Source organism: Adiantum capillus-veneris, chromosome 21 (genome assembly GCF_014529385.1).
Source record: "Adiantum capillus-veneris isolate H3 chromosome 21, ASM1452938v2, whole genome shotgun sequence".
NCBI lineage: Eukaryota > Viridiplantae > Streptophyta > Polypodiopsida > Polypodiales > Pteridaceae > Adiantum > Adiantum capillus-veneris.
The window spans coordinates 108,606,379-108,678,467 of record NC_140951.1 but is presented as its reverse complement, the minus strand read 5'-3'; the positions used below and the strand labels follow the sequence as shown (position 1 = coordinate 108,678,467).

The 72,089-nt window shown below is 42.1% G+C and overlaps 2 protein-coding genes across 2 annotated transcripts; one reads left to right on the top strand and one right to left on the bottom strand.

Annotated features, from left to right (window-relative positions):
- Nucleotides 1-20,150: 20,150 nt before the first annotated feature.
- LOC147431512 (uncharacterized) lies at nucleotides 20,151-22,923 on the top strand. Its single transcript, XM_086494084.1, has 5 exons — nucleotides 20,151-20,771; nucleotides 20,876-21,106; nucleotides 21,550-21,813; nucleotides 21,929-22,111; nucleotides 22,419-22,923. Exons 1-5 carry the CDS (start codon nucleotides 20,430-20,432, stop codon nucleotides 22,794-22,796), a joined length of 1,398 nt encoding a protein of 465 aa, XP_086350210.1. The 5' UTR covers nucleotides 20,151-20,429; the 3' UTR covers nucleotides 22,797-22,923.
- Nucleotides 22,924-34,863: 11,940 nt separating this feature from the next.
- Nucleotides 34,864-35,487, bottom strand: LOC147431511 (cyanovirin-N homolog). The gene is made up of 2 exons (XM_086494635.1): nucleotides 35,401-35,487; nucleotides 34,864-35,199 (listed from the first exon to the last, which is right to left on the bottom strand). Exons 1-2 carry the CDS (start codon nucleotides 35,485-35,487, stop codon nucleotides 34,864-34,866), a joined length of 423 nt encoding a protein of 140 aa, XP_086350761.1.
- Between the last annotated feature and the right edge of the window lie 36,602 nt (nucleotides 35,488-72,089).

Sequence of the window (72,089 nt, the reverse complement as noted above, 5' to 3'; positions counted from 1 at the left end):
ATTGTGGATTGGCATAGAGGTGGTGGATATGAGCCGACACACAGGACGACGGAATGCTTTGATCAGAGGCATTCTAATGTGGACCATGCATGACTATCCCGGGCTAACAGAATGCTCAGGTGATCTATTGACACTCCTCACTCAGACACTGTAAATATTGTTTTTTCCCATAGTTGATCTATTATCATGTGTATACATGCAGGGATTCAAACAAGCGGATATAGAGCATGTGTCACATGTGGACCTAGATTGAATGCACGTAGGGCACCGTCACTGAAGAAGCAAATCTACGAAGGTCATCAAGCGTATCTTCCAGAGAATCATGTGTTACGCGACGGCTTTTTGGGAAGAGAGCCACCAAGGATGTCTGCACAAGCATGGTTAGAGCAGAAGGAGATGTGCGATGACGGATTGCCTCCAGGGATGAAGAGACTATCTCTATGGTATGAGTTACGATACTGGCCCCGACTCATGATCAATCACGGAACTCACTTACTTCGGCACGCTGCAAGAGATTTTGAGGATCGATTACAGAGGATTTTTTGTCGACTTGTTCGACGTGCAATGGTTCAAGATAATCATGGAGGGTCGCAACGCTACTGTGCGTAGAGGAGAGTCTGGTTTTCTTGAGGTGGATTCTACTAAGAAATGGACTGACCTAAGAGACACTTTCGTACTACCCGAGCATTGTGAACAAGTAAGTATGTAAATAGTTAACATCCCCCTTTTACAAGTTATGTGCTTGAAAGCTCTCATGTAAGTTATGTGGCTCTCACAAGTAATATTTCATCCTACAAAGTCTACATCAAACTGGTGGTACGTCATAGAGGTAGCCCCTCGTAGTGCAAGGACATATGAAGGCTACCATGTGCCAATCACAACGACATCAATGGAGGAGATGAGAGAAGATGCTCAATCAGAAGCCGCTGCGGTGGTGCCAGACGAGCATCAAGATGCTACTACTCTATATGGGGTGCATGCAGAGGAGCTACAAAATGAAACAGAGGATATGTGTTTAAACGGAGAGCTCTATATAGATATAAGAAGTTATGCTGAGTTATGCGAGGATGAGAGAGAGATCTCTTAAAGCCACAAATATTGTATTTGAACAATTTTGCTCCGTGTTGTAAAAGCTCTGGCTCTCTAAGTACCTTCCATGGTGTATAACGCTCTTTTCTACTCGCGCTCACATCTTTTGATTGAAAATTCTGAGTTTTCGACTTGCCTCTTCTATCACTCGATTCATTGCGTCATTGTATTTATATGCGTCATTACGTCATTGTCTACTCTATTCATTCAATATTAAGTTTAAATATTCGTGTGTTTAATGCAGGTATGGATGATGAGGAGTTTCTTTCTTCTTTGTCACCGCAGCAGAGACAGCGGTACGTGGAGCGTCATCGCTCTGGCGCATCATCGCGCGTTCCTACACCATCCGCATCTCCCTCTCTTTCGGAGCATTCGGCGCGCTCCGAAGCTTCGGCGTCGATGAGACGAGCTTCACACTCGTCTAGACACCGGCGCTCTAGTGGTGGCGGTGGTGGTTGTTGTGGGGATTCCGCCACCGATGCCTCCACACCGCCTCGTGTTCGAGGAGGCTCTTTACCCTCCCCTTCTTTGCCCGCCCCCACACCAGCCACAGCATCGCCATCTACGCTAGGTTTTGCACGGCTGACTGTTCCTAGAAGCTACACACCTCTACCTACTCCGCCAGGAGCCACCCCACTCGACACTCCTCGCTTCGGGGCCCAGACGCCGGTGGAGACACCTGACGTCCGTACCCCCATCGACACGCCGCTAGAGACCCCTGCCGGGACACCCAGGTTCACGCGTCACCGGCCAAAGGGCTTGCCTTACTCCGTCGACATCAGCGGCGGCATCATCATGGATGATGACGGCAAGAAGGTGATCTCGCGCATGCGTGGTCTTTGCTCTCAGCTATTTAGACACTACATACTAAACAAATGGAGTGAAGTACCAAGTGATTTAAAAAACAGAGTCATCAGCATACTTCATGATGAGTTTCCCATTCCAACACGGGATCAGCGCTTCAATGAAGACCTGATGAAGATTCGAATGCGCGAATACTGCAAACACAAGCGTTCCGAAGTGCAAAAAGCAATCAAGAATGGGTGGAACAAGCCAGATTGGCTGGCCAAGGAAGATTGGAAGAATGCGAAGAAAGCAGCGCGCGAGAATCTCGACAAGTGGAAGCAACAAAAGGATGCAGCCAGAGCGCGAGTAGAGGCAGGGAGCTCGCACCACTTGGGGAGCGATGGATGGGCATCATTTGAGGCCGATTTTGTAAGTCTTTTCACATTGCTCTTTATGCATGTTCGATAGTTTAGGGTTTATGAGAGTTTTAGTTCTAACATAATGAAATCTTTGTATGTTTTGACAGTGGTCGATGACAGGACGTGATCCCACACCGTACGAGCGCGAGTACGCAGGCAGGAAGGGCTTAAACGCCCTGATGGACATTCTCAGTTCTCGCGGCAGCATGGTTAGGATTAGGGTTTACTCTTTTTTATTTTTTGTATTGTTTTATAAATGTCGTTATATGTTTATACTTACTGAAAGCTGTCTTATTGTCTTTTTTTGCAGAATCCGACAGATACGCCGCTTGGACGCGATGAGACGTCTGACTAGACGACGTCAGTTTAGCCATAGCTAGATAGCATTAGTTTAGGGTTTCTCATAGCTTATGTATCATGAGACGGATTTTATACGTCTTTTTGAACCATGTATATTATTACATTTGTCACCGCAGTTCATTTTGCCAATCAATTCTTTATGCCTATGATGTTGTACAATTGTCATTATTACATTTTGCCTATGATGTGTACAATTGTCAATTTTGCAAACAATGCGTCTTGTGGGTGACTATTTTGGGTCTATTATCTACCTTTGCACTTTTTTGAAAAAGTGAATCAAGTACAATATGGTTGATGGGTGGCAGGGCATTCAATGCCCTGCCACCAAAAAAAATTTCTCTCGGGCGTCGCTATAAGCGTCGCTATTTATGGCTCTGTAGCGTCGCTATGAGCGTCACTATAGTCTTCTGTGTAAACGTCGCTATAGGCGTCGCTATATTCGTCGCTATACGCATCGCTATATAGCGACGCCCATAGCGACGCCTATAGCGACGCTCTCGTAGCGACGCTCGTAGCAACGGTTTTAGCGACGCCGGGGGTTATAAAAACCCAATGTATTTCCGTCGCTAACAGCGTCAGAAGAGCACACAACCTCTTGTAGTGATTGTACAGAGTGAAAGTGATAGAAATGATCATCATGTGGGTTATTCATCTAGGATAGTATGTGAGAAATGTAGATATGAGAGAAGTGAAGAGATGAGAAGTTTCCCTCCCAAGCCCTATTCTTGCCCGTAGGCAATAAGGATACTGCGGGGAGAGATGTACCTGTAGCAAGAGAACCTAGAGAGGATGAATTACTAAGAAGGAGAGAGATAGGTTTGGTTAAGGAGATGAGATTAGATACATATATATATATATATATATATGTTGGATTAGAGATGAAAATGAAAACAACAAGAAATCAAGAAAACATCAATGTAGAACACATCTTACTTGAAACCCTTCGGCACCATTATTGATGGGAGAGAGAAGAAGAGGGGAGAATTCAACGTTGATTGATACGCCAAGTACAACACCTTCTTTGATTAGAGTTGATCCTGCAAGGATGGCGTACAAGAATGGCTAGTTTTCCTCTAGGAGAAAGTGTAGGCTTGGGCTTATGTTAATGGGGCTAAGTACAATTAGGCATTACTACTCACTCCCTCAAGAATTCCTCTCATCAATGGCTTGAATGCTTGAGTTCCTTCCAAGGAAGAAGAGGTCCCCTTTTATAGGTGAAGGGAATCCACAAGGGTTTACACAAGAAGAGAGGAGCCAGTGTGAACAGGAATTGGAAAAGTTGGAAATGAGCTGTCCCTGCATGATGTGGGTAGACTGGGGTCCAGTATTTTGATCATATCTCCTCAACCGTAGCTCCAAATAAAAAAATAAAAATATGGGCAGAAACTTCAGCTCATTAGCTACAATTTTTATTTTAAAATCATTCTCCAATTCGGATTGGAACCTTGTGTAAAAAATTCATCAAAATAGGGTCCATTTATGGCAGCAAAAGTCTTCATGTGGTCTCCTTAGCCTTGACTTTCATTTAATTCCCAAGGACACCTCATGCCATATGAAAGCATGACATTTCTCCTTGACAAAGTTTTGTAACCATGCTTGCAATAATGCATTAAAATAAGTGTATCTTTGAAATCATGCCACCTAGTGTCCCACTAGGATTTGATTCTCTCCTAGTAGCTATTTAAAAAGAAATATAAGAAAAGTATAGAAAATACATAGAATATATATATATTGGAGTTTACCCTAGATATAGGATCTAGCTAGGGTGTGAGATGATAATGAAATAGTAGAAATAAAGAATCAATGCTTTTTGCCCCAAGTTAAAGAGGCGGAGCTTTTGACACTTTTCCCATAGTATTTTTTGATGGTAAAGTAAGAATACATTACCCTTGAGATAAATAATAAGATGAGATAGAAAGCTTATTTTTATACTTACATATGCATATGTACATTATAGGAAATATAATTATGTATCTAAAAAGTTACAAGATAACTCTTGTAGCATGTGTTCCCACTATGTACATGTCACAACACGACATCCACCCCCTCTAAACCTGCACATCCTCCGGTATGTGCCAAATTATTTTTTTGTAAGAGCAGCCCTCTTGTACATCTTCCTTGCTTTCATCTTCACTGGATGATTCCAAAGCTTCATTTTCACTTTGATCTTCACCTGTGTTTTGCTCTTCTTCCTCATCAACATTTTCTGGATCATTGTCTCCTCTTCTCTTAAACATTTTGATCCTTTTTCCTGCAATGGGAATCTTTACTTCTGTGCCATCTAGTTCAGACAAGCTGTAAGTAGCATTTTCATGCACATGTTTTACAACATATGGTCCAAACCATCTTTTTGAAAACTTACGCATGACTGTGTGTTGGTTATCAAAGCTACTATCATACACTAAAACCCAGTCACCTTTGTCAATTGCTTTGCTCCTGAGCCGATGTCTCTTATCAAAGTAGTTCTTGTTTTTCAATCTTGCATTTTTGAGTCGTTCTTTTGCAGCCTCAATGTCTCCAGGTCTTCTCTCTAGTTGCCTTATGCGCAATGCAAGGAGATCTTCCCTGCTAAGCCCCTCTTGCCAAGGTAGTACATTCCAGGTGGGAATTGTATCTTCAATCGGCATCATTGGCTTTTGACCATACATTAGCTCCGCAGGCATGTAGCCAGTTACTGAGCTATGTGTTGTACGATCAGCCCATAAAGCATATGGTAACAGTTTTGGCCACTCACCAACTCTTCCTTCGCAAGCCTTGGCCAAAGCTTTGATGATAGGAGGGTGCCCTCTTTCACTCTTTCCATTGCCTTCAGGGTTGTAAGCTGTAGTAAGAGAAAGCTTGATCCCTAATCTAGAAAAGAACTCCCTTGCTTCTTTGGCATCCACTTCACCTCTGTCTGCAGTGATCTTTCCCACACAACCATAACGGCAAATCACCTCATCAAGAAGGAATTTGCACACAGCTTGTGTGGTTTTAGCTCTTAATGCTCTTACTTCAACCTGATTAGTTAGGTCCTCTCGTGCAAGAACCAAGTACCTCATCTGCCAGAGTCCTAAAGGCATTGTGACTAGATCCACAACCCATTTATAATGCATGGCTAGTGGGTATGTAGGGTGCAATCCATCACGATGTCGGACATTTGAATACATTTGACAAGTTACACATGACTCTACAAATTGAGATACATCTTTATACATACCCTTCCACCAGTATTTTTCTTTCAACTTGGAGAAGGTTGCCCACACACCCCTGTGTCCAGCCCATAAACTCTCATGAAACTCTTGCATGAGCTTTACTTGAGTCTCTTTTTTACGTATAACCCGTTGTGGTGTAGCACCCTTTTGCTTAGGATGCTTCCACAAGTAACCATCCCTTAAAAAGTACCCATATGCTTTCCTTCGTATCCTCTTGAATTCTTGTTTAGACCAATCATCCTGTTTTGTTAGAGTACTCAAGTACCTTCCAATAGAAAGCCAATCACCTTCATAAAGATATTTCATGAACAATTCAAGTGAATTAGTCATGCAGACATTGTTACCTTTGACATGAGAGATAGAATAGAATTTTGTGCCTACATCATCTCCCTCATCAATCATATGTGACTCATCTTCATACCTTGCCCTTGATAGCATATCTGCCACTGTATTTTCTTTACCTGCAATGTGCTTAAACTCGGGATTTAAGGACTTAATGTAGGCAATCCACCGCAACATAGCAATGTCTGGTGTTGAGCAGCTTGTAATCATCCCAAGAAGTGGTAGAAAATCTGTTTCTATAACCACACATGCACCAATTAGGTACTCTTTCCCACTTTTCAAGGCTGTAACCATACCCCATAACTCTCTCTTTATCTGTGGATAGTTTCTTTGGCGAGCACTTAGTACCTTTGCTCCAAATCTTACCACATACCTGTGTCCTTCTTTATCATCTTGCCCTATTGCCCATCCAATCCCTGTAGGACTGGTATCTACTGTCACAACCACTGGCCTTTGACACTCATAGTCTACCTTTCTCAAAGTCGTTGCTGACTGGAGTAACTCCTTTAGCTTTTTCATGGATTTTACATGTGCTTCTATCCATTTAAACTTTTGATTCTTTCTAAGCAGCTGATAAAGAGGATCAGCTACATGTGCATAATGTGGAATCCAAATAACATAGAAGACACATGCTCCCAGAAACCTTCTAACCTCAGTGATGCTAGTGCATGTTTCTTTCATTCTTTGGATGGCATCTACCTTTGATGGACAAGGTTTCCTACCATATGGCCCGCACATGTGCCCCACAATGAGCACTTCTTTGACACCAAACATAGACTTTTTCCCTGACAATGTAAGATTCACTTCTTCCAACCTAGACAAAATTTTATCACAATCATTTATGTGATTTACCACAAACCTGCGACATCCCTTGAGATCCAAAGCTTCATCTTTGTCACTTTCTTCACATCCTTTGATAGGCAAATCATCAATGAAAGGCATTGTGATTTGAGGAATAAAGTCACGTAAGACCTTATTCATCCCATTCATCATATGTGCAACCGAGTTGGTTGCTCCCTGTGGCAAGGTACACATCCTTACCAAACCCAAAGGTGTCCTCATGGTTGTCAAGTCTCTGCTTTCGATTGCAAGCTGAAATTGATCATACCCTGAGTAGAGATCCCCCATTGAGTAGATTGCTCTCCCTGCAAACGCCTCTGCAAATTCATCCACAATTGGACCTGTACCTACATTTCTAATTGTCACCTTGTTCACTGGTTGCATATCTCGGATGAAGCGTAGAGAACCATTCTTCTTTGGAACTGTGAACCACCTGTTTGAGTATGGAGCACAAGAAGGCTCCAAGATTCCCATTTTGATTTTCTCATTCAGTAGCTCTACTAACTTTGGCAAATGAGCCTTTGGAACCGGAATAGGCCGCAGATTCCAAGGCACATGAGGTATTGTGAAAATTACCATAGGAGCTACAATATAAGGATCAACACATCCTATCTCATGTGGCGCAAATGCAAAAGCCTTACCATGCTTTGAAAGCATTTCTTTGAAGCACTTTGTCTCCTCCTGTGTTAGAAACTCCTCGCAACCAATCTGCAACTCTTGAAAAGACTCCTTTGTGAAGGTATGCCCGATCTTTTTAGGATTCCGCAAACTTGGTTGTAAAGAAGCATGTTCAATCTTTTCCCTGTTGTTGGGTGGTAAGGGTGAAGCTACTGGTTTCACCTTCTTTGCTACACTCTTGTATATAGTTTCAACATGGACTTCTGGGCCTACTGTTTGGCTTTCTTTAAAGGCTTCTATTACTTGATACATTTCCATAGAGCAAACTTCCACAACTTCATTTTCAAGATGCAAGCTAGACCTCATTATAGCATCAAGCTCACCCATAGTATCTACAAAAGAAACTTGTTCACACAAACCCAAAACATTTTCAGTAGGCTTTAGCAACCCACTCTTTTTCATGCCTATTTGTACATTATGCACATATTGCCTCTCATATCTCTTCAAATCTTCAAGTTTTGTAAAACATACTGATCCATTCCTTGTTACCAAGGAGCTCATCGAGAAAGTTTCACCTATTTTTGGATCAGGCGAGACCCTTTTTCTTTCTGTACCATTGCAATCCCGCTTTACAATGGTACTTGGCCAAAACCCATCATTTCTCTATGATCATGAAACTCTTTGCTTACCTTTGGTAGAGGATGTTCTCTGAGGTTGTCACGATTTCTTTCATGGTTTACACAGACTGTGAGAAATTGGACAGCTCGTTTACCATCTTTGCTACGTATTCTAGCATATGCTGAACCATCGTCCATAAACTTTGTTTCCATTCGAACTCCCACAATGTAGGGTTGTCCAAGGATGAGATGATATGAAGATGTATCCTGTACAAAGAAGTTTTGGTCAATCTTTACATCACCTATTGTCACCTTCACACCTGGACATGCTGCATACAATTCACCGGATGAATTGTTTGCCACTTTTACCATCCAACCATGGTCTGTGTCCATTGGCCATTTGCACTTGTTGTAGAGACTCTTTGACATTATGTTTATTTCTGAACCATGGTCAATCAAGGCAACAAATGGCTCTTCAAGATCACCTACCTTGACCAAAGTTTCTGTAGTAGCCCTTGCCCAATGACTTCGTGAATAGTAACTCCTAGGAATATCTTCCACTTCTTTATCATCATTGGAGAAATACACTTGCTTCACTCTCCCACTAGATTGGTAGCATCCTACCACAGCTCCATCATTCTCCTTATTTTGCAGTTGCATCCCTTGTGTCTTTGAGGTTTCCTCTTCAACCTGTGGACGAGAAACTTCAGCAAGGGTTTGCCTCTTCCTCTTGATGATGTCAATGATCTCCTCATGGAATTCACGATTTGCAATGCCAAGAACTTCTCCCAGAGTAAACTCAATCTTGCTATTCAAGATCCTTTCCTCCAAGACTTTCTTTAAATCTGTAGCAACCTCAATATCAGATTGTAGTTTATAAGTTGGGCCTTTTGTCTTACCTTTCGTTGGCTCTTTCTTCTTTCCTGTTGTAGACTCCTCCATGAGTACTTCAGGTGGAGATGCTCCTTGTGTTGAGGGTGTTTGAGAAGGCATTGAGTCGCTTCTTCTCCCACTTCTAGAAGCTCTTTTTGATGGTCCTTCATCAGCATTCTCACGTATGCGCTTCTCTTCTACAATTGCCTCATTTTGTTGGCATTTTGTAATGTAGGCATGCACTGACAATGAGTCCACTGCATCATTTCATCCTGTTTCTAGACGTATGCAATCACCTGCTTCATGTAGAATCTCTTTTGTAAGCTTTCCCTTTTTAGCTAATTGCATGACATTTGGCCAAATTTGACCATGATGGTCACTCACTTCTTCATCACAAAAATGTTCAATTTTTACTCCATAAGTAGTTGCCTCAACTGAAGAGGTGGCATGCTTAGTTGCCATATCTTCAACTAAGGTTTGCATTCCCCCCTTCCCAAAGTTAGTTCTCAAGGGTAGACCCGTCTCTCTTAAGTGGATTTTACCATCCTTAAAAAAGACAACATCTTTTGACAAAGCATCACTAAAATCATCACAATCCCTTCTTACATGGTCTGTACTATCACACCAAATACATCTATTAACAAACCCTTCTTTGGGCTGTTGTCTTTGCCTAGGAAGTGGCCCTGATGGTTGGCCTTTTTCTTCAAGCTTTGCAAACTTCACCTTCAAGTCACGCATTCCCTTCACAAGCTCATCTAGCATGGACTCATCAAACTTAGGAGCGATAAAAGTAGGCTTTACCATTTTGTCAGAAGTTGAGGTGGAAGGACTTGTAGTGTTTACTATCATCTTGTCCCTTCTTCTTTGTCGTTTGGCAAGCAGTGAGACAGCACCTTCAACCTCATTCCAGTCAGTCTTTAGTCCTTGCTCAGCATCTTTATCTTCAAGAAGAAGCTCCAAATTTTCTTGAAACTCTTTACCCGCAGATTGTAAGAAAAGATCTGTCTTCTCTGCATCTAGTGTGGCCCTTTCTGTCCTAGTGAGTTATGCATAGCGCCGCTCAAATTCCCTAAGTAGCTCTGTTATTGATAGTCCTTGCTTTGGCTTGACTACCCATTCTAAGAATGTCCTTTTGGTCACTCTCTCAGAGTCCTCCATGAAATATTCCTCCTTTAAAGCTACTTTGAGTTCTTCCCAATTTCTCCCATGCCCATCTTAAATTGCCCTAACATGCTCCCTAATTTCTGGAGCAACAACTAGCTCAAAGCTTTGAATCATCTCACCTTCTGACACGCGATGCAGCTCCATCTCCTTCACATACTGGCGTAAGTACTTGGTTACATCTTTGCCATTGAACTGATCCATTCTGTTGACGACATCTTGTATGGCCTTCGTTGCTGAAATCTCCCTTCTTTCAGTAGCATGTTGTTGTTGCATGAACATTGCAAATGCTTGAAACATTTGCATTGTTGCTGGGTAAAAATACATACCCTGTTGCTCAACATGATCACCCATGGTTACCCACAAACTCTCACCCTAGCAGATTCACGTCGGGTTCACCAAAAATATGTCGAGAAATTTGCGGTCTTGCCAGGAAAGCACCGGGCTTATGGCTGTGAGAGTTTGTGAGAGAACTCAACAAAAACTATATGAAGGAGTTAAATCATAGATGCCATGAAGACTAGGGTTTGCAAAGAAGTGCAATCAAAGAAGACTCGCCCTTTCTCTCTTGCACTCACACACACACAAAGAAAGAACGCAAAAGAGAATGTCAAAACAATACGAAGATGAAAACATCAAGGCTATGGTCATATCGTATCATGGGTAATATGAAAGGGTTGATGGATGAGTTAATGGCATTCAATCTTGGTTGACCAAATAGGCTACGAATTGTTCTTTGGAATTGTAGTTTTGTGCTTACCATAATATATATATTTTGTCTAGTGATTGGGATTAATTGTGTGTACAAATCTTCTTGGTTCATAGCAAGATAACTATGCTTACATCAAAAGAAAAATTATAGTCTATGAGAGGTAGTATGATGGGATCCGGTGATAGAAGTATTTCATTGAGCCTTTCAGGGCCGAAGAGAAACACTATACGTTGTTGAAAGTGTATTTTACGGCTAATCCATCCGTTAATTCTAATAGATCCACTACAAGATGCTCTTCATATTAGCGACGCTCACACAGCGACGCTCAAAAAAATATTTCCCGGCGTCGCTATGAACGTCGCTATGAGCGTCGCAAGGAGAGCCAGGTATGCTCCTTCCCTCTCCTCATTCTCATGTTCCCTTCCCCTCTTTCTCTCTCCCTCTCTCTCTCTCTCACACACACATACACACACACACATAGTGTTTTTGACAGAGAGAGAGAGAGAGAGTACAAACAAAAACAAAAACGCACACACACATACATAAACAAAGAATGCACACACACATTGAGAGAGAAAAAGAGAGAGAGAGCATGCATAAACAAAAAACGCACGCATTGAGAGAGGAAAAGAGAGAGAGAACATGCATAAACAAAAAACGCACACATTGAGAGAGGAAAAGAGAGAGAAAACATGCATACGATCCAAAAAAACGCACACATTGAGACAGAAAGAGAGAGAAACTAATTTAACGTCGTAGGAAACTAATTAAAATTAAAAGACCTCAAGATCTAGCCAACGAGGAGTTGAACTCAAGACCTATTATTCAAGAGGGAAATGGCATAATCAATCTATCATACTTGGCATGGGTGATAGCAAGGTTATACCATTTATCTCTTTTTATTGGCACACACATCCACACACGCGCACACACACAAGAAGAAGAGAGTTATAACGTCGTAGGAAACTATCTTAAAAGACGTTAAAGATTAGGTTATATGTAGACTTACATTAAATTAGATTTAGGTTTATTTTTAACTAGATCTACGTTTATTTAAGCTAGATTTAGATTTACGTTATATTAGATTAGATTTAGGTCTCCATAGACTGCGATGCCTGCATGAAGCGAGTGAAGAAAGCCCTCAATGGAATATAGGGTATTGCTGCCTTCACTCATGGTGGGCTCCGTCGATCCAAAAGTACTGGTGAAATGTCTTCAAAAGATAGGGAAGAAGGTGGATCTTCAGAGCGGCAAGAGTCACTACATCCCCGACACAATGACCATCTAGACAACCTGTAGTCATTAGACTTACGTTAAATTAGATTTAGCTTTATTTTTAGTTAGATTTACGTTTATTTAGATTTACGCTTATTTACGTTAGATCGAGTCCACGCAAGAATTACTTACGGTTTAGGGTTTAGAGTTAGACGAACAGTGAAAAGATCTACTGTGAAAAGATGTTAAGATGAAGTGAAGTGCTACAGCTAGAGAAGAGGCAAAGGGGTTTTGTCCACTACATGCAGTATCATGTAGACGTGGGTATGCGTCGCTATATAGCGACGCATATAGCGACGCCTATAGCGACGCTCTCGTAGCGACGCTCGTAGCGACGGTTTTAGCGACGTCGGGGGTTATAAAAACCCAATGTATTTCCGCCGCTAACAGCGTCACAAGAGCACACAACCTCTTGTAGTGATCGTACAGAGTGAAAGCGATAGAAATGATCATCATGTGGGTTATTCATCTAGGATAGTATGTGAGAAATGTAGATATGAGAGAAGTGAAGAGATGAGAAGTTTCCCTCCCAAGCCTTATTCTTGCCCGTAGGCAATAAGGATACTGCGGGGAGAGATGTACCTGTAGCAAGAGAACCTAGAGAGGATGAATTACTAAGAATGAGAGAGATAGGTTTGGTTAAGGAGATGAGATTAGATACATATATATATATATATATATATATATATATATATATATATATATATATATATATATATATATATATATAGATGTTGGATTAGAGATGAAAATGAAAACAACAAGAAATCAAGAAAACATCAATGTAGAACACATCTTACTTGAAACCCTTCGGCACCATTATTGATGGGAGAGAGAAGAAGAGGGGAGAATTCAACGTTGATTGATACGCCAAGTACAACACCTTCTTTGATTAGAGTTGATCCTGCAAGGATGGCGTACAAGAATGGCTAGTTTTCCTCTTGGAGAAAGTGTAAGCTTGGGCTTATGTTAATGGGGCTAAGTACAATTAGGCATTACTACTCACTCCCTCAAGAATTCCTCTCATCAATGGCTTGAATGCTTGAGTTCCTTCCAAGGAAGAAGAGGTCCCCTTTTATAGGTGAAGGGAACCCACAAGGGTTTACACAAGAAGAGAGGAGCCAGTGTGAACAGGAATTGGAAAAGTTGGAAATGAGCTGTCCCTGCATGATGTGGGAAGACTGGGGTCCAGTATTTTGATCATATCTCCTCAATCGTAGCTCCAAATAAAAAAATAAAAATATGGACAAAAACTTCAGCTCATTAGCTACGATTTTCATTTTAAAATCATTCTCCTATTCGGATTGGAACCTTGTGTAAAAAATTCATCAAAATAGGCTCCATTTATGGCAGCAAAAGTCTTCATGTGGTCTCCTTAGCCTTGACTTTCATTTAATTCCCAAGGACACCTCATACCATATGAAAGCATGAAATTTCTCCTTGACAAAGTTTTGTAACCATGCTTGCAATAATGCATTAAAATAAGTGTATCTTTGAAATCATGCCACCTAGTGTCCCACTAGGATTTGATTCTCTCCTAGTAGCTATTTAAAAAGAAATATAAGAAAAGTATAAAAAATACATAGAATATATATATATTGGAGTTTACCCTAGATATAGGATCTAGCTAGGGTGTGAGATGATAATGAAATAGTAGAAATAAAGAATCAATGCTTTTTGCCCCAAGTTAAAGAGGCGGAGCTATTGACACTTTTCCCATAGTATTTTTTGATGGTAAAGTAAGAATACATTACCCTTGAGATAAATAATAAGATGAGATAGAAAGCTTATTTTTATACTTACATATGCATATGTACATTATAGGAAATATAATTATGTATCTAAAAAGTTACAAGATAACTCTTGTAGCATGTGTTCCCACTATGTACATGTCACAACACGACAGCGTGCCGCAAGCAAGCAAAAAGTGACCACAGGTCTTCGGATCAGTATACTCGATGGAGTTCATGCGGGGGGTTTTGCAAGGTGACGCAAGCACTCTGTTTGCTACTCCTTGAAAACACCATCGGCAAGCCAGATTAGAATTGTCTTTTCAAAGTCTTCAAACGTTGCTACATTGCAAGGGTTCTACGAGAGGCTTTTCGGAATCAACCCGATTGTAATCACCGGCTAGCAGGACAACCACGGATCCAAGGGATTCGGGTTCAAAATTTTCCCAGTTCAAGCACGGTTTTACTTTGAAGGAACTTTTATATTTTTTCATTACAGTTACGAACCTAATTTTCACGGTGAGTTATTGGGCACGCCAATATATCATACGGCTACGAGATTTCTCCTTATTTTCTCGTAACACATACAGTCGTCATGGATTCCTCGTTCAATTTTTTGGATACAGAAGTTTTCGAGAATCACCTTTTTGATTTGGAACTTCCTTCAACCGCATCTACTCCTCCTCCTCAATGTGTGCTTGAAATTTCGGAGGATACTAGCAATCTCATCGAGGACAAAGAGTACATTACACGACATGAATTTCAAATATTTGAAGAATGGTTTTGCAAATTGGCACTTCGCATCCAATTGCTTGCTACATAGGTGGATAACCTTACAGAGCTAGTCTTATCGTGCATTCCACAGGCTACCGTGTCTACACCTATGGCAATTGTTGAACCAGTCTCCGCCAAGGTATCGTGCATTCCACAGGCTACCGTGTCTACACCTATGGAAATTGTTGAACCAATCTCCGCCAAGGTGGCAAAGAGGAGACTTTCCACAGTCGATTTTCACAAAGCCAAAGTGCAAAAGTTATGTTTCAATTGTATGGGACAACATCAACGGAAACATTGTCCCCAGGTACTGCATTCTTAGGTCTTTTGATGGATTTGGCGGCTAAGTAGTCAATCAATTTTTTCCATGCTCTTTAGAGGTTATATTTCCTTCAGATAACCCTTTTTGGTTAGTTGTATATGATACAATACCTGGCTTAGTATAGCATATTTAGTCAAGATATAATACACAATGCTTTCTTTAAGCAATTCCGACATGGTCATTTAGCTAAAAGTGACAATTTTTGTATTGAGACTTTCCACGTTTGGCATATGCTATGAGCATACCAACTTGGAAGGAATTTGACACTATGCTTGCATGCTATTTCACTACATACCAGACGGGCGTGAATGCCATATGAGAGGGTATATGATACACGTGACGGAAGCCGGGTTAGAGTATGTTAAGATTTGCTTGATTTTTCATGCTTATGCATTTTCATTGAAAAGGATTGTTAGTTATGCAAAGCAAAGAGTTTTGATAGCTAAACGTGAAGCAAGGCTTCTAACTCGTGCTAAGATACTACCTACTGGACGTCAAGGTAATTGGCACACAAGTTTGGGGCACTGGAAAACATTGGGATATTACCTCACAAGCATTCCTACCAGTACCGACTATGAAAGGCACTTATGATTTTGACTTGTATGTTAGAGCCCGTCACTGTAGCCAAGGGCTTACAATTTTGTATGCATGAGTTTTTGCACGGCATGCTACCCTATGGATTACGCTTCCTCTATAACACCAGACACTTTTTCAAGGACACTATACGTTCTGGATTGTTTCACATGATTTTTGGGGTGTTGTCAAAACACAAAAACACTAAAAAGAACCTCAAACTCGCACTTAATTCAAAGGCAAAGTGCTATCATTACGTCACACGGGTGTCGTCACAACCACATACACGGTAGGTGGGTCAGTCATTGACTTGTTTGTGTTTTTTCTATTACCTTTCTCGATCAAAGAGTCATAGCAGAAAACTGTTGCATGCTTATAGGATAAGTTGTACGTTACGCATAAGATGCATAAGAACATGGCGATCAACTATATACGTCATAGTCGTTTAAGGAAAGTTCCTCAGCCCAGCATGCTATCCTTATCTCTCTTTCTTATTTCTCATGAAGAATATTGAAAACTTTTTAAGAATATTTTGATACATGTTTTGCTTGTGAGTCAGTTTGAGCCAAGGTGCTCTAATGCTCAGCTAGAACTTGGCCAAGATGCCATTCACATTAGTCTTCATCGGTTCATCGATTGAACACTAATTGCCATAAGGGCTATGAGCCACACATAGGCTGGCTAAGAGCCATTGTCAGATCATGGGTAAGACCCAACTGTTGGCATTCTTTGGGTGATTGTTCTCTAGCTTGAACAGATCTATCCAATGGATTTCCCATCGGCATTCATGGACAAGCAAGAGTCTTGCCATAACGGATGTTTTGGGTGTTATTTTTGCACTACATGTTTTTAGTACGATGCTCAAGTTGAGTTTCTGATAATCTTAAACTCACAGTAGCTGATATCTACCACGGAGTATAGATGACGCAAACCATTGTGACAGCATGGCTGTCCATAAGCACTAGGCATCACACTTGTATGGATCTCCTGCTCTCTCTCTAACACTACGAGTGTCTATGGATACATTGTTTGGGTAAGACCCCGCGGGTGCTTACTGAATCACCCCATACTCATGGAGGATCATAGTTGATCTATTCTCATTATACTTTCAAGGAAAGTAGTCCGCACTATACCATGCGATTCTAATCAAAGGGTTTGGATTGCAACCTCAACACCGAGGGTTTTCGGTGCAATGTTGCTTGTTTATTCACACGTGGATGACGTGTTCCTCTGTATTTGAATATGGGTAAGTGAACATTTAGTTCAATCTCCAGGTACGCATCTATGGATTTGGTGTTATTCCAGTTTTAAGTATGCATTGCTTGGTTTTTTCAAGTCGTTTAAATACACTTGAATATTTCAGGGCCATGCCAAGGGCATATCAAAACAAGTATTTTGGGCCGTTGCATGTGTCCAATGTACATTATGCTACTATGAATCCACTTGTAGGATTCGATTTGGCACATGTTGTCACATGGGATACGACATGGTCTAGGGACTCAAGGAGTTTTGTTTAGCTAGTGTGGAGCAATGAATGAGGGTCCCTCTCACTCTTGTCATGAGTGTTTATAGTTACCTCCACAAACAAGTACATCTTGTACTTGAAGGATGTTCTTTTTTTACCTATCGTTACATGAGACATATTCCACATGTGGAGGTTATGAGTCTATGGGACTGACACTGGCACCCACTATTTCAAATATGTGTCACGACAAAGTCCCTAGGTGCTGGTCACATCTCTTTTCTAGACCATTTTTAGCACGACGTATCAAGAGCAATTTCAGTGGCCAAAAATTGTCGGATACTTAGAATGACTTGTCAGGTACGAGTACTGCTAAAAAACATTACAGATGGTTGTTTATACATATAGCAAGGCTCTAAATTGTTAATGAAAAAGTTTCATTGTTTATACCTAGAAGTGATCAATGTTTCACTTTCTATAATGGTTCAGATGTTTTAGCAAGGTTTGCAAAAGATTGCAATTGAAAGTAATTAGTTTCTTTTTAGAACTATTTACATTCCTTTCTAATGTGTGCTGGACATATCACAGTTGCCATAAGTATTGGCAAGGATCACCATGCATATACAGGTTCGGATCTGTTTTCTGCTAAATGCATGCACACAAGGTGTTATGGGCCCTAGCGTTTAGCAAAGGCTGATTTGGAACGGCATGCGTATTCATCAAGTTGTTGCTTATGAAGTACTTTGAACTCTATGTGCCGTATCTCAATGAGTTTACTTTTCGGTCCACCAATCACCAATAGAGGTCATGGCTCGGGTTGGGTGCTTGTGGATCTCTCGAAGTACACCTCGATGGTTATTCAGCCAATTGTTGATTCCTCAGTAATGTGGTATGATATTGTGATCCCCGTTTCTAATCCTTGTTCCCGTTTATTCTCCCACATTAAATGATCAGTTTAATATAAGAAAATCATTTGGGTTGGTTAGATATTAGATTTTATGACATAGCAGGAAATGGGCATCCTTGACCTTTGTGTACCATCAAGAATCTTGCTCTTTATATAGCTGAGAACATGGATGTGCAATGTCTACTCATAAGTGTTTGTTTTCATGTTGTGCGACTATTGCCCATGGCATCATCAGGTACTCGACGACCTAGGAGTGTCATTGACTCCATTTCATGCAGCAATATACAAGACGACAAGGGATATTGGGTGACAATGGAGTTCAAACGAATGATGTGTCCGGTGACAATGTAGCCTAGCTCAAGAGGTGCACACAAGGTCTCAAGGAGATACATGGCTTCTTGAGCACACCATTGGAAGGGAAAAATCATGGAGTTCAAGCAAACATGAGACGGCAAGAGGCTTGCCAAGATGCGGCATGTGTATGTTGCTTCACAACTGAAGCTAGAGACAACAGTGGCTCCATCGAGGTTTCTTGCAAATTGTAATTTTACTCCTCTTTCAGGTTTTTTGATCGTCTATTCAGTATATTTGCCTTGTGTGTTGCTTTTGATGATTGTAAGATTTTCATTGCTTGTTCATGTTTGCAGATGTTTTTCCATACGATTTTGTAGAGTGGGACCCAATAGAGTCCTTCGTAGGAACTTTTGAGGCCATCCACGCTAAGCTTGGCAAGTTGCTCTATGCTGGTTGCCCATCCTCTGGGTTTACCTCACGTGACATTTTTTTTATAATCATACTTATGTCACATCTAGGCGAAATGGGTATGGTAATCTTTCTTTGGTTCACTCGTTAACCTTGGAGAGTTTGGAATGGCCCAAGCCAGACAGTGCCTTGATCGCAACAACCAAAAGGAGAATCGAGGCGGATTTGCAAGCAGCAATGAAGTGCACCTATGGTTCACACAAAGCCACAGTAACATGGTTTATGTCTCTTTATGTGTTTGTGTTTATATTTCGACTTCAAAGTGTTCGCAGGACCCCAAAAAATGTGGACTTGCAAAGGGGGAAGTGCAATCAACGGACTCCTTGCAGCTGAATGGGAGACTAAGGTGGACAAACACCAGGGAGATAGAATCAAATGCTCTGTAGTTGCTGACAATGTGGTGTTCAGATACGATATTGCCAAGCAAAGCTTGTCGATGGTCTTTTCCTATAGAAGATGGAAGCTGACGATGGGAGGCACTAAACTCTGATGTTTGCTGCTAGAGAATCGGTTAACTTGCAAATATGCCTCCACGACGATTAAGATCCATCTGGCTCTCGATAGCTTATCTTCTTAGGAGGGGGTTCCCACTAGCCACAATCCCTTGCTCCATTGTGTGGCGGTGCGTCCACTAATAACAACACAGATCCATTCGCTGGAGAGTATTGATCATGGCACACTAGTTGAAGGCTTCAACACCTTTTCCAACAATATTCCCAAAGAATTTTGTTAAAGGATATCTATTATCAAAGAATAGGGCTATTTGAAAATTTGCATGCCTCGTTTAAACGTTTGCAATTTTTTTTTGAAAAATTAAAACAAAATTATGAAAGCACTTGCACGTTGTAGTAGTTGATAGGTAAAAACCAAAGTTCAAGTGGTATATTGTAAATATAAATTTACAGGTTTTAACGGGAACACTTTTTGGGAGCAGTAAATTTCCTTGTAAAAGAGAGGGGGAGAAAAAATCCGTAATCTTCAACTAAGTTGAAAGCTGCCCTAATATTTCTGTTTTTAATTTTTCTCTAGCTTAAATATAGCTTAGTGAAGGGTATTAGGTGCGATGTCATACTCGGGGTTACTTCAGAGATGGCGACAAAAGTCACTGCAGGCCTTATCGTACGACAAGACGAAAACGCTAGACAACACAACAGTATCGCTGGCCAAGGATTCTGCGACGAAAAAAATCAAGGAAAACTATCAGATGGATTGGCCTGCCTTATCCGCTTGGGATGCTCTCTGAGCTCCACCAGCTCATCCACAAAAAGAAAAAAAAAAGAAGCTGAGCGAGAGAACAGTTGCTACGGCGGATCAATCTGGGAGGGTGCCGGATGACGATGGAGGGCTGGGATGAAGGCTGGGTGGCTATAAAGGAGGCGCTGGACCGGGAGAGCCGAGGCAGAGCTGCAAAGAGAGGGAGAGAGAGAGAGAGAGAGCTAGCGCCACCTCGCTTCTTGCACCAGATGCTAAACTAGAGAGAGAGAGAGAGAGAGAGAGAGAGAGAGAGAGAGAGAGAGAGAGTTGCACGGTCGAAGCTGAGAGAGAGAGAGAGAGAGAGAGAGAGAGAGAGAGAGAGAGAGAGAGAGAGAGAGACGCTAAGCTCAGCAGGCACCATGTCGGTGGTGACATCGCAGCTGGTGGAGGACGCGGTGCTGAAGGGATTTCAAGATGGGATATCGCTGGGACTGGGGCTGGTGCCAGCGGCCGGGCCCTTCCTGCAGCTTTTCTTTGGCCACGTCTGGGACCTGGCCCTGGCCGATCGGACGGCGGCGCAGAAGAAGGCAGCCATGGACTCGCTCTTCGAGTCGGTGGGCAAACTGATCAGTCAGGCGCTGGCGGAGAGCGTGGCCGACCAGGCTCGCGCCTATAACGCCAGCATCGCCCAGCTCGGCCAGGACTACCGTCTCTCCGTCGAGTCCTACAAAGAAAATGCTTCCTCTGTTGCCGTCCAAAAGGTTACTTCTCTCTCTTTCTTTTTCAATAATGCATGGCAGTAGCATTATTGAATGAGATGCATACGTGTAATGTTCTCTGATTATGAGCTTTTCATGGAGCATAGGTGGTGGTACGCTTTGAAAATTGCAAATCGACGTTGGTGCACATGCTCAACCTCTATGCACAACCTTCATATATGAAGCACACTGTGCTCTCATATGGTTCAGCTCTTGCCTTGTATGTGGGCTTGCTTCGGGAGATGATGCTCGCAGGTGCAACTTGTGGATATAGCAAAGCTGAGATTATTGACTTCCAGAATGATATCAATGAACACCTTGAATCTGCTTATAATAAGGTACTATCTTTCTTTTTTTGGCGGATTCACATTGTTTGCTCAAAAATAATATAAAAATTGATTATCAAACAAGCATTAACTATCCACGTTTATGTATTTTAGCATCTTACATATTATTTTATTTCAGACATGTTTAGCCCTTCTGATGAATGGTATTGGGCCATCAATACCCTTCTCACGGGATAGAAATGACCTGTTGAGGGGTAGTTAGTTGTCTCTTTGGGAAGCCCGATTGCTGTCTATTGTAATCTGATGTCTCTCAAGGTTCGCCACGAGCTTGAGTTACCTTTGTACATTATTTTGGTGAATGCAATACATACACTCTCTATCATGAATTTGTTTTGTGGGGGTGGGGGGGAGTGACATTAACCATCGAGGCAAATTAAAAAATGAAAATAGAAAAAAATATTGTTCTACTTTCTAAACACAATTTAATGTAACAGACAATGTTCGAGGCAGTTAGCAAGCTCGTGAAAGAATCGGGCGAATTTGTATATCCAAGTTTGGCCAATGTGCTCATGGATTTGGGAAAGCTTGTGGGAGGTCTCATGAGCTTTAGCACGAAATGGCATGATGGAAAAGCTTGTCTTGTTGCCAAAAGCCATCCTGATTATGCGGAGAGTGATTTTGTGGACAACAAAGCTTATTATCAATTGCAATTTCGCCCGAAATTTGCAGGGAAAAAAAATTACTATGGCATGCCACAGGTGTGTCCTTAATTCCATCAATCAACATTATTGCCTTGAAATGGTTTACTACATTCCTTTCCTTGATTATGCATTGTCTCCAGCTCGCCTCTAACCCTTTTTTGTTTTTGCCAAGGTCTTCATGAACAATCGTGCAGCATTACATGTGTATACAGAAGTGGATAAAGATCTACAAGTAGCGGCCTTTGTGGTGGAGAAAACCATGCATATTAAGTTGAGGGTCTACTACTTGATCGACTATGATGACTATGATTCAAGTGATGTCGAAGTTACCATAAGCACTTCCAATGATCCGAAGGTGAGCATGAGTCTATTAACTGTAGGGATATGAATGTGCTCCCCACTTGGTCAAAGAGGAATCTTCTTTTATCTATGTGTGTGGGTATGTGTTTGTATGTATATATATACATGCATACATACATATATGTATACATACACACACACATATGTATATGTGCGTACAGACACATATATTTATATACATATATAAAAAATATTTCATCAAGTGACAAATTGACAAAGGGAATTAGAAATATTGTGCTTACATATTAATTACCGTTTGCTTTATTGCATTACATATGACTTTTCTTTGTGTTGTCCCATAGGTTCATCAATTCCACCTTAACAAAAGAGAGCAATCAATTGTGTCGTTCCCATGGGTGCGAATGTACTATGCCAGCTATTCAGAGGGTGGAGCATGGAGTACAGATTATGATAGGTTTAGTGCAAACTTAAAAATGCATTATGATGAGTATGCAGGCTTTGAACCTCAGGAAGGCAAGAGATATACAATCAAAACCAAGGCCGGTAGCACTGCAACGAAGAACTATTACATTATTGGCTTTGAAATTGTTCCCATCGATGGAGTCCCCGACGTGGTAGAAGCTCTTGTCAATGCTGTTGAGAAGATAGCTAGTGCGACTGTTTCTGGTGTCAATAGTGCTGTCTCAGGATCTATCGGTGCAGTTTCTTCACTATTCTAAATAGATCCCATTTGGGGCAGAGACTTGAATAATGTTCCAATTCTATACTCCTCTTGTTGGTCACCTCTCGAGAATGTATGCTTGGGACTTCAAAATAAGAGAAAACAATCAAGGTTTTTTGTTTTAATTTGAATTACGATATTTCAAAATTAAGTCAAATTGCAAAGAACTATGTGTAATGATCTATAATAGTTCTAAGAACACTTGGATCACATTTGGAAACATTCTTCCAATTGCAATTTTTTTAAATTAGGCTCTTACTGTTTCATTAAAGTCGCATTTGTAAACATTCTTCCAATCTTTTTCTTTTTTTTTTCCAAACTCACAAATGTGAGTGGTGTATATTATATTATATTAGCATAATACCAGAAACTTACAACAAATCCATGCTTTGCTCGAGTCATGAATACCATAGCACCCAAATAATGCTGTATAGAAGTGTCCTTCGGGTGTTTACAAGGATGGCTTTTAATGCCAAACTCACAAATGTGAGTGGTGTATATTATATTATATTAGCATAATACCAAAAACTTTCAACAAATCCATGCTTTGCTCGAGTCATGAATACCATAGCACCCAAATAATGTTGTACAGAACTGTCCTTCGGCTTTTTACAAGGATGCCTTTTAATACAAGCTTAATATGTCTTAGCAACCACCTCCAGAACCACCACTGCCCATCGAGGCTGGATCCAACCAGCCGGAGAATTAGTCAACAGCGATCTGGAAAAGCAAGCCATGTGCCTTCGCATGAGAGAGACCCAACCATGGATGAAGCCAGCGGATGGAAAGCTCTATCACGAGCCCCCTCCTTGTCGCCCTGCACAGAGGGAAGCGCATCACACCCCGTAACTTGATTCTCCTTTCGAAAGAAGGGGAGCCGCTGCCAAGCCCCTACAACCAAAAAGAGGAGGTCAAGGAAAGACGCCAGGCTCTGAGCACAACACGGACAGGGTTCCCCACTCGGCAATGACCCCCGTGCTTTTGCATAGTAGATTCCAGCCACCTTCGCCACATGCCCGCCGTGCTCGAGCACAACCAAGCTTAAGCAAAACTCACGCTCCCCTGCGCACGCTTCCCAGAGCCTCCTCACTCATGCATGTAGAGATGGAGCTGAGCAAAAGTTCACAAAGACTAGGGTTCCTTTCTAGAGAATATAAGATCCTTGATTTAAGCATGGGAATGTCTTCTCAACAGCTTTGGATTGATGATGTATATGCTTATTGACCTAAAGCATGTGGATGCCTTCTCTCGATCGGTTAGTGACGGAAGGTTGACCTTTCTCTCCCTACCCGTTGTTGACAATGGATGCTCTACGCTGTTGTCAGTAACTATCGAGGCATAGTGATAACTAAGTCTTCCGTGACCATGCTCTTAATTGTTGGAATTGACCATGGCATCTACTATCCTTTTTTTTCACCCCCAAAAACTCACAATTGCGAGTAAATTATATATAACAAAATCAAACAATTACAAATTCTTGTCATCCTCCTTACGAGCCATGACAGCTTTAGCTTTCGAGAGTCATAGTTACATCGGATAGCAGGGAGCCACCCCATGGTGTTTGCTATCCTATGAGTGTCATTTATCGTTTTCCTTATGAAGAAAATTTGAACTCGCTCCTCTGCCTTTTTGCAAGTTCTTCATCCAAAAGGGCTAGGTTTTAGCAAAAAGTGTCATGTACTTTGTCTTTTATTGTACTACATGCAGTGCAGTGCATGACATATGCAGTTTGTTGAAATTGAAAACTTAGCTTGCACTTTACACATTTCACAAAAGATACCTACTGTTTCACTGCATTGCTGACAACATCAAAGCATTGTACATGAAAAGAAAGGTGACAGGTGGGAGTGCAACAAACTTGGACACTCCAAGTCAAGATTCTATTGCGACACAACACATATTCATTTCCAAACAATTTACATTTCACAATTGATTCGACACGACCCGATGGAGTTCCGTGCCTAGAGATGTTGGCCTCAAAGATTGGCTCACTTTTATGTACATCGGCTCATCCAAAATCCCAACGATCTCAAATTCATCTTTCAAAAGTCCTACACTATTTTTGCACGTTAATCTGAAATTTGTCTAGTCCTCGACATTGTAGCGAAATAAACTGAGAGATTTTTCATCTCGTTCCCTTTTTCGCTAGTTGGAACTATATTGATAATAAAGAAAGGTACGTAATCTTTGTAACTCTTCTAGTCGCTTGATTTTTGGCTTTCTAAAAGAAACCTTTGTGTTGTGTTAAGTTAGGGAGACTTTCATTGTTTTCAGTGCCATGATGGACACTTACCTTAAATGTTTATTTCACTTTCATTTCATATCCTTACATATGTTGACTTTTCTTGCATTCTATATTGTTTTAGAATGTTAAAGTGAAACTTGACTTGTATAATTCTAGTGAATTCTATGTACACACACATATTAATGAGTTTTTTTAATTTCACATTTCATTTCATAGCCTCACATGGCTTTACTTTCCTTGCATTCTATAACTTAATTCTAATCAATATTCAAAAAAGTCTCTTTTATTGAGCGGCTGTCGATTGAGTTTCCTTCCCACAAAGAATCGAACCTATTTGCAAGATTTTAAAACTATTTTCTCACATAGTTCACCAATTTCTTTCCCCTTTACCATGGTTTGCAACCAGGGAGTCTCCATTTTCAACCGACCCAAGGCTAAGCGGAGGCAATCCTTTCTTGAACACTAATTCTACTTAAACTCAACCTAGTGATTTTATCATGTTCTAATTATTTTAGAAAGCCACCGTGATTCTCTCACTTGTTTTCGCTTGCATAGTTGCATTTCAATGTCAACACTGCTTGACACAATGATCTTGTGCCATGTACCAAGTAATCTACAAAAGTGTATGTTAACACTCCTTGTCACAGTGATTAGGTGCCCCTCACATGCGGGGCCGGGGGAGGGACGTAGAGGCCCCCCTTACTCGTAGTTGAGATATAGATCTACATTTGCATGACCCTTAGTCTTAATCACGCAAGTTGTACAACTTGTGATCTTCTTGGAGATAAGTCCTAATCCCTATCATGCTCTCTAGTATTTTCTATTACTCAAGCCTTCCTTTTAAACATAACAATCCTTCCCTTGTGAGCATGCTTGAATAGTATACTATCAAGTGAAGCTTTACTTGTATGTTTAACTTGATGTGCTTCAAATTAACTAGTATGTGACCCGCGCGTTGTCGCGGCTACATGTGCGTCAATTGAAGCAACCATTGTTCTCCTTCCCTTCACAGGGAGGGCAAATGTGGACGAATGCCTAAGATTCTCATGTGAGCTTTTACAGCTCTTTAATACACTTGCGCATCAACCACCACTGTAACTCCTTTCCAGATGACAATGTATGACAACACACAAGGTCTAAGTGCCCTCTACATTCACATCAACCAAGCGTAAATATATCTTTTGGATCAACAATATGTCTACCATTTTGAGTGTAAGATCGAACAATTGATGAAGTGTAGTTAATCTCCACATTCGGGTGGATTGACCAAGGACAAATCTCCTTCTAGTTGGTCATGCCAAGCTCCAACATACTCCTCCTAATCATGCAAGTGTCCCTCCCGCCCTCCCCCCCCCCCCCATTTCTATCTGTGTGTGTGTGTTGAGTTCAAGAAATATCAAGTCAATTTGAGGTCTCTTGGGAATGAATTAAGTAATGGGCTCCCTTTGCATGATTTCTTGCCTTAACATCCTATGTTACTCTCTAAGGAGGCATCAAATTTGCGATTTGGCTAGAGACGTCCCCCTCACACAATTGATATGGGACTCTGGTGAGTGGTAGTGGCCCTCTAAATAGACTAATAGAGAGCTAGTATCCTTCTTTGAATATAGTGTTAGCATTGAACGACAAATTCTTTAGATGCATTAGCATCCCCTCTCACCATCCTTACCAATCAAGGCATTGGTCGTGATAGCAACTCTCCCATGCTTCTCTCGTGTAGTTTTGGTCTTGCATTTAGGGCATCAGAGTCAACTAAAGCATCAATTGCTATTTGTTGGCACTTAGGATGCATGTACCAGCCATGACCCAACATGCCAACATAACACCACATAGTAGTCAAAGAAACTTTTCCCTTGGTATGCACAACTGATTTGGTGAGCAGTGTGTTGTTTGCTTCTTAAAGGCAGTATTCATGATGGGTGTGTGACATGGGGGTGATTGCATGGCTATAGCAACTTTGTCTCTCTATATATGGATAAATTTCAAAATTTACAGGCTAGATTGCACTCAATCTAGCTAGCATGTACACTTGCATCTACCAAGACTCATCCCATGGATGTTGTGAGGTCTCTTGCAATTGACCATAAGCAGGTTAGTAACATAAGGTGCATATTATGTTTTGTATACATTTGGGCACCATTGGCACCTTAAAATGTGAGGGTAATGAAAGAAAAAAAGTTCACTCAATCGTTTCTCTTTGCAAGAATTTTTGGAATCATGCTCAAAGAAAGGGTATGTTGCAAAATACATACACACACATGGAGCCCACATGTACGTTCTTCTTTGAGAGAGAAGAGTGTATTCAACCATTCACATGCTTTCCCTTACCCATATGTTATACCATAGCATCCATTTGGCCTAGCTCCCACTCCCTTGATTGTGAGACAGAGCATTGAGGCACTACATAGAGGAGAGTCTCTTTTTGTATGCGAATTATATTCCCTAAAAATTTGAGAGTGCGATCATCATACGCTACATGAGTGCTCGACTTCTGATGACATCAAAATTGCTTTACCCTCATTTTAGCCCATAGCAGCCATTTGGCTTAGCCCCCACTCCTCTAAATGTGAGACAAAGCATTGAGGCACTACATGGAGGTGAGTCTCTTTTTGTACGTGAATTATATCCCTTAACAATTTGAGGGTGTGATCATCATACCCTACATTGAGTGCTCATCTTTTGATAACATCAAACTTGTTTTACCCTCATTCTAGCCCATACCATTGCCTACATACCTTTCTCTCCTAGCCGCCTCATGGATTCAACTTGTTAGTGGCCACACTTATATCCATAGTCTTCAAGCATGTTACATGTTGTACTCGATCCCAAAGGTCAATCTGACCTTTAAGGATGATCTCTCTCTCTCTCTCTCTCTCTCTCTCTCTCTCTCTCTCTCTCTCTCTCTCTCTCTCTCTGACCTGCGATACACACGGCGATGTTGTAGAAAATGAAACATGATCTTTTTCTCTCGGATCTGCGATGTGTCGCCGCATCTCTCTCTCTCTCTCTCACGCACACACGCACGCACGCACATTCAAGGTGTACCAACTTATCCACACATAGTATAGCTCGTTGCTCGTTATTTTTCTAAGCTGCGAAATAGAGCCACGCTTTACAAAAACAAAAGTAGTCACGCTTCAAAATTAAAGGTTGGAGTGAAACTCCATGGCTTTGCTAAAGAGTTTAATAATATAAATATATACACACTACTAAGTCTAGTGACTTTTTGACATAATGAGAAATCAAAACTAAGTCTTTTTATTTTTTACTACCACACTTCTCAAAACTAAATCTTTTCATTTTCTATCATCACACTACTTGCTACTTACCCTTCACTTTTACATTTCAAACCAAATGACTTCTGACTCACTTTTACATTTTGAACCAAATGTTTCTTAAAGTTTTTGAAATGAAGGAGAGAGTGACACATGGATGCCCTCTCCTTCCTTGAAAATTTCAACCTCAATTATATATAGTACTAGTATGTGACCCGCGCGTTCCCTCGGCTACATGTGCGTCAATTGAAGCAACCAGTGTTCTCCTTCCCTTCACAGGGAGGGCAAATGTGGACGAATGCCTATTATTCTCATGTGAGCTTTTATAGCTCTTTATTACACTTGTGCATCAACCACCACTGTAACTACTTTCTAGATGACAATGTATGACAACACACAAGGTCTAAGTGCCCTCCACATTCACATCAACCAAGCACAAATATATCTTTTGGATCAACAATGTATCTACCTTTTTGAGTGTAAGATCGAACAACTGATGAAGTGTAGTTACTCTCCACATTCGTGTGGATTGACCAAGGAAAAATCTCCTTCTACTTGGTCATGCAAAGCTCCAACATCCTCCTCCTAATCATGCAAGTGTCCCTCCCACCCTACCCGCACACATCCCCCCCCCCCCCTCCCCCCATCTCTGTCTGTGTGTGTATGTTGAGTTCAAGATTTATCAAATCAATTTGAGGTCTCTTGGGAATGAATTAAGTAATGGGCTCCCTTCGTATGATGTCTTGCCTTAACATCCTATGGTACTCTCTAACGAGGAATCAAATTTGGTATTAGGCTAGAGACGTCCCCCTCACACAATTGATATGGGACCCTAATGAGTGGTAGTGGCCCTCTAAATAGACTAATAGAGAGGTGGTATCCTTCTTTGGATATAGTGTTAGCATTGAACGACGAATTCTTTTGATGCATTAGCATCCTCTCTCATCATCCTTACCAATCAAGGCATTGGTCATGATAGCAACTCTCCCATGCTTCTCTCCTGTAGTTTTGGTCTTGCATTTATGGCATCACAGTCAACTAAATCATCAATTGCTATTTGTTGGCACTTAGGATGCATGTACCAGCCATGACCCAACTTGCCAACATTACACCACATAGTAGTCGAAGAAACTTTGCCCTTGGTATGCACAATTGATTTGGTGAGCAGTGTGTTGTTTGCTTCTCAAAGGCAGTATTCATGATGGGTGTGTGACATGGGGGTGATTGCATGGCTATAGCAACTTTGTCTCTCTATATATGGATAAATTTCAAAATTTACAGGCTAGATTGCACTCAATCTAGCTAGCATGTACACTTGCATCTACCAAGACTCATCCCATGGATGTTGTGAGGTCTCTTGCAATTGACCATAAGCAGGTTAGTAACATAAGGTGCATATTATTTTTTGTATACATTTGGGCACCATTGGCACCTTAAAATGTGAGGGTAATGAAAGAAAAAAAGTTCACTCAATCGTTTCTCTTTGCAAGAGTTTTGGGAATCATGCTCAAAGAAAGGGTATGTTGAAAAATACATACACACACATGGAGCCCACATGCACGTTCTTCTTTGAGAGAGAAGAGTTTCTTCAATCATTCACATGCTTTCCCTTACCCATATGTTATACCATAGCATCCATTTGGCCTAGCTCCCACTCCCTTAAATGTGAGACAGAGCATTTAGGCACTACATGGAGGAGAGTCTCTTTGTGTACGCGAATTATATCCCTTAACAATTTGAGAGTGCGATGATCATACCCTACATGAGTGCTCGGCTTCTGATCACATCAAACTTGCTTTACCCTCGTTTTAGCCCATAGCAGCCATTTGGCTTAGCCCCCACTCCCTTAAATGTGAGACAGAGCATTGAGGCACTACATGGAGGTCAGTCTCTTTTTGTACGTGAATTATATCCCTTAACAATTTGAGGGTGTGATCATCATACCCTACATTGAGTGCTCATCTTCTGATCACATTAAACTTGTTTTAGCTTCATTTTATCCCATACCATTGCCTACATACCTTTCTCTCCTAGCCACCTCATGTATTCAACTTGTTTGTGGCCACCCTCATATCCATAGTCTTCAAGCATGTTACATGTTGTACTCGTTCCCAAAGGTCAATCTGACCTTTAAGGATGAGATCTCTCTCTCTCTCTCTCTCTCTCTCTCTCTCTCTCTCTCTCTCTCTCTCTCTCTCTCTCTCTCTCTCTCTCTGACCTACGACACACACAGCGATGCTGTAGAAAATGAAACATGATCTTTCTCTCTCGGATCTGTGATGTGTCACCGCATCTCTCTCTCTCTCTCTCTCTCTCTCTCTCTCTCTCTCTCACTCTCACTCACACACACACACACACACACACACACACACGCACGCACGCACGCACGTTCTTGGCGTTCCAACTTATCGACGCATAGTATAGCTCGTTGCTCGTTATTTTTCTAAGCTGCGAAGTAGAGCCACCCTTTACAAAAACAAAAGTAGTTACCCTTCAAAATTGAGGTTGAAGTGAAACTCCATGGCCTTGATAAAGAGTTTAATAATATAAATACATACACACTACTAAGTCTGGTGACTTTTTGACATAATGAGAAATCAAAACTAAGTCTTTTTATTTTTCACTATCACACTTCTCAAAACTAAATCTTTTCATTTTCTATCATCACAGGACTTGCTACTTACCGTTCACTTTTACATTTCAAACCAAATGACTTCTGACTCACTTCCACATTCTCCTTCCCTTCACAGGGAGGGCAAATGTGGACAAATGCCTATGATTCTCATGTGAGATTTTATAGCTCTTTATTACACTTGTCCATCAACCACCACTGTAACTACTTTCTAGATGACAATGTATGACAACACACAAGGTCTAAGTGCCCTCCACATTCACATCAACCAAGCACAAATATATCTTTTGGATCAACAATGTATCTACCCCTTTAAGTGTAAGATCGAACAATTGATGAAGTGTAGTTACTCTCCACATTCGTGTGGATTGACCAAGGAAAAATCTCCTTCTAGTTGGTCATGCAAAGCTCCAACATACTCCTCCTAATCATGCAACTGTCCCTCCCACCCTACCCGCACACCTCCCCCCCCCCTCCCCCCATCTCTATCTGTGTGTATGTGTTGAGTTCAAGATTTATCAAGTCAATTTGAGGTCTCTTGGGAATGAATTAAGTAATGGGCTCCCTTCGCATGATGTCATGCCTTAACATCCTATGTTACTCTCTAAGGAGGCATCAAATTTGGTATTAGGCTAGAGACGTCCCCCTCACACAATTGATATGGGACCCCGGTGAGTGGTAGTGGCCCTCTAAATAGACTAATAGAGAGGTGGTATCCTTCTTTGGATATAGTGTTAGCATTGAACGACGAATTCTTTTGATGCATTAGCATCCTCTCTCATCATCCTTACCAATCAAGGCATTGGTCATGATAGCAACTCTCCCATGCTTCTCTCCTGTAGTTTTGGTCTTGCATTTATGGCATCACAGTCAACTAAATCATCAATTGCTATTTGTTGGCACTTAGGATGCATGTACCAGCCATGACCCAACTTGCCAACATTACACCACATAGTAGTCGAAGAAACTTTGCCCTTGGTATGCACAATTGATTTGGTGAGCAGTGTGTTGTTTGCTTCTCAAAGGCAGTATTCATGATGGGTGTGTGACATGGGGGTGATTGCATGTCTATAGAAACTTTGTCTCTCTATACATGGATAAATTTCAAAATTTATAGGCTAGATTGCACTTAATCTAGCTAGCATGTACACTTGCATCTACCAAGACTCATCCCATGGATGTTGTGAGGTCTCTTGCAATTGAGTATAAGCAGGTTAGTAACATAAGGTGCATATTATTTTTTGCATACATTTGGGCACCATTGGAACCTTAAAATGTGAGGGCAATGAAAGAAAAAAAGTTCACTCAATCGTTTCTCTTTGCAAGAGTTTTGGGCATCATGCTGAAAGAAAGGGTATGTTGCAAAATACATACACACACATACACACATGGAGCACACATGCACGTTCTTCTTTGAGAACGAAGAGTGTATTCAACCATTCACATGCTTTCCCTTACCCATATTTTATACCATAGCATCCATTTGTCCTAGCTCCCACTCCCTTAAATGTGAGACAGAGCATTGAGGCACTACATGGAGGAGAGTCTCTTTTTGTACGCGAATTATATCCCTTAACAATTTGAGAGTGCGATGATCATACCCTACATGAGTGCTCGGCTTGTGATCACATCAAACTTGCTTTACCCTCATTTTAGCCCATAGCAGCCATTTGTCTTAGCCCCCACTCCCTTAAATGTGAGACAGAGCATTGAGGCACTACATGGAGGTGAGTCTCTTTTTGTACGTGAATTATATCCCTTAACAATTTGAGGGTGTGATCATCATACCCTACATTGAGTGCTCATCTTCTGATCACATCAAACTTGTTTTACCCTCATTTTAGCCCATACCATTGCCTACATACCTTTATCTCCTAGCTACATCATGGATTCAACTTGTTCGTGGCCACCCTTATATCCATAGTCTTCAAGCATGCTACATGTTGTACTCGATCCCAAAGGTCAATCTGACCTTTAAGGATGATCTCTCTCTCTCTCTCTCTCTCTCTCTCACACACACACACACACACACACACACACGCACGCACGTTTGAGGCATACCAACTTATCCACGCATAGTATAGCTCGTTGCTTGTTATTCTTCTAAGCTGCGAAGTAGAGCCACCCTTTACAAAAACAAAATTAGTCACCCTTCAAAATTGAAGGTTGGAGTGAAACTCCATGGCCTTGCTAAAGAGTTTAATAATATAAATACATACACACTACTAAGTCTGGTGACTTTTTGACATAATGAGAAATCAAAACTAAGTCTCTTTATTTTTTACTATCACACTTCTCAAAACTAAATCTTTTTATTTTCTATCATCACAGTACTTGCTACTTACCCTTCACTTTTACATTTCAAACCAAATGACTTCTGACTTACTTTTACATTTTGAACCAAATGTTTGTCAAAGTTTTTGAAATGAAGGAGAGGGTGACACATGGAGGCCCTCTCCTTCATTGAAAATTCCAAGCTCAATTATATATAGTATAGATAGATAACATAGTGTGAGAGATGGCTTGCCCTATAGAGCATGGTAGAAAACCCACAAAGTTTCTCAAGTCCCAATACTTTGAAAATTTAAAACTACTCAAGCGTGTATATTGATATACTTGATGTTGCCTATTAGAATTGATTACAATCAAATAATGAAAAATAATTATAGCAAGCATCATAGACTTGTAAGACAAAAGGTGGCATGCTTATGGCAATATTATCACTACTTTGGTATCAAAACAAGACATTTAGGTGATCTTTCTTTACAAATTTAAATTAAATGCTACTTGCATTAAATGGTGTATTTAGAGAAACCTTATTGTTATGCTTAAATATTATTAGCTAGACTTGCAAAACATCCAACATCTCAATACTCTCGTGTAAATTTTGACTAGTTAATAATGTATGTAATTGTACACCAACCTCAATGGTAATTATGTGTATAGGTGTACACCAACCTCAATGTTTCTTGCTACAAGTATGTTGAAGTACATGATAGTGACATTTAATGTGTTTGCTTCGCACTTGCCCAAGTTTTCAGAGTATTGCACACCTACTACTGGCTCTACTTTTGTTTTTCATTAGTTAGAATCTCCCCAAGATCCTTTAGCATCTCCAATTAGTATGTCCATGCAAGTCACCACTTCAAACCAATATTAATGAGTAGCACTTGAACTCATCACCTACATAGTATGAAACTCAATGTAAACCACTAAGCTATATCCCTACGTTGGTCCTTGAGCTCCCTTTGAGCCATAAAAAAAAGCATACACCCTCCCCCCCAGAACCTACCCTACCTCCCCCCCCCTTCTCCTTTCCCTGTTTTCCCCCACCCTTCCCTTTTCCTTTCTTCCTCCTCCCCAAACTAATTAATGCATTTGTGAAAAAGTCGTTTTGGCTGCCTACTACCGCAAGAAGTTTTGAACATATTCTCACAATAATTCCCTCATCGTGAGGTACCTCAAGATCATGAGCTTCTGTGAGGGAGGCACCGCATACCTAGCTAGGTAGGATTGGGGGTAGGGACCGCCGGTGCTATGGAGACTGGAGCAGAAGCTCATGATGTTATGGAGTGTATTTTCCATACATTGAAAAAGACTCCGTTCCTACATGAGAAAAATTATAAATCTTTTTGTGATATATACACACACTATGAAACGCTCGAACTGTGTGTACGACCCTCATAGAAGTAGAATTCAACACATACGATATTTGAGAGAGAGAGAGAGAGAGAGAGAGAGAGAGAGAGAGAGAGAGAGAGAGAGAGAGAGAGAGAGAGAAGTTAGAACTCAACACGGACAATGGTTGTTTATTTGCGAAAGGATTGGGGAGCTCTGCTTGGAGAGCTCACTCGGCGACGTCAAATCAGTAGGTGCAAACGCACGAGGATATTGAGGTGGAGTGTTCTTACAATTAGATGATGACGGACGTGGCCGAGAATATACCGCACCGATAGAGGTTGGAGTTGTCATTCTTGATGCAGCTGTCAAGGTTGACTGACGACTCGACAGAGTCACCGTCGTCATTGGTGCAAGTAGCGGTGAGCGTGGAGCCTTCCACACTTATGTCGGTGCAGGTGCTGAGGAAGCCACCTCCCCATCTGGGGCACTCCAGATTCCCGTTGTTGTTTTTCACAGCATTATTGAGATATAGCTTCGTCGACAAGCGGTATCCTTGCCAATTCTTGCAAGTGGCGGTCAAATACCCTAAATCGTAGTCCATGTCTTCGTAGCTACTGGAGAAGTTGCACTGCATGCAATTATGTAATCAACAGTGAACACTATTAATATCAAACGAACAATTGCCACTTGTGTGTGTGTGTGTGTGTGCGCCGTGTCTCTCTCTCTCTCTCTCTCTCTCTCTCTCTCTCTCTCTCTCTCTCTCTCTCTCTCTCTCTCTCTCTCTCTCTCTCTCTCTCTCTCTCTCTCTCTCTCTCTCTCTCTCTCTTACATCTTCAGCACCCACATACGCGAAAGAAGCCCCGATGATCGCTGCCATCGTGGCCAGCACCATACAGCTAGCGACTCGCACTGCCATATTCGCTCCGTCCCTTAATCTTTTGGAACCTAGCTCTTTGAATTGCTCCTGCTGTAGCTAAATTACCAGCCCTTTTTATACCAAAATGAGCTAAGATCTTTTCTGAATTACTACGTCGCTCCATCCCAAAATGACATTTTCTCTGTTTTTTACGGTGAAGCCCAGTGCCAGACCAGTCCACTCTACTTTACTACACGTCAGTACCAATCACACTATACTTTACATGAAACTCTACTTTACAGCTCAGCAATCTGTTGCCACGTGTCTGTAGTATGTGAGAGACTGCCAACTGGTAGGACAAGCCTCGACTCTCGACTCCCGAGCCTCGAATCCCTCTCTAAGCTTGGCCTATATATCTCACACGAGCATGGGAGGAGATGGGATCTACGGTGGGATGATTGAGGACCGTAGATCCCGGGCTTTCGTGGACAATGTAAACTCGGGTACCCGAGTTTACTTCGCCCCTATCCCCCCCCCCCCCGCCCCACAGGATTGAATGCACAACCTAGGATTTGAGGGCCATGTGACCTATGCACCACACCTGCACACGTCACTGTGGAATGTACACGTCTCCATGGAGTTTTGACGTGCAAAATTATTGGGGCGAGCATAAGTAAACTCGGGTATTTTTGTAAACTCGGGTACCCGAGTTTACAAAAATACCCGAGTTTACTTTTGCGACAAGATCTACGGCGCGCGCCTAATGTCGGGGCCCAAAAGTGATGGGAGCCTTTGATCCCATCTCCCATGCCCGTGTTAGATATAGCTGAGGCTCTCTAAGTTTTCCAGAGAGGAATATCAAAACCCTTGCAATTTTCCACAAAAGGAGATCTTTGGCTTCAGTGGCCTGCATATCACAAATCTATCTACAAGTTTGAACTTTAGAGATTACAATTACTATCAATACAAGAGAAAAAGAGGTGGGGAATGTCATAAACTACTATCCTACATCTAGGACAACACCCATCAGAGACATACCTATCCTGAGAGATTTACTCCACACCATATTCCCTTATGAGGTATGAGCCAAAGTAGAGTGCCATGTTTGACTTCTAAGGGCTATGCCCAAACACATAGGAATCTATAGGTCCATTCCCTATTGCTCTACTAAAACTTCCAATTCTTATTCAGTCTTTTCTTTGTTCTTTCCTCAACGCCAGTCAACCATACTATTTCTTCTTGGTGCAAATCCCCTCTAGAAGGAAAGCCAAAATAAGTGAGGACCACTTGTAATCTTTCTAGACACCATCTTCCTTCTTTCTGAGTTAAATTGTGTTGTGTCTGTAGCATAGAAACTTCTTTAGGCCTTAAACCATTGAATAACTCTCCCCATCAGTGTATTGAAGATTTAAAACAATCGTTGGATTTCCTGCTTAGAGTGAGCTTCCTCCTTCCTACAAATGTCCAAACCAAGGAGTCAGGTTTCCATTTCTCCTTTAGCTCTTGCCATGCATTCCAGGATCTGTACACAGAGATGGAGACATGCATAAAACTTTGATGGGGGAAAAAATATTGTACCTAAGTGTACAATTATCCCGGGATTATAGTCCTTAATTTTGAATCTATTTAAGTGTTTTTTTAAGAGAAGTGTCTAGAAGTCATCAGAGACCAAACATCTGAGTATCCACTTTCCTACCAACTTAGTGGATATGTTGAGGAGACTAAGCAACCCTAGTCCTCCTTTGGATTTAGGTAAATAACACACATCCCAAGAAAATTTAAGGATCTTATGTTGGTCTAGGTTTCCCCCCTACAAGAAGGATCTGAATAGAGAAAAGGCTTGGTTCATTTGGTATTTGGCAGATTGCCAGCAAGACAAAAAATAGATTAGAGAGAGTACATATCAGATAATGATTTAGAACAAAGGATTTACTGGCCAGGGAGGAAATGTAGTTTTGCCATATATTATCTTTTGTCTGATATTGTTTATTGCCCACTACCATCTCTCTATTTGAGCAATCTAAAGATATGGCCATCTTGAATTTGAGAGCATCTTGAACAAGAAACTATTGTGGGGACATTATCAGATGAAGCTTTAAAACCGTATTTACTGTGATTAATGATTGATCCACTAGCTTCAAACAATGTATTAAAGCAAGACCAAAAGCTTTCAACTGCCTGTATTTTATTGTGCATAGTAATATTAATGTCATTAGCAAATTGTTGCAAGCATAATTGATTGCTAGCCCTAGGAATTGAAATTCCTTTGATTTTGCTTACTCACATTTCATCTTTGACTAGCCATCCCAAGGCATATGAATAAACTGCATCCTTTAAAATTGCTATTGGACATCCCTATCTGATAGATCTCAATAAATGAATAGGGGCAGTAAATTCTCCATTGATTTTACTATTTTAGCAAAAGCATTTCCCCACATTTAAGGGAGTGGGAGCTAGGACAAATGCATGCTATGGTATAAAATATGGGTAAGGGAAAGCGTGTGAATGGTTGAATACACTCTTCTCTCTCAAAGAAGAACGTGCATGTGTGCTCCATGTGTGTATGTATTTTTAACATACCCTTTCTTTGAGCATGATGCCCAAAACTCTGAGAAACGATTGAGTGAACTTTTTTTCTTTCATTGCCCTCACATTTGAAGGTACCAATGGTGCCCAAATGTATACAAAAAATAATATGCACCTTATGTTACTAACCTGCTTATGGTCAATTGCAAGAGACCTCACAAAATCCATGGGATGAGTCTTGGTAGATGCAAGTGTACATGCTAGCTAGATTGAGTGCAATCTAGCCTGTAAATTTGAAATTTATCCATATACAGAGAGACAAAGTTGCTATAGCCATGCAATCACCCCCATGTCACACACCCATCATGAATAGTGCCTTTGAGAAGCAAACATCACACTGCTCACCAAATCAGTTGTGCATACCAAGGGCAAAGTTTCTTCGACTACTATGTGGTGTAATGTTGGCATGTTGGGTCATGGCTGGTACATGCATCCTAAGTGCCCACAAAAAGCAATTGATGATTTAGTTGACTGTGATGTCCTAAATGCAAGACCAAAACTACACGAGAGAAGCATGGGAGAGTTGCTATCATGAACAATGCCTTGATTGGTAAGGATGGTGAGAGGGGATGCTAATGTATCTAAAGAATTCGTCGTTCAATGCTAAAACTATATCCAAAGAAGTATACCAGCTCTCTATTAGTCTATTTACAGGGCCACTACCACTCACCAGGGTCCCATATCAATTGTGTGAAGGGGACGTCCCTAGCCTAATCACAAATTTGATGCCTCCTTAGAGAGTAATATAGGATGTTAAGGCAAGAAATCATGCGAAGGGAGCCCATTACTTAATTCATTCCCAAGAGACCTCAAATTGACTTGATAATTCTTGAACTCAAGACACACACACAGATAGAGATGGGGGGAGGGGGGGGGGAGGGACACTTGCATGATTAGGAGCAGTATGTTGGAGCTTGGCATGACCAAGTAGGAGGAGATTTGTCCTTGGTCAATCCACACGAATGTGGAGAGTAACTACACTTCATCAGTTGTTCGATCTTACACTCAAAAAGGTAGATATATTGTTGATCCAAAAGATAAATTTGTGCTTGGTTGATGTGAATGTGGAGGGCACTGAGACCTTGTGTGTTGTCATACATTGTCATCTAGAAAGTAGCTACAATGGTGGTTGATGCACAAGTGTATTAAAGAGCTATAAAAGCTCACATGAGAATCATAGGCATTTGTCCACATTTGCCCTCCCTGTGAAGGAAAGGAGAAAAATGGTTGCTTCAATTGACGCACATGTAGCCGCGGCAACGCGCAGGTCACATACTAGTACTATATATAATTGAGCTTGAAATTTTCAATGAAGGAGAGGGCATCCATGTGTCACTCTCTCCTTCATTTCAAAAACTTTAAGAAACATTTGGTTCAAAATGTAAAAGTGAGTCAGAAGTCATTTGGTTTGAAATGTAAAAGTGAAGGGTAAGTAGCAAGTACTGTGATGATAGAAAATGAAAAGATTTAGTTTTGAGAAGTGTGATAGTAAAAAATAAAAAGACTTAGTTTTGATTTCTCATTATGTCAAAAAGTCACTAGACTTACTAGTGTGTATGTATTTATATTAATAAACTCTTTAGCAAGGCCATGGAGTTTCACTCCAACCTTCAATTTTGAAGCGTGACCACTTTTGTTTTTGTAAAGGGTGGCTCTACTTCGCAGCTTAGAAAAATAACGAGCAACGAGCTATACTATGTGTGGGTAAGTTTGTACACCTCAAACGTGCGTGCGTGAGTGCGTGTGTGTGTGTGTGTGTGTGTGTGAGAGAGAGAGAGAGAGAGAGAGAGAGAGAGACATCGCACATCCGAGAGAGAAAGATCATGTTTCATTTTCTACAGCATCGCCGTGTGTATCGCAGGTCTTAGAGAGAGAGAGAGAGAGAGAGAGAGAGAGAGAGAGATGGATCATCCTTAAAGGTCAGATTGACGTTTGGGATCGAGAACAACATGTAACATGCTTGAAGACTATGGATATAAGGGTGGCCACTAACAAGTTGAATCCATGTGGTGGCTAGGAGAGAAAGGTACATTAGGGAATTTTGGAGGTCATTTGGAGGGCCTTCTAAGAAAATGTATTTTTTGCACTCTCTCTCTAGAAAAAATGGCAAATAATAGAGCTGGTTCTTTCATAGTAAAAGTTCAAAAAGTGTACTTTAAGTAGATTCCTTACTCTTCTAAACATTCGTTCGTAGTGATTGAGAGATAATCCTCTTTTCAGTTGCATTGAATGAACCTCGTCAATATGGAGGGAATGAGGCTAACATGGAGGGACGAAGGCGCAGCCGCTATTCACTTTCCATTAAACCTGCACATTTGGCTAATGGCGCACTCCTCAAATGTCACAAATGTTACCCAGAAACGAGCCAAATATCACCTTCACATTGATTTGGACAATGAGTACCAACCATTGATTAAGCGTAGTAAAACAAAGACACATATACCTCCCGCTTCGATAGACACGCTCAGAGCTCAGGGAGCTAAACACATAGATATCTGGATGAGAGGCTCTCTCTACCCTAAGAATCCAATGACTAATGCGTCTCCACCGTTTGTCAATCCTACAAGCTTATTGACCTTTGCTGGTGATGGAGAAAAGGGCATTCTGGGTTATTGTAAATCTCTTACAAGAGAAGCTGAAACTTACAAGGGCATTCTCCAAGATCAACAATGTGAGATTGTTCGCCTTTCACATTTACATTCTACAGATCAGGTTACCATTTTGCAACATAAAACAGAGGTACAAGAACTGAAAGGAAAGGTGCGAAGTTGTCAAATGAAGGACACCATCTTGGGTGCTCGTATTCGAAAGAAGAAATTGCGCAATCTTGAAACATTGCAGGTTGCATCAGGAGGTCTCAAGAAAAGAATTCGAGCATTAAGGTGATACTTCTTGGTTGGCTACATTATCTTAGTTAAGTAATCTTTTTGTTTTTTCTTGTTATGCATTGTTTTCATGTGCCTAAATAGTGTTAGTGAAGCAAATTTTCTGTTATTTACTTATGCATTGTCTTCATGTAGAGATTCAATCTATCGTGACAAGGAAAACATTGACCCCAAAGCCAATATAGGAAAGAGATTGAAGCCACTTATTAGTAGAAGCCTCGCAGCAGATATAGTACATGACAAGAAGTTTAAGGTCCTACAATGAAATGTAGTGGACCGCTTTATTTCAGAGAACTCAGTGCCTGCAAAAGAGATACAAGGCACACTTGATTCACTTGGTGTAAGCAAAAGAGGATATTCCGCTATCCAAAAGTATGTCTCATCCATCTTTGTTAAGAAGGGTATAAAATCCAAACTTCTACCATCAGCCTCAAGTGCTTGGAAAGAGAGGCTTCAGCTTAACGAGGCACAGGGAGACTATCTTGGACATCCCTTTCATATTAAAGCAACTTACAGTGGCTATGGAGCAAATATGGCATATGATGAGTTCAATAATATTTTTATGGACCTGCGGATATTACAGAAGAGAATGGTGGAGTTTTACAACATCACATTTGAAGAGTCACGAGGGGTATTACATTTTGTGTTAAAACTGGATGAGTGTGAGCTTGTTAAAGAGAAAAAGCTAGAGCGTGTTACTATTACTTTAATGAATAGAGCCCTCTAAAAGTGTCCCAGTGATGATCCTTTATATTTTAGTGTTCAATTAGAATCTAACATATGGTGGCTTGGTGCGTTTGAGATAAGCGATATTCTCAGGTAAGCTCAAATGTTCACATCTACTTAAGCCTCATTTATTTTGTGTTGCAGGTAAAGAAAGAAGATCATGAGATTCTATATTGGGTGTTCCATCGAACTAATATTCCGGAGGTGATTGATCGGCAGACTAACCAGGGAGAGGTACTACGTCTAGATGGAAGGGGAGACTTTCAAGTTCAGTGGCATCTTGCAGGTGACCTCAAAACATTAAAGTGCATGTATAATTGTGGAATGGGTGCAATGGCAAAGTTGTCGTGTTTGTTCTGCATGGAGCCTGCAAAGGTCATGGACCCAAAGTGGTGGAGAAAATCTCCAACACGTCACATTGAGGATTTTGCTTTTCGATCGGTTTTGAAAATACCACTTGTGAATGTCCACATTTGTACAATGCATGCCCTTTGTAGAATTGTGGAGAAATCGGTTTACTTATATATCGGGTTTGCTTGGAAGATTAAGAACTCGGCAGAACAACAAGTAGCCCTGCAGTGCTCAGAAATGGTACTGTCGGATATGGGGCTTCATGGTGGCAATGTGAAAATCCAGCGGGATGAAAAGAGATCAACTGCTGAGAAGGATGTCCCATGCAAACCATCCATCGGTGGGGTGAAGGCACGGAGGTTTTTATCTAAACCCCAAGGTACAAGAGATCCGAAGCTAACAAAACATGGAAAAATATATAACACATCTTATGTTAGCAAGGTAGAGTATCAGAGCTGGAAAAAGCTACATATTGCAGTCAAAGACCAAGAACCAACTACTCGTAACGTGAAGGCTGAGGTTTGGTGATCAATAGACATTCTATTTTTGATGTGCGACAAAGATGACTGGTCACAAGGTGATATGAACAAGTTCAAGGAGAATCTCAACCTTCTGAAAAAATCATTCAAGACAGCATGGACAGACACCCAGATTACTCACTACATGGTATTATCGTGTATTTCATTCTCGCTTATGTGCAAATATGTCAGTGTAAAACATTCTAACTAATCTGTTTTCATATCCAACACATCATCTTCAATCATTTACCATATTTTATACAAAAGTATGGGAACCCGGCAATATGGAATACCCAAGGGATGGAAAAGTCTCATTACATGGCGAGAAATGCTTATTTCAGGCACACACGACATGGTGGCTCTCGAATCAAGGCTAACAGTTTGAGAGAACTATTTGAATGGTTCTATCGTAGAATCATTCATCGAATGCAGGCAAAAGAAGTCTTGGCAAATTCAGCAACAGCACAAGCCATCAGACATTTACAACAACAAAAAGTTAAAAGATCACTAGCATACAACAACTCCGGAGCTCGTGAAAGTCAACGAAGGTGGAGAGAGACAATGGTGTATGTGAATCACAAGTGGAGAAAGATACTCTGAGTGGATGACATTGTACAAACTTTATGTAATACATGATCTTATACAATTGCTACTTGAAGTGTATCAAGATTTTGAAGGTTCAATTTTGTTTTTTGGCACGTCACCCTTGTAACGAATCATGAGATGTTTTCCATACTCTAAAAGTTCATCTAGGTTTTGTCTACCAAGAGCTAGTGCCATTGCTGTGTAGGTGTAGTACTACGTTGCCCGACCACCTATATAGCCCGCGCAGTAACCAAAACAATCTCTAGCAAACACTTTGTTCACAAGAATGACTTTATCTGCACTTTTGGGCAGCACGGGTCCACCCAAGAAGCGTGCACTACAAGAGGCTATTCATATTAGCGACGCTCACACAGCGACGCTCAAAAAAAAAATCCCGGCGTCGCTATGAGCGTCCCAAATTTACAAAGAAATTTGCGACGCTCATAGCGACGCCGGCTGGGCTAAAAAAATAACCGAGCGCGCCCAAAAACTCAGATCTCAGATCTGAGTTTTTCGGTGCCCTCAAGCAAGGAGCAGGTACGCTCTTCCTCTCTCTCTCTCTCTCTCTCTCTTTCTTCTCCACACACACACACACACACACACACACACACACACACACACACACACACACACACACACACACACACACGAGGAGAGGAAGGAGAGCCAGGTATGCTCCTTCCCTCTCCTCATTCTCATGTTCCCTTCCCCTCTTTCTCTCTCCCTCTCTCTCTCTCACACACTCACACATACACACACACACATAGTGTTTTTGAGAGAGAGAGAGAGAGAGAGAGAGAGAGAGAGAGAGAGAGAGAGAGTACAAACATAAACAAAAACGCACACACACATACATAAACAAAGAATGCACACACACATTGAAAGAGGAAAAGAGAGAGAGAGAGCATGCATAAACAAAAAAGGCACGCATTGAGAGAGGAAAAGAGAGAGAGAGAGAACATGCATAAACAAAAAACACACACATTGAGAGAGGAAAAGAGAGAGAAAACATGCATACGATCCAAAAAACGCACACACATTGAGAGAGAAAGAGAGAGAAACTAATTTAACGTCGTAGGAAACTAATCAAAATTAAAAGACCTAAAGATCTAGCCGACGAGGAGTTGAACTCAAGACCTATTATTCAAGAGGGAAATGGCATAATCAATCTATCATACTTGGCATGGGTGATAGAAAGGTTATACCATATATCTCTTTTTTTTGGCACACACATCCACACACGTGCACACACACAAGAAGAAGAGAGTTATAACGTCGTAGGAAACTATCCTAAAAGACGTTAAAGATTAGGTTAGATGTAGACTTACGTTAAATTAGATTTAGGTTTATTTAAGTTAAATTAGATTAGATTTAGGTTTACTTTTAACTAGATTTACGTTTATTTACGCTAGATTTAGATTTACGTTATATTAGATTAGATTTAGGTCTCCATAGACTGCGATGCCTGCATGAAGCGGGTGAAGAAAGCCCTCAATGGAATATAGGGTATTGCTGCCTTCACTCATGGTGGGCTCCGTCGATCCAAAAGTACTGGTGAAATGTCTTCAGAAGATAGGGAAGAAGGTGGATCTTCAGGGCGGCAAGAGTCACTACATCCCCGACACAATGACCATCTCGACAACCTCTAGTCATTCAACAGCAACTTCAAAGTTAGTAACAAGAGCAAGAACGGTCTAAAGGGCCAATTGCTGTCGTCAGAGGTGGATGGAGATGAGGCAGCGTCACCGCCGGAAGTTAACTCTCACATCTTTAGTGATGAGAATGCCAACTCTTGCCGAGTTATGTGAAAAATTATGTGTTAAATCCGTTTTAAGGTTCTTATAATCCCTGTTAGTTTAGTTCTTTGTTTTTAATATAACATAATTTACGTTAGATTTAGATTTATGTTATATTAGATTAGACTTAGGTTTATTTAGGTTTACCCACACACACACACACACACACACACACACACACACACAAAAGAAGAAGAGAGTTTTAACATCGTAGGAAACTATCCCAAAAGACGTTAAAGATTAGGTTAGATGTAGACTTACGTTAAATTAGATTTAGGTTTATTTATAGTTAGATTTACGTTTATTTAGATTTACGCTTATTTACGTTAGATCGAGTCCACGCAAGAATTACTTACGGTTTAGGGTTTAGAGTTAGACAAACAGTGAAAAGATCTACTTTGAAAAGATGTTAAGGTGCTGTGAAGTGCTACAGCTAGAGAAGAGGCAAAGGGGTTTTGTCCACTACATGCAGTATCATGTAGACGTGGGTGTGTAGATTTCTTGTACCCACAAATATAGGTATTCACCAATAAAGACGAGATTTTAACCCTGGTGGTTCTTATCTCCGTGCACCTCTAGACCGAGGTGTGCGGGGATTGGACATGACTAGAGAATGTGAGGTAAAGAGAGAGAGAGAGAGAAAGAGAGAGAGAGAGAGAGAGAGATAAGATGAAGAATGCCAATAGAATATTAAATTTGTTGTCCAGGTTATAAGATTTTTATCCTCATTATGAGTAGTGACGAGGATGTGGGACCGTCCAACTGAAACACCTATCTCTCAACGAGGGTCTTATGTCCTTGTAATCAATGCAAGCATGCTGTACGACGGACAAGACGTGTTTCTTTGCAGCACGTTCGCGAATTTGGCGAGTTCGATCCATCTATTATAGATCGAGTTGTTGCCAATTATAACTCGTCAGACTCTGACGCTGGCCAACAAGCAGCAATCTTGCAACCCAATAGACGTGTTCGCAGGCGCTTTGGTCAAGCAGCATATGTGAGGCCACAAGATGTAGCCTCTGACAGCTCGGGGGATGATCATACAGGGCACATTCCCAACGAGGCAATGTTTGAGCCTGAGATTGATGAAATGATCGAGACGATCATGGATTCAGAAAGGCTTATCTATGATGATATGAAAAGTGAAGCCGATACGCCATTGTATAATGGAGCACGTATGTCTAGATTGAAAGCACTCCTGGTTCTTCTCAACATGCAGGCAAAGTTTGGATGGAGTGACACTAGCGTCAGAGCGCTTTTCAGGTGATCTATTACAATTAGTTTACTTTAATAAAACTCTAAATGTATAATGATCTGATAGATTTTTACACGACTTTATCGTATTTTTATGTTGTGTAGATTGCTTAAAGAGCAGATACTACCAGCTGACAATGTGATGCCAGATTCCCGAGATGAAGCAAGAAAGATTTTGCGAAACTTGGGGATGGATTACTATTCTATCCACGCTTGTCCTAATGACTGCATTCTTTTCAGAGGGGAATACATAGACATGGAGAAGTGTCCAAAATGTGATTTCGAAAGATATCGAGTAGATCTCCACGGGACAAAAATTCCACAAAAGGTTTTGCGAAATTTTCCTCTGCTTCCTCGCATCAAGCATTTCTTCGAATGTAAGTCCATGGCCGCCTTAGCATCATGGCATGAGGAGAATAAATCTTCGCATGGTGTGCTACGAATTCCTGCAGATTGCACAGCCTGGAAACATATAGATGGAACATGGTCGGATTTTGCCAGGGAAGCTCGAAATTTGTGCTTAGGCCTGGCTATGGATGGCGTAAATCCATTTGGTCAAAGATCAATATCTTACAGTGTATGGCCCGTTGTCATCGTCAACTACAACATTCCCCCGTGGTTGACTACGAAGAAGGGGCACCTATGGCTAAGCTTGATTGTGCCAGGGCGATATAAAGTGGGGAATATGGATGTGTATCTTCGTCCACTATTGGAAGAGCTACAACAATTGTGGATTGGCATAGAGGTGGTGGATATGAGCCGACACACAGGACGACGGAATGCTTTGATCAGAGGCATTCTAATGTGGACCATGCATAACTATCCCGGGCTAACAGAATGCTCAGGTGATCTATTGACACTCCTCACTCAGACACTGTAAATCTTTTATTTTCCCATAGTTCATCTATTATCATGTGTATACATGCAGGGCTTCAAACAAGAGGATACAGAGCATGTGTCACATGTGGACCTAGACTGAATGCACGTAGGGCACCCTCACTGAAGAAGCAAATCTCACTTACTTCAGCACGCTGCAAGAGATTTTGAGGATCGATTACAGAGGATTTTTTGTCGACTTGTTCGACGTGCAATGGTTCAAGATAATCATGGAGGGTCGCAACGCTACTGTGCGTAGAGGAGAGTCTAGTTTTCTTGAGGTGGATTCTACTAAGAAATGGAGTGACCTAAGAGACACTTTTGTACTACCCGAGCATTGTGAACAAGTAAGTATGTAAATAGTTAACATCCCCCTTTTACAAGTTATGTGCTTGAAACCTCTCATGTAAGTGATGTGGCTCTGGCGGGTAATATTTCATCCTACAAAGTCTACATCAAACTGGTGGTACGTCATAGAGGTAGCCCCTCGTAGTGCAAGGACGTATGAAGGCTACCATGTGCCAATCACAACGGCATCAATGGAGGAGATCAAAGAAGATGCTCAATCAGAAGCCGCTGCGGTGGTGCCAGACGAGCATCAAGATGCTACTACTCTATATGGGGTGCATGCAGAGGAGCTACAAAATGAAACAGAGGATATGTGTTTAAACGGAGAGCTCTATATAGATATAGGAAGTTATGCTGAGTTATGCGAGGATGAGAGAGAGATCTCTTAAAGCCACAAATATTGTATTTGAACAATTTTGCTCCGTGTTGTAAAAGCTCTGGCTCTCTAAGTACCTTCCATGGTGTATAACGCTCTTTTCTACTCGCGCTCACATCTTTTGATTGAAAATTCTGAGTTTTCGACTTGCCTCTTCTATCACTCGATTCATTGCGTCATTGTATTTATATGCATCATTACGTCATTGTATTTAATGGTCTTTGCGTCATTGTCTACTCTATTCATTCAATATTAAGTTTAAATATTCGTGTGTTTAATGCAGGTATGGATGATGAGGAGTTTCTTTCTTCTTTGTCACCGCAGCAGAGACAGTGGTACGTGGAGCGTCATCGCTCTGGCGCATCATCGCGCGTTCCTACTCCATCCGCATCTCCCTCTCTTTCGGAGCATTCGGCGCGCTCCGAAGCTTCGGCCTCGACGAGACGAGCTTCACACTCGTCTAGACACCGGCACTCCAGTTGTGGCAGCGGCGGTTGTTGTGGGGATTCCGCCACCGATGCCTCCACACTGCGTCGTGTTCGACGAGGCTCTTTACCCTCCCCTTCTTTGCTCGCCCCCACACCAGCCACATCATCGCCATCTACGCCAGGTTTTGCACGGCTGACTGTTCCTAAAGGCTACACACCTCTACCTAGTCTGCCAGGAGTCACCCCACTCGACACTCCTCGCTTCGGGGCGCAGACGCTGGTGGAGACACCTGACGTCCGTACCCCCATCGACACGCCGCTAGAGACCCCTGCCGGGACACCCAGGTTCACGCATCACCGGCCAGAGGTGACTTCAGCGGCGGCATCATCATGGATGATGACGACAAGAAGGTGATCTCGCGTATGCGTGGTCTTTGCTCTCTCTGTTTAGACACTACATACTAAACAAATGGAGTGAAGTACCAAGTGATTTAAAAAACAGAGTCATCACCATACTTCATGATGAGTTTCCCGTTCCAACACGGGATCAACGCTTCAATGAAGACTTGATGAAGATTCGAATGTGCGAATACTGCAAACACAAGCGTTCCGAAGTGCAAAAAGCAATCAAGAATGGGTGGAACAGGCCAGATTGGCTAGCCAAAGAAGATTGGAAGAATGCGAAGAAAGCAGCGCGCGAGAATCCTGACAAGTGGAAGCAACAAAAGGATGCAGCCAGAGCGCGAGTAGAGGCAGGGAGCTCGCACCACTTGGGGAGCGGTGGATGGGCATCATTTGAGGCCGATTTTGTAAGTGTTTTCCCATTGCTCTTTATGTTCGATAGTTTAGGGTTTATGAGTTTTTTAATTCTAACATAATGAAATCTTTGTATGTTTTGACAGTGGTCGATGACAGGACGTGATCCCACACGGTACGAGCGCGAGTACGGAGGCAAGAAGGGCTTAAACGCCCTGATGGACATTCTCAGTTCTCGCGGCGGCATGGTTAGTATTAGGGTTTACTCTTTTCTATTTTTTGTATTGTTTTATAAATGTCGTTATATGTTTATACTTACTGAAAGCTGTCTTATCGTCTTTTTTTGCAGAATTCGACAGATACGCCGCTTGGACGCGATGAGACGTCTGATTAGACGACTTCAGTTTAGCCGTAGCTAGATAGCATTAGTTTAGGGTTTCTCATAGCTTATGTATCATGAGACGGATTTTATACGTCTTTTTGAACCATGTATATTATTACATTTGTCACCGCAGTTCATTTTGCCAATCAATTCTTTATGCCTATGATGTTGTACAATTGTCATTATTACATTTGCCAATCAATTCATTTTTCCTATGATGTGTACAATTGTCAATTTTGCAAACAATGCGTCTTGTGGGTGACTATTTTGGGTCTATTATCTACCCTTTCACTTTTTTAAAAAAGTGAATCAAGTACAATATGGTTGATGAGTGAATGCCCTGCCACAAAAAAAAATTCTCTCGGGCGTCGCTATAACCATCGCTATTTATGGCTCTGTAGCGTAGCTATAGTCTTCTGTGTAAACGTCGCTATAACCGTCGCTATGAGTGTCTCTATATAGTGACGCATATAGCAACGCTCTCGTAGCGACGCTCGTAGCAACGGTTTTAGCGACGCCGGGAGTTATAAAAACCCAGTGTATTTCCGTCGCTAACAGCGTCACAAGAGCACACAACCTCTTGTAGTGGTGATAGTGTCTTGAATGTGTAAGTTGCTATTGAACCCTCTTGTGACATGGAATTGTGAAAAACTACTATCGACGACTCGCAAAGCTTTAAAAGGTACTGCGCTAGGGTCGCATCCCTTCGACGATACTCTCGAGTCCGCCGCCGAAGGCAGTCATCCTTGTCAGCAATCCAAGACTGCACATATCATGTCAGAAGTGACACAAAGAGAGAGAGAGAGAGAGAGAGAGAGAGAGAGAGAGAGAGAGAGAGAGAGAGAGAGAGAGAGAGAGAGAGAGAGAGAGAGTAACCATGAAGCTCTCATCCTGCAGAAAGAGGTTTTCCTGCCACAGGTTTACAGATGTAGTTGACCCCTGACCTGAATGGTTAAACCAATCCTCCACTTCTTTGTTACTTGTTGATGGTCTTAGGCTTTGTCTTATTGCTTGGAAGGTGGCTTCATCAGGTAGTGTCTCCTTGTATTTTTCAGCTTTCTCAAAGCATCTTCGGAGGCATTCCATTGGATTGCTGGATGTTTCCATTGCCTCATCATCACTACTATCCTCTGAAACAAATCCACTCCTCTCCTCTTGGACTCTGGAAATAATAGCCAGGGAGAAATCCTCCCTTAAATAAAAGATGCTTTGCACATCATGTAAGAAGATATAGGTCCTGTCTCCAATCTTGAAGTCAGGCACAGCAGGCAACATCATGTGAGCATGCTTCTCAGTGAAGTTACTGACATCCAATGGAAGTTTGATTTCTGTGGTTTTCACAGAGAGCATCTTACTTCTTTGTACTTCAATTGCCTCAACCTCAAGGTCGATTCTATCTTCAACCTCCTCGACTTCTTGTATATGAGTTGTCTCCTCGCATTATTCATCTGGTGTTGCATCCTGCTCCTCTAACACCTCATCAGGATTCTGCATGAGGAATCCAAACAGGCTGTTCAGGTAAATCATAAAGCCAAAAGCTTCCTGAATGAGTTTGCATTATTTTTGGTGCAAAGGGCAAGCTGAATGTCGGCAAGAAGGTGGTAATTCCCTATACTTCTTCAGTCCCTCTCCCGTTCCACCACAGTCATTTAAATGCACAAGAGTCATAGTGAGCAGAACAACCCTCCCTACCTGCACCATCACTTCAAACTTATCTCTGTAGGACTGCAAGAAATTACTGTGCTAAGCTAGCAGGTCTTCAGTGTCAAACTTTGGATTAAACATAGAATGAACTAGATCAAACATGTCCCTAGCACCACAAGATGCTGCCACTACAAGAGGTTATGTGCTCTTGTGACGCTCTTAGCGACGGAAATACACTGGGTTTTTATAACCCCCGGCGTCGCTAAAAGCGTCGCTAAAAGCGTCGCTACGAGAGCGTCGCTATATGCGTCGCTATAAGCGTCGCTATAGGCGTCGCTATGAGCGTCGCTATATAGCGACGTCTATAGCGACGCCTATAGCGACGCTTATAGCGACGCTCTCACAGAAGAGTATAGCGACGCATATAGCGACGCTACAGAGCCATAAATAGCGACGCATATAGCGACGCCTGAGAGAATATTTTTTTGGTGGCAGAGCATTGAATGCCTGCCACCCATCAACCATATTGTACTTGATTCACTTTTTAAAAAAAGTGCAAAGATAAATAATAGACCCAAAATAGTCACCCACAAGACGCATTGTTTGCAAAATTGACAATTGTACACATCATAGACAAACTGAATTGATTGGCAAATGTAATAATGACAATTGTACAACATCATAGGCATAAAGAATTGATTGGCAAAAGGAATTGCGGTGACAAATGTAATAATATACATGGTTCAAAAAGACGTATAAAATCCGTCTCATGATACATAAGCTATGAGAAACCCTAAACTAATGCTATCTAGCTACGGCTAAACTGACGTCGTCTAATCAGACGTCTCATCGCGTCCAAGCGGCGTATCTGTCGGATTCTGCAAAAAAAGACAATAAGACAGTTTTCAGTAAGTATAAACATATAACGACATTTATAAAACAATACAAAAAATAAAAAAGAGTAAATCGTAATACTAACCATGCCGCTGCGAGAACTGAGAATGTCCATCAGGGCGTTTAAGCCCTTCCTGCCTGCGTACTCGCGCTCGTACGGTGTGGGATCACGTCCTGTCATCGACCACTGTCAAAACATACAAAGATTTCATTATGTTAGAACTAAAAAACTCATAAACCCTAAACTATCGAACATGCATAAAGAGCAATGTGAAAAGACTTACAAAATCGGCCTCAAATGATGCCCATCCACCGCTCCCCAAGTGGTGCGAGCTCCCTGCCTCTACTCGCGCTCTGGCTGCATCTTTTTGTTGCTTCCACTTGTCGGGATTCTCGCGCGCTGCTTTCTTCGCATTCTTCCAATCTTCTTTGGCCAGCCAATCTGGCCTATTCCACCCATTCTTGATTGCTTTTTGCACTTCGGAACGCTTGTGTTTGCAGTATTCGCGCATTCGAATCTTCATCAGGTCTTCATTGAAGCGCTGATCCCGTGTTGGAACGGGAAACTCATCATGAAGTATGCTGATGACTCTGTTTTTTAAATCACTTGGTACTTCACTCCATTTGTTTAGTATATAGTGTCTAAACAGCTGAGAGCAAAGACCACGCATGCGCGAGATCACCTTCTTGCCGTCATCATCCATGATGATGCCGCCGCTGATGTCGACGGAGTAAGGCAAGCCCTCTGGCCGGTGACGCGTGAACCTGGGTGTCCCGGCAGGGGTCTCTAGCGGCGTGTCGATGGGGGTACGGACGTCAGGTGTCTCCACCGGCGTCTGGGCCCCGAAGCGAGGAGTGTCGAGTGGGGTGGCTCCTGGCGGAGTAGGTAGAGGTGTGTAGCTTCTAGGAACAGTCAGCCGTGCAAAACCTGGCGTAGACGGCGATGCTGTGGCTGGTGTGGGGGCGGGCAAAGAAGGGGAGGGTAAAGAGCCTCGTCGAACACGAGGCGGTGTGGAGGCATCGGTGGCGGAATCCCCACAACAACCGCCACCGCCACCACTAGAGCGCCGGTGTCTAGAAGAGTGTGACGCTCGTCTCGTCGACGCCGAAGCTTCGGAGCGCGCCGAATGCTCCGAAAGAGAGGGAGATGCGGATGGTGTAGGAACGCGCGATGATGCGCCAGAGCGATGACGCTCCACGTACCACTGTCTCTGCTGCGGTGACAAAGAAGAAAGAAACTCCTCATCATCCATACCTGCATTAAACACACGAATATTTAAACTTAATATTGAATGAATAGAGTAGACAATGACGCAAATACCATTAAATACAATGACGTAATGACGCATATAAATACAATGACGCAATGAATCGAGTGGTAGAAGAGGCAAGTCGAAAACTCAGAATTTTCAATCAAAAGAGCTAGAGCTTTTACAGCACGGAGCAAAATTGTTCAAATACAATATTTGTGGCTTTAAGAGATCTCTCTCTCATCCTCGCATAACTCAGCATAACTTCCTATATCTATATAGAGCTCTCCGTTTAAACACATATCCTCTGTTTCATTTTGTAGCTCCTCTGCATGCACCCCATTTAGAGCAGTAGCATCTTGATGCTCGTCTGGCACCACCGCAGCGGCTTCTGATTGAGCATCTTCTCTGATCTCCTCCATTGATGTCGTTGTGATTGGCACATGGTAGCCTTCATACGTCCTTGCACTACGAGGGGCTACCTCTATGACGTACCACCAGTTTGATGTAGACTTTGTAGGATGAAATACTACCTGCCAGAGCCACATAACTTACATGAGAGCTTTCAAGCACATAACTTGTAAAAGGGGGATGTTAACTATTTATATACTTACTTGTTCACAATGCTCGGGTAGTACGAAAGTGTCTCTTAGGTCAGTCCATTTCTTAGTAGAATCCACCTCAAGAAAACCAGACTCTCCTCTACGCACAGTAGCGTTTCGACCCTCCATGATTATCTTGAACCATTGCACGTCGAACAAGTCGACAAAAAATCCTCTGTAATCGATCCTCAAAATCTCTTGCAGCGTGCCGAAGTAAGTGAGTTCCGCCACCACGGGATCTGCATCAGAGGAACGTCGTCGACTAGACTGTTCAAATTTTGCCATGATTCCACAATCTTGAGTAAAACGCTTTTTGTCGATTCGTTCCACCCTAAAATGTCGACCTTTACACCATGCTGCTGTGTATGACTTATACTACAACGAACAAAGATTATGAGTGGCCGTTCAAACGTTTATAAATAAAGTCACTTGCTAGTCGTACATTGCAAACTTACCTTGGTCGCGCAACCCCGAGAGTACTCCCACTCTTCTTCAGTCACTTCGTCACCGCATTGTTGTGGGCTTTTCAATTGGTTGTGCAACCATCTTAAGCTCATGAAGGTTGGTAGGCTCTCCAGAACCGCTGGATAGTGCATCGGTGGTCGTCTTTCCCGTCTCCACTCGATTCGTGCCCTTTGTCGCTCTTGCTTTGCATCCTCATATTGTGAAATCCACTTTTGCATCACTGGATTGTGAAGCATGCAAAATCGGTTGATTTTAGCCTCTAGATCTTCCGTCATCTTCTTCTCAACACCGAGATTGCACATGACAATCCCAGATATGCGCTCATCATCTATGGTTCGCCATAGCGTATCCCGGGATTTATCAAATCCGTCTAACCACTCTCCAATGTACACTAGGGACTCTGATACCAACCAACCTTCTGCCATGCTACCCTCCGGACGTGCCTTTTGACGCACATATCCCTTAAGCGTTTTCATGAAACGCTCTAAGAAGAACATCCATCTGGAATGAACTGTGCCAGCTATTTCCACCTCATCAACTACGTGAATAAGAAGATGCACCTGAATGGTTAGCATTGTAGTAGGAAAATGTTTCTCAAACATGCACACAAGCTCCGCAGCATTTAGTTTGGCGAATGGTATGGAGTCTACGTTGATCTCCTTTTGTGAGATCCATTGCACCAGCTTTGCAAGTTTGTAGATTGTGTTACGGATGTCGAGAGACAAACATCCCTCAATGGCAACCGGTAAAATAAACTGTAAAGTATGTGCAGCAATGATATTAAAGTCCACATTTTATGCAATGATATTAAAGTCCACTATGAACGTACCTGACACATTTTATGCCAATCGTGTGACTTCAAACCGGTAAGCTTTCCTTCTTTAGTAAAACACGTTCGGAGCGAGTGCATTACGCCAGTGGGGGTCCGCAAAGATCGAATGGCCTCTTTTACTTTGCGTTCTTGGGCTCCTGTGAAAATCCATGGTGCTTTAGGAAGTTTTATCGATCCATCAGACGCTGTTTGCGGCCAATATTGCTCCATACGATCCACATTTCTAAGGTCAACTCTGGCTCCCAAAGTATCTTTCTTGCCGGTCAAATGGTCCCATAGTAGATTACCCACATTCTTGAATATGTGCATTGGATCGAGCAAGTGATTGATCACGAGTCGAGGCCAGTATGGTAACTCGTACCATAGAGATAGTCTCTTCATCCCTGGAGGCAATCCGTCATCGCACATCTCCTTCTGCTCTAACCATGCTTGTGCAGACATCCTTGGTGGCTCTCTTCCCAAAAAGCCGTCGCGTAACACATGATTCTCCGGAAGATACGCTTGATGACCTTCGTAGATTTGCTTCTTCAGTGAGGGTGCCCTACGTGCATTCAGTCTAGGTCCACATGTGACACATGCTCTGTATCCGCTTGTTTGAAGCCCTGCATGTATACACATGATAATAGATCAACTATGGGGAAAAACCAGATTTACAGTGTCTGAGAGAGGAGTGTCAATAGATCACCTGAGCATTCTGTTAGCCCGGGATAGTCATGCATGGTCCACATTAGAATACCTCTGATCAAAGCATTCCGTCGTCCTGTGTGTCGGCTCATATCCACCACCTCTATGCCAATCCACAATTGTTGTAGCTCTTCCAATAGTGGACGAAGATACACATCCATATTCCCCACTTTATATCGCCCTGGCACAATCAAGCTTAGCCATAGGTGCCCCTTCTTCGTAGTCAACCACGGGGGAATGTTGTAGTTGACGATGACAACGGGCCATACACTGTAAGATGTTGATCTTTGACCAAATGGATTTACGCCATCCATAGCCAGGCCTAAGCGCAAATTTCGAGCTTCCCTGGCAAAATCCGACCATGTTCCATCTATATGTTTCCAGGCTGCGCAATCTGCAGGAATTCGTAGCACACCATCCGAAGATTTATTCTCCTCATGCCATGATGCTAGGGCGGCCATGGACTTACATTCGAAGAAATGCTTGATGCGAGGAAGCAAAGGAAAATGTCGCAAAACCTTTTGTGGAATTTTTGTCCCGTGGAGATCTACTCGATATCTTTCGGAATCACATTTCGGACACTTCTCCATGTCTGTGTATTCCCCTCTGAAAAGAATGCAGTCATTAGGACAAGCGTGGATAGAATTGTAATCCATCCCCAAGTTTGCAAAATCTTTCTTGCTTCATCTCGGGAATCTGGCATCACATTGTCAGCTGGTAGAATGTGCTCTTTCAGCAATCTACACAACATAAAAATATGATACAGTCGTGTAAAAATCTATCAGATCATTATACACCATGAGTTCTATTAAAGTAAACTAATTGTAATAGATCACCTGAAAAGCGCTGTGACGCTAGTGTCACTCCATCCAAACTTTGCCTGCATGTTGAGAAGAACCAGGAGTGCTTTCAATCTAGACATACGTGCTCCATTATACAATGATGTATCGGCTTCACTTTTCATATCATCATAGATAAGCCTTTCTGAATCCATGATCGTCTCGATCATTTCATCAATCTCGGGCTCAAACATTGCCTCGTTGGGAATGTGCTCTGCATGATCATCCCCCGAGCTGTCAGAGGCTACATCTTGTGGCCTCACATATGCTGCTTGACCAAAGCGCCTGCGAATACGTCTATTGGGTTGCAAGATTGCTGCTTGTTGGCCAGCGTCAGAGTCCGACGAGTTATAATTGGCAACAACTCGATCTATAATAGATGGATCGAACTCGCCAAATTCACGAACGTGCTGCAAAGAAACACGTCTTGTCCGTCGCACAGCATGCTTGCATTGATTACAAGGACATAAGACCCTCGTTGAGAGATAGGTGTTTCGGTTGGACGGTCCCACATCCTCGTCGCTACTCATAATGAGGATAAAAAACTTATAACCTAGACAACAAATTTAATATTCTATTGGCATTCTTCGTCTTATCTCTCTCTCTCTCTCTCTCTCTCTCTCTCTCTCTCTCTCTCTCTCTCTCTCTCTCTTTACCTCACATTCTCTAGTCATGTCCAATCCCCGCACACCTCGGTCTAGAGGTGCACGGAGATCAGAACCACCGGGTTATAATCTCGTCTTTATTGGTCAATACCTATATTTGTGGGTACAAGAAATCTAGACACCCACGTTACATGATACTGCATGTAGTGGACAAAATCCCTTTGCCTCTTCTCTAGCTGTAGCACTTCACTTCATCTTAACATCTTTTCACAGTAGATCTTTTCACTGTTCGTCTAACTCTAAACCCTAAACCGTAAGTAATTCTTGCGTGGACTCGATCTAACGTAAATAAGCGTAAATCTAAATAAACGTAAATCTAACTAAAAATAAAGCTAAATCTAATTTAACGTAAGTCTAATGACTAGAGGTTGTCTAGATGGTCATTGTGTCGGGGATGTAGTGACTCTTGCCGCCCTGAAGATCCACCTTCTTCCCTATCTTCTGAAGACATTTCACCAGTACTTTTGGATTGACGGAGCCCACTATGAGTGAAGGCAGCAATACCCTATATTCCATTGAGGGCTTTCTTCACCCGCTTCATGCAGGCATCGCAGTCTATGGAGACCCGCATCTAATCTAATATAACATAAATCTAAATCTAGCTTAAATAAATGTAAATCTAATTAAAAATAAACCTAAATCTAATTTAATGTAAGTCTACATATAACCTAATCTTTAACGTCTTTTAAAATAGTTTCCTACGACGTTATAACTCTCTTCTTCCTGTGTGTGTGCGCGTGTGTGGATGTGTGTGCCAATAAAAAGAGATAAATGGTATAACCTTTCTATCACCCATGCCAAGTATGATAGATTGATTATGCCATTTCTCTCTTGAATAATAGGTCTTCAGTTCAACTCCTCGTCGGCTAGATCTTTAGGTCTTTTAATTTTAATTAGTTTCCTACGACGCTCCCTTAGTTTCTCTTTCTTTTTCTCTCAATGTGTGTGCGTTTTTTTGGATCGTATGCATGTTTTCTTTCTCTTTTCCTCTCTCAATGTGTGCGTTTTTTGTTTATGCATGTTCTCTCTCTCTTTTCCTCTCTCAATGCGTGCGTTTTTTGTTTATGCATGCTCTCTCTCTCTTTTTCTCTCTCAATGTGTGTGTGCATTCTTTGTTTATGTATGTGTGTGCGTTTTTGCACTCTCTCTCTCTCTCTCTCTCTCTCTCTCTCTCTCTCTCTCAAAAACACTATATGTGTGTGTGTATGTGTGTGTGTGTGAGAGAGAGAGCGAGGGAGAGAGAAAGAGAGGAAGGGAACATGAGAATGAGGAGAGGGAAGGAGCATACCTGTCTCTCCTTCCTCTCCTCGTGTGTGTGTGTGTGTGTGTGTGTGTAAAAGAAAAAGAGAGAGAGAGAGAGAGAGAGAGAGAGGGAGAGCGTTACCTGCTCTTTGCTTGAGGGCGTCGAAAAACTCAGATCTGAGATCTGAGTTTTTGGGCGCGCTCGGTTATTTTTTTTACCCCAGCTGGCGTCGCTATGAGCGTCGCTATGAGCGTCGCAAATTTCTTTGTAAATTTGCGACGCTCATAGCGACGCTCATAGCGACGCCGGGAATTTTTTTTTTTAGCGTCGCTGTGTGAGCGTCGCTAATGTGAAGAGCCTCTTGTAGTGTGCAAAATCAAACAGTCTCTCATCAGTTGCAGCTGGGTCTTCCAGAGAAGACACATCCTCTTTGGCTTTACATTTAGTTGCACAGGGACTACTTTCTGGCACATCTGCATCATCTGGGAAGTCTATATTCCTCTTTCTTGTATTTTTCTTGACAAGTACTGTACAGGGTGAGGGAGCCTTGTAGGGTGAGGAATCCTCTTGGCCTGGTCACCTCTCTGATTGATCTTCACCAATTGACTCTTCTTCAGATATGTCCCGAAAAAAGCCAACAGTTCTTTTAGCAGAAACATTAAGCAACTGAGCCTGCAAAGGTTGAGATCCTCGCACAAGATCTGGGTCTGGTTTCAGCCTCTTCTGCCTACTGGACCTTAATCCTATTCATCAGGAAACATGACAATTCTCACACTCTCTCTCTCTCTCTCTCTCTCTCTCCATATATATATATATATATATATATATATAATATTATATATATATATATATATATATATATATATATATATATGTCTGTCTCTCTCCAAAGCACAAACAAAAACACACATAGTCTCTCTCTCTCTCTCTCTCTCTCTCTCTCTCTCTCCAAAGAACATTAAAAAAATACACATAGACTCTCTCTCTCTCTCTCTCTCTCTCTCTCTCTCTCTCTCTCTCTCTCTCTCTCTCTCTCTCTGTATGTGTCTCTTTGTACTAAAGGCGCGCAAGGACGACAACATACTTTTTGCAACTCTCTATGCGCGCCTTAAGTACAATTGAGAGCCAGAGAGAGAGAGAGAGAGAGAGAGAGAGAGAGAGAGAGAGAGAGAGAGAGAGAGAGATTCATAACTATACTATACGCGCACGGAGAGAGCTGCAGCCAGTGTTTGGTTAGCTCTGCGCGCCGTTAGTAACGGGGACAGAGAGGGGAGGGAGAGAGAGAGTGTGTATGTCTGTGTGTGTGTGTGTGTGTGTGTGTGTGTCTGTCTATGGAAGTATGTGTTGAGGTGTGTGTGTGTTGAACAACAGTATGGGTTTTTCTTTGTTTACACACACACACACACACACACAATTTGTACCAACTGTTCGAAATACAGAGAGAAAGAGTGAGAGATCACCTTTTGTTGGTGGGGTTTGCAGAAACTCCAAGGGAGGTGTCTCCTCCATTGCTTTTTGTCTGTCAAACTGACTCTGTCTCTCTCCCTCTCTCTCTCTGAGAGTAAGGAGTCCCTCTCTCTATCTCTCTCTCAATCTGTCTCTCTCTCTCTCTCCTTCTCTCTTTCTATGGTTCTCTCTCTCTCTCTCTCTCTCTCTCTCTCTCTGTCTCTCTATCACTCTCTCTCTCGATCACTGTCTGGAAGTAATGAGGCTCTCTCTCTCTCGCTCTCTCTCTCTCTCTCTCTCTCTCTCTCTCTCTCTGTCTCTCTCTTTCTATTGTTCTCTCTCTTCCTCTCTCTCAAAATCACACTTATAACGGATACACACGGCGGCGCCCCACGTATTACTATAAAATAGAGTATAATTGCATGTTGTCGCACGTGCGGTCATTATTGAGACCGTATACTTTTGTACGTCAAATATAGAGGTCATGAGATAGAAAAACCACACCTCGTGAAAGAGAGAGAGAGAGAGAGAGAGAGAGAGAGAGAGAGAGAGAGAGAGAGAGAGAGAGAGAGAGAGAGAGAGAGAAAGAGCCATTGTCTGCGTCTTTGACAGCAAGCCAACCCATCTTAGACATAACGAAGTTCTGCGTCCTCAGGAGGTTTGGCCCTCTCTCTCTCTCGCTCTCTCTCTCTCTCTCTCTCTCTCTCTCTCTCTCTCTCTCTCTCTCCCTCTGCTTCTGAAATTTTCCTCTGCCTTTGCCTCTATCTCTCTCTCTCTCTCTCTCTCTCTCTTTGTTTCTATCACAGTATATTGCATATCTAGCTCTGTCTTAACAAACAACACACACATACAGTCACAAACACAACACACACACACACACACTCACAAACACACAGACACACAAATAAAACATACACACACACACATACAGACAGATAGACACACACACACACACACACACAGAAACAGACAAATATAACATACACACAAACACACAGAGACACAAATATAACATACACACCAAAGACACACACACTCACAAAAACACACAGATACAGACAAATATAACATACACACAAACACACAGAGACACAAATATAACATACACACACACAGACACACACACACACACACACACACACACACATACAGAGACACATACACACTCACAAACACACACACACACAATAATATAACTTACACACACACACACACACAAATACAGACACACACACACACACACTACAAGAGGCTATTCATATTAGCGACGCTCACACAGTGACGCTCAAAAACAAAAACCCGACGTCGCTATGAGCGTCGCAAATTTACAAAGAAATTTGCGAGGCTCATAGCGACGCCGACTGGGCTAAAAAAAATAACCGAGCGTGCCCAAAAACTCAGATCTCAGATCTGAGTTTTTCAGCGCCCTCAAGCAAGGAGCAGGTAATGCTCTCCCTCTCTCTCTCTCTCTCTCTCTCTCTCTCTTTTTCTTCTCCACACACACACGAGGAGAGGAAGGAGAGCCAGGTATGCTCCTTCCCTCTCCTCATTCTCATGTTCCCTTCCCCTCTTTCTCTCTCCCTCTCTCTCTCTCTCACGCACACACACATAGTGTTTTTGAGAGAGAGAGAGAGAGAGAGAGTACAAACAAAAACAAAAACGCACACACACATACATAAACAAAGAATGCACACACACATTGAGAGAGGAAAAGAGAGAGAGAGCATGCATAAACAAAAAACGCACGCATTGAGAGAGGAAAAGAGAGAGAGAACATGCATAAACAAAAAACGCACACATTGAGAGAGGAAAAGAGAGAGAAAACATGCATACGATCCAAAAAAATGCACACACATTGAGAGAGAAAGAGAGAGAAACTAATTTAACGTCGTAGGAAACTAAATAAAATTAAAAGACCTAAAGATCTAGCCGACGAGGAGTTGAACTCAAGACCTGTTATTCAAGAGGGAAATGGCATAATCAATCTATCATACTTGGCATGGGTGATAGAAAGGTTATACCATTTATCTCTTTTTATTGGCACACACATCCACACACGTGCACACACACAAGAAGAAGAGAGTTATAACGTCGTGAAACTATCTTAAAAGACGTTAAAGATTAGGTTATATGTAGACTTACATTAAATTAGATTTAGGTTTATTTTTAACTAGATTTACGTTTATTTATGCTAGATTTAGATTTACGTTATATTAGATTAGATTTAGGTCTCAATAGACTGCGATGCTTGCATGAAGCGGGTGAAGAAAGCCCTCAATGGAATATAGGGTATTGCTGCCTTCACTCATGGTGTGCTCCGTCGATCCAAAAGTACTGGTGAAATGTCTTCAGAAGATAGGGAAGAAGGTGGATCTTCAGGGCGGCAAGAGTCACTACATCCCCGACACAATGACCATCTAGACAACCTCTAGTCATTCAACAGCAACTTCAAAGTTAGTAACAAGAGCAAGAACGGTCTAAAGGGCCAATTGCTGTCGTCAGATGTGGATAAAGATGAGGCAGCGTCACCGCCGGAAAATAACTCTCACATCTTTAGTGATGAGAATGCCAACTCTTGCCGAGTTATGTGAAAAATTATGTGTTAAATCAGTTTTAAGGTTCTTATAATCCCTGTTAGTTTAGTTCTTTGTTTTTAATATAACATAGTATACGTTAGATTTAGATTTATGTTATATTAGATTAGACTTAGGTTTATTTAGGTTTACCTACACACACACACACACACACACACACACAAGAAGAAGAGAGTTTTAACATCATAGGAAACTATCCCAAAAGACGTTAAAGATTAGGTTAGATGTAGACTTACGTTAAATTAGATTTAGGTTTATTTATAGTTAGATTTACGTTTATTTAGATTTACGCTTATTTACGTTAGATCGAGTCCACGCAAGAATTACTTACGGTTTAGGGTTTAGAGTTAGACGAACAGTGAAAAGATCTACTGTGAAAAGATGTTAAGATGCTGTGAAGTGCTACAGCTAGAGAAGAAGCAAAGGGGTTTTTTCCACTACATGCAGTATCATGTAGACGTGGGTGTGTAGATTTCTTGTACCCACAAATATAGGTATTGACCAATAAAGACGAGATTATAACCCGGTGGTTCTAATCTCCGTGCACCTCTAGACCGAGGTGTGCGGGGGTTGGACATGACTAGAGAATGTGAGGTAAAGAGAGAGAGAGAGAGAGAGAGAGAGAGAGAGAGAGAGAGAGGGAGACAGAGATAAGACGAAGAATGCCAATAGAATATTAAATTTGTTGTCCACGCTCTAAGTTTTTTATCCTCATTATGAGTAGTGACGAGGATGTGGGACCGTCCAACCGAAACACCTATCTCTCAACGAGGGTCTTATGTCCTTGTAATCAATGCAAGCATGTTGTGCGACAGACAAGACGTGTTTCTTTGCAGCACGTTCGCGAATTTGGCGAGTTCGATCCATCTATTATAGATCGAGTTGTTGCCAATTATAACTCATCGGACTCTGACGCTGGCCAACAAGCAGCAATCTTGCAACCCAATAGACGTGTTCGCAGGCGCTTTGGTCAAGCAGCATATGTGAGGCCACAAGATGTATCCTTTGACAGCTCGGGGGATGATCATGGAGAGCACATTCCCAACGAGGCAATGTTTGAGCCCGAGATTGATGAAATGATCGAGACGATCATGGATTCAGAAAGGCTTATCTATGATGATATGAAAAGTGAGCACATATGTTTAGATTGAAAGTAATCCTGGTTCTTCTCAACATGCAGGCAAAGTTTGGATGGAGTGACACTAGCGTCACAACGCTTTCCAGGTGATCTATTACAATTAGTTTACTTTAATAAAACTCTAAATGTATAATGATCTGATAGATTTTTACACGACTGTATCGTATTTTTGATACTACCAGCTGACAATGTGATGCCAGATTCCCGAGATGAAGCAAGAAAGATTTTGCGAAACTTGGGGATGGATTACAATTCTATCCACGCTTGTCCTAATGACTGCATTCTTTTCAGAGGGGAATACATAGACATGGAGAAGTGTCCGAAATGTGATTCCGAAAGATATCGAGTAGATCTCCACGGGACAAAAATTCCACAAAAGGTTTTGCGACATTTCCCTCTGCTTCCTCGCATCAAGCATTTCTTCGAATGTAAGTCCATGGCCGCCCTAGCATCATGGCATGAGGAGAATAAATCTTCGGATGGTGTGCTACGAATTCCTGCAGATTGCGTAGCCTGGAAACATATAGATGGAACATGGTCGGATTTTGCCAGGGAAGCTCGAAATTTGCGCTTAGGCCTGGCTATGGATGGCGTAAATCCATTTGGTCAAAGATCAACATCTTACAGTGTATGGCCCGTTGTCATCGTCAACTACAACATTCCCCCGTGGTTGACTACGAAGAAGGGGCACCTATGGCTAAGCTTGATTGTGCCAGGGCGATATAAAGTGGGGAATATGGATGTGTATCTTCGTCCACTATTGGAAGAGCTACAACAATTGTGGATTGGCATAGAGGTGGTGGATATGAGCCGACACACAGGACGACGGAATGCTTTGATCAGAGGCATTCTAATGTGGACCATGCATGACTATCCCGGGCTAACAGAATGCTCAGGTGATCTATTGACACTCCTCACTCAGACACTGTAAATCTTTTTTTTTCCCATAGTTGATCTATTATCATGTGTATACATGCAGGGCTTCAAACAAGCGGATACAGAGCATGTGTCACATGTGGACCTAGACTGAATGCACGTAGGGCACCCTCACTGAAGAAGCAAATCTATGAAGGTCATCAAGCGTATCTTCCAGAGAATCATGTGTTACGCGACGGCTTTTTGGCAAGAGAGCCACCAAGGATGTCTGCACAAGCATGGTTAGAGCAGAAGGAGATGTGCGATGACGGATTGCCTCCAGGGATGAAGAGACTATGTCTATGGTACGAGTTACCATACTGGCCCCGACTCATGATCAATCACTTGCTCGATCCAATGCACATATTCAAGAATGTGGGTAATCTACTATGGGACCATCTGACCGGCAAGAAAGATACTTTGGGAGCCAGAGTTGACCTTAGAAATGTGGATCGTATGGAGCAATATTGGCCGCAAACAACGTCTGATGGATCGATAAAACTCCCTAAAGCACCATGGATTTTCACAGGAGTCCAAGAACGCAAAGTAAAAGAGACCATTCGATCTTTGCGGACCCCCACTGGCGTAATGCACTCGCTCCGAACGTGTTTTACTAAAGAAGGAAATCTTACCGATTTGAAGTCACACGATTGGCATAAAATGTGTCAGGTACGTTCATAGTGGACTTTAATATCATTGCTGCACATACTTTACAGTTTATTTTACCGGTTGCCATTGAGGGATGTTTGTCTCTCGACATCCGTAACACAATCTACAAACTTGCAAAGCTGGTTCAATGGATCTCAGAAAAGGAGATCAACGTAGACTCCATACCATTTGCCAAACTAAATGCTGCGGAGCTTGTGTGCATGTTTGAGAAACATTTTCCTACTACAATGCTAACCATTCAGGTGCATCTTCTTGTTCACATAGTTGATGAGGTGGAAATAGCTGGCACAGTTCATTCCAGATGGATGTTCTTCTTAGAACGTTTCATGAAAACGCTTAAGGGATATGTGCGTCAAAAGGCACGTCCGGAGGGTAGCATGGCAGAAGGTTGGTTGGTATCAGAGTCCCTAGTGTACATTGGAGAGTGGCTAGACGAATTTGATAAAGCCCGGGACACGCTATGGCGAACCATAGATGATGAGCGCATATCTGGGATTGTCATGTGCAATCTCGGTGTTGAGAAGAAGATGACGGAAGAGCTAGAGGCTAAAATCAACCGATTTTGCATGCTTCACAATCCAGTGATGCAAAAGTGGATTTCACAATATGAGGATGCAAAGCAAGAGCGACAAAGGGCACGAATCGAGTGGAGACGGGGAAGACGACCACCGATGCACTATCCAGCGGTTTTGGAGAGCCTACCAACCTTCATGAGCTTAAGATGGTTGCACAACCAATTGAAAAGCGCACAACAATGCGGTGACGAAGTGACTGAGGAAGAGTGGGAATACTCTCGGGGTTGCGCGACCAAGGTAAGTTTGGAATGTACGACTAGCAAGTGACTTTATTTATAAACGTTTGAACGGCCACTCATAATCTTTGTTCGTTGTAGTATAAGTCATACACAACAGCATGGTGTAAAGGTCGACATTTTAGGGTGGAACGAATCGACAAAAAGAGTTTTACTCAAGATTGTGGAATCATGGCAAAATTTGAACAGTCTAGTCGACGACTTTCCTCTGATGCAGATCCTGTGGTGGCAGAACTCACTTACTTCGGCACGCTGCAAGAGATTTTGAGGATCGATTACAGAGGATTTTTTGTCGACTTGTTCGATGTGCAATGGTTCAAGATAATCATGGAGGGTCGCAACGCTACTGTGCGTAGAGGAGAGTCTGGTTTTCTTGAGGTGGATTCTACTAAGAAATGGACTGACCTAGGAGACACTTTCGTACTACCCGAGCATTGTGAAAAAGTAAGTATGTAAATAGTTAACATCCCCCTTTTACAAGTTATGTGCTTGAAAGCTCTCATGTAAGTTATGTGGCTCTGGCAGGTAATATTTCATCCTACAAAGTCTACATCAAACTGGTGGTACGTCATAGAGGTAGCCCCTCGTAGTGCAAGGACATATGAAGGCTACCATGTGCCAATCACAACGGCATCAATGGAGGAGATCAGAGAAGATGCTCAATCAGAAGCCGCTGCGGTGGTGCCAGACGAGCATCAAGATGCTACTACTCTATATGGGGTGCATGCAGAGGAGCTACAAAATGAAACAGAGGATATGTGTTTAAACGGAGAGCTCTATATAGATATAGGAAGTTATGCTGAGTTATGCGAGGATGAGAGAGAGATCTCTTAAAGCCACAAATATTGTATTTGAACAATTTTGCTCCGTGTTGTAAAAGCTCTGGCTCTCTAAGTACCTTCCATGGTGTATAACGCTCTTTTCTACTCGCCCTCACATCTTTTGATTGAAAATTCTGAGTTTTCGACTTGCCTCTTCTATCACTCAATTCATTGCGTCATTGTATTTATATGCGTCATTACGTCATTGTATTTAATGGTCTTTGCGTCATTGTCTACTCTATTCATTCAATATTAAGTTTAAATATTCGTGTGTTTAATGCAGGTATGGATGATGAGGAGTTTCTTTCTTCTTTGTCAGCGCAGCAGAGACAGTGGTATGTGAAGTGTCATCGCTCTGGCGCATCATCGCGCGTTCCTACTCCATCCGCATCTCCCTCTCTTTCGGAGCATTCGGCGCGCTCCGAAGCTTCGGCGTCGACGAGACGAGCTTCACACTCGTCTAGACACCGGCGCTCTAGTAGTGGCGGTGGCGGTTGTTGTGGGGATTCCGCCACCGATGCCTCGACACCGCCTCGTGTTCGACGAGGCTCTTTACCCTCCCCTTCTTTGCCCGCCCCCACACCAGCCACAACATCGCCATCTACGCCAGGTTTTGCACGGCTAACTGTTCCTAGAAGCTACACACCTCTACCTACTCCGCCAGGAGCCACTCGACACTCCTCGCTTCGGGCCCAAGACGCCGGTGGAGACACCTGACGTCCGTACCCCCATCGACACGCCGCTAGAGACCCCTGCCGGGACACCCAGGTTCACGCGTCACCGGCCAGAGGACTTGTCTTACTCCATCGACATCAGCGACGGAATCATCATGGATGATGACGGCAAGAAGGTGATCTCGCGCATGCGTGGTCTTTGCTCTTAGCTGTTTAGACACTACATACTAAAAAAATGGAGTGAAGTACCAAGTGATTTAAAAAACAGAGTCATCAGCATACTTCATGATGAGTTTCCCGTTCCAACACGGGATCAACGCTTCAATGAAGACCTGATGAGGATTCGAATGCGCGAATACTGCAAACACAAGCGTTCCGAAGTGCAAAAAGCAATCAAGAATGGGTGGAACAGGCCAGATTGGCTGGCCAAAGAAGATTGGAAGAATGCGAAGAAAGCAGCGCGCGAGAATCCCGACAAGTGGAAGCAACAAAAGGATGCAGCCAGAGCGCGAGTAGAGGCAGGGAGCTCGCACCACTTGGGGAGCGGTGGATGGGCATCATTTGAGGCCGATTTTGTAAGTGTTTTTGCATTGCTCTTTATGTTCGATAGTTTAGGGTTTATGAGTTTTTTAATTCTAACATAATGAAATCTTTGTATGTTTTGACAGTGGTCGATGACAGGACGTGATCCCCTACCGTACCAGTGCGAGTACGCAGGCAAGAAGGGCTTAAACGCCTTGATGGACATTCTCAGTTCTCGCGGCGGCATGGTTAGTATTAGGGTTTACTCATTTTTATTTTTTGTATTGTTTTATAAATGTCGTTATATGTTTATACTTACTGAAAGCTCTCTTATTGTCTTTTTTTGCAGAATCCGACAGATACGCCGCTTGGACGCGATGAGATGTCTGACTAGACGACGTCAATTTAGCCGTAGCTAGATAGCATTAGTTTAGGGTTTCTCATAGCTTATGTATCATGAGACGGATTTTATACGTCTTTTTGAACCATGTATATTATTACATTTGTCACCGCAGTTCCTTTTGCCAATCAATTCTTTATGCCTATGATGTTGTACAATTGTCATTATTACATTTGCCAATCAATTCATTTTGCCTATGATGTGTACAATTGTCAATTTTGCAAACAATGCGTCTTGTGGGTGACTATTTTGGGTCTATTATCTACCCTTGCACTTTTTTTAAAAAGTCAATCAAGTACAATATGGTTGATGGGTGGCAGGGCATTCAATGCCTTGCCACAAAAAAAAAATTCTCTCGGGCGTCGCTATAAGCGTCGCTATTTATGGCGTTGTAGTGTCGCTATGAGCGTCACTATAGTCTTCAGTGTAAACGTCGCTATAACCGTCGCTATGAGAGTCTGTATATAGAGACGCTCATAGCGACGCATATAGAGACGCTTATAGCGACGCTCATAGCCACGCTCTCGTAGCGACGCTCGTAGAGAGGGTTTTAGCAACGCCGGGGGTTATAAAAACCCAGTGTATTTCCGTCGCTAACAGCGTCACAAGAGCACACAACCTCTTGTAGTGACACACACACATAGCCTCTCTCTCTCTCTCTCTCTCTCTCTCTCTCTCTCTCTCTCTCTCTATACTAAAGGCACGCATAGAGAGGCATAACCGGTGTGCATGTCTCTATGCGCGCCGTTAGTACTGTGCATCCACCAGTGTATGTGTGTGTTATACAGAGAGGATGTAAGGGGGGGGAAAGAGAGAGAGAGAGAGAGAGAGAGAGAGAGAGAGAGAGAGAGAGAGAGAGAGAGAGTGAGTCTTTCTTTTACCTTATACTAAAGGCGCGTGGAGGTGTTTTTTGAGGTCAAAACATGCTCCACGCGCGCCTTTAGTAATGGGAGTCTCTCACTCACTCTCTATTTAAATATGCTAAGCTATATAAAGGAGAGGGAGAGGGAGAGAGAGAGAGAGAGAGAGAGAGAGAGAGAGAGAGAGAGAGAGAGAGAGAGAGAGAGAGAGAGAGAGAGAGAGAGACTCCTCTTTTTGTATACAGTGAAATGGCTAGAACAAAAGCTACTGCAAGGCAGGCAGGCAAGGGACCAGGATTAGCAGCTAAGGCAAGTAATAGATCTGCAACCCCAAAGAAAAGACCTGGAAAACCCAATAAAATTCTGAAAGGTCCAAGGGTGAAGAAGTTACAAACCTGCATAGGACTTTTCAGAGAAATCAAAAAGGCACAGAAATGTGTAGATTTATGCATACCAAAGCTGCCCTTTCAGAGGATGGTGAGGTCCATATGTGAAGAAGCTACCTGGGGCACCAAAAGGTGGAAGGTGGTGGCATTAATGGCTCTACAAGAAGCAACAGAGGACTTCCTACTGGAGTACTTCAGTGACATCACCATTGTTGCAGCCCATGCCCATAGGGTTACTATAATGGACAAAGATAGTGAGACACTGAAAAGAATAAGGTGGAGGTATGACAAACTACTGGTCCCCAATGTCTGCAGGGATAAGAAAGTGAGGGAAATTTTGTTATACCCCCCTGAGCTAGTGCCACAACTCACAGTTGTAGATGTCACACATGATGTGAATACAAGGGCAAGGGCAGAGACTATTGCTCGCCAAACAGAGGACATGAGGGAAGCAGAGCTTAAGGAGAAAGAAAAAGTAGCACTGGAGTCCCAGAGGCAAACAGAATGCAATGTGACCCTGTCCATAGAGGCAAGCAATCAAGAAACTCTACTTTCAATGAAGGATGGTTTGCTTGCAGAGATACCATTTGTAGATGGAGCCAAAAAGCTAGCTCTGGAAAAAGTGGACATTAATTTATTGCAGAATCCAGATGCTCAGATTTTAGACACAATTATCTATGCTTGTCTTAAGTAAGTGTTACTATCTTGATAGCTTTGAAAACTCAGATAATAGGTTTGCTAACACAGGTAAACTCTCTACAGCCTGATCAAAAGTCAACTCCCACTGCACACCCACACAGAGGTGTTTCTTCTTGATCCACAAATGTCAGTGATTATTAGACAAAAGAACAGTCCATCTGGGACCTTTGAGAGTTGGTTTCTCCACTGTGCTATGGTTGAAGTTACTATCATCATCTTTCCATATGAGAACAACCATCACTGGAGTCTCATATGCCTTGATGTTGACCAACTAGCAGTGTGGGTGTTCAATTCAATAAAAGTAACCCACCCTGAAATTAGGCTGTAAGTGTTTTGTATCAGAAAGTGTTTCTTATAGATATCCATGTAAATTTGAAGCCTCATGCTAACATCTTGACGCTGCTTTGTGCAATTGTATAAAGAGGTTGTTGCTTGCCTATGGCAAGCTATGTGGAAGGTATGAACTATACAAGGCCCCAATCAAAGATGTACATGTCCCAAATCAAATCGATGGAAATTCTTGTGGCTGGAGATGTCTTCTCCATGCAGAATATGTCTTGCAAAGCTAATTTGCATTAAAACCTTTCATGACTAAGGTAACCATTTGGCAATCCATTCAGTCAGTTTTGGTTTAGTTTATAAAAGAATTCTCACCATGTGGTCTTTCAATTTTGTAGAGTGCTTTAAAAAACTACACATATAATTATTTGCAAAGATACCGGGTAAGTTTAATACAACACCTGCTTACTATTTCTAGCCCCAGAGAGCTTGAAGATAGCGGCTTGGATGACCGCACTATTGATCTAACAATACATGACGTGCCACCACAACAAACCCCTGCATCCGATACAGTGGAATCACAATGGGCCGAGGGGGTCGTATCAGCAGAAGATGAAATAGCCGAGGATGAGGAAAGGTCAAATGAGCATATGGAATGTGCTAGTGTACAACCAGAGGAGACAATGAAAGAGCCAAGACAGCAAGTGGAGGAGCCAAAAGAGCCTATGGATGAAACCCAAGATGAGGAAAGCAGGCCTATAGATGATCAAAAGGATATGGATGAGGAAAGCAGGCCTAGGGATGAGCAAACTGATATGGATCAGGCAAGGATGTATGAGGCAATCCGGTCAACAGAGGGAGAGGAAAAGACCTTGGAGGAAACCTTGAATGAGGCAGAAAGAGCCATGGGGGAGACCCCTAATGAAGATGTGAATGATGAAGCTAAAGCAGAGGAGAGCAACAATGACATCAACACTACAGAGACCCAGTATGGAACCTTGCTACCTGTAGATACAGTTGTTCTAGTAATGTTTATTCAAGTATGGCAAAATATGTTCAGCTTCTAACTACTTATATGTACTTGTCAACTTTTACAGAGGTTGATTATCTTGGACGCCAATGGATTGCTGCTGATGCGCGTGCCTCTCGGTGACACAGAACCCTTTGAGGATTTGCAAACGTTTCGGATGGGAACTTGTTGAGTCATGGTTCATCCAGGAACCAAGGAATTTATTCAGTTTCTTCTTCGGCGCTTCAGAGTTGCCATATGGTCTTCAATGCAAAGGCAAAACTTATCGCCACTAGTTACAATAGTTTGCAGTGTATGCGGCGCTCACACGTCAGATTTTTCCTTTTTGTATGATCAAAGAAAATGCGTTACCGTTGAGGGCCACTACCACCCTAAAAAACCACACTTACCTCTTTTGTACAAACCGTTTAGCCAAATTGGTGTACCCTTTGAT

Bases quoted from the DNA above. Each gene is read 5' to 3' on its own strand.
- LOC147431512 (XM_086494084.1), top strand. From the start codon at position 20,430: ATGTCGGTGGTGACATCGCAGCTGGTGGAGGACGCGGTGCTGAAGGGA. The intron at 21,107-21,549 runs GTACTATCTTTC...TTAATGTAACAG, and splicing joins TTGAATCTGCTTATAATAAG to ACAATGTTCGAGGCAGTTAG. The intron at 22,112-22,418 runs GTGAGCATGAGT...GTTGTCCCATAG, and splicing joins GCACTTCCAATGATCCGAAG to GTTCATCAATTCCACCTTAA.
- LOC147431511 (XM_086494635.1), bottom strand. From the start codon at position 35,487: ATGGCAGTGCGAGTCGCTAGCTGTATGGTGCTGGCCACGATGGCAGCG. The intron at 35,200-35,400 runs GTAAGAGAGAGA...AATTGCATGCAG, and splicing joins CGTATGTGGGTGCTGAAGAT to TGCAACTTCTCCAGTAGCTA.